This window comes from Lathyrus oleraceus, chromosome 5, assembly GCF_024323335.1.
Source record: "Lathyrus oleraceus cultivar Zhongwan6 chromosome 5, CAAS_Psat_ZW6_1.0, whole genome shotgun sequence".
Classification (NCBI taxonomy): domain Eukaryota; kingdom Viridiplantae; phylum Streptophyta; class Magnoliopsida; order Fabales; family Fabaceae; genus Lathyrus; species Lathyrus oleraceus.
In genome coordinates, this window is record NC_066583.1 from 113471132 (window position 1) to 113543220 (window position 72089).

The 72089-nt window shown below is 35.7% G+C and overlaps 1 protein-coding gene and 1 pseudogene across 1 annotated transcript; one reads left to right on the forward strand and one right to left on the reverse strand.

Annotated features, from left to right (window-relative positions):
* Positions 1-27952: 27952 nt before the first annotated feature.
* On the forward strand, positions 27953-28052 carry LOC127089684 (uncharacterized; annotated as a pseudogene).
* A 36050-nt stretch (positions 28053-64102) lies between these two features.
* On the reverse strand, positions 64103-65592 carry LOC127084991 (putative F-box/FBD/LRR-repeat protein At5g62970). Its single transcript, XM_051025554.1, has 3 exons — positions 64852-65592; positions 64604-64774; positions 64103-64512 (listed from the first exon to the last, which is right to left on the reverse strand). Exons 1-3 carry the CDS (start codon positions 65566-65568, stop codon positions 64216-64218), a joined length of 1185 nt encoding a protein of 394 aa, XP_050881511.1. The 5' UTR covers positions 65569-65592; the 3' UTR covers positions 64103-64215.
* Positions 65593-72089: the final 6497 nt, after the last annotated feature.

The following is a 72089-nucleotide window of genomic DNA, read 5'->3' on the forward strand; positions in this document are numbered from 1 at the left end:
ATAAATTTGAATAGAAAATTCAGTTTTAAATTTTCAGAATCACTTTAGAATACGTGTTGGAGATGTAATATAATATCATTCGTGTCTTATAAGTTATATGCAATGTATTGTGCTTTTCAAAGGGTTTTAACTTTGTTTTAATGATATGATTGAAGGTTAAAGCAATGTTGTATACGACATGTATTGTCTTCTATTCACAACAATAATAAAGTGAAGAGGAAGGAATGAAATGGTTTTGAGGAAATGGTTTTGAGGAAATGGTTAATGGGTTATATATATTTGAAAGAAGCAATTTCATAAATGTTGAATTGCTTTGATGGTAAGGGTGTTGGTCATTATGGAAAAGGGCATGAGTTTAAATCTTACCTCTTATAAAAATTTATTCTACAAATTGACCATTGATTCATTGACAAGTACTGCATTTAAGTCTTTTAAACAAATGCATAAAATATCCAACATTTGATTTTCCCCAGTATTCAATAAAACGAGGATCCAACATTTGTTCTTTCTCAAGATATCCAACATTTTTTCTTCACCGACAACGATGACGATGAATCAGATTCAAATTTTTTTATATATGTGTAAACAATTTAATATTCTATGTAAACAATGTATTTTGTAAATAAATTAATTTATTAATATTATGTGTAAACAATGTAATGAGTATTTTTTTAAAAAAATTATCGTTCTCCTTGGTTTTGACAATAAATCGAGAGGTATATGGCACTAGTTTTGAAAATATTAAAAAGCTATTGCTATGGGATCAAATCAATGACCACTTTAACTATCCCCTCGTTTATTCTAAAACCGAGAGGTATAGTAGAGAGTTTTCATGACGTCTTTCGTTACCTCGCCTATGTAACCGAGGTTAAATGTGTTATTTGTAGTAGTGGTTGTCTTTTTTTTGCTTTCTTGTTTTGTGAACTATACTGCTGCTTTAATTAATGTATGAGTTTGTTAATGTTGTTTTCTTTTATTTATAGTATGATTCTTTTCTGTTTTGTGAACTATCAATTTTTTAACAATCATATAAAATATATGATAGAGCTCACAAATGTTATGGTTAATGATGAGCTATTTGAATTGATCACTAACAAACATGAAGATTATTTTATCATTGGAGAAAGTGACAAGAAAGACGATGTGGAGAAAAACTTATAGTCTACTAAAGAGGATTCATATGATGATATTGTAGTTGAAAGAAAAGATACGTCATCAAGGGTCAAGAACAATCATCTTATTGATAATGTCATTGGAACCTAGATGAAGAAGTTACTAAGCAGGAAAAAAAGAACATGTAAACTACGTATAGATGATATCCAATGTGTGTTTTATCTAAAATTCAACCCAATAACGTAAAAGAAGCCATCTGTGATAAGTTCTAGGTCAATGTTATACAGGAAGTGGTTGTTCATTTTGAGATAAATGAAATATGGGAGCGTATTCCCATAAATAATTTTGCAAATGGCATTAGTACTAAATAGATTCACAAGAATAAGTCTGATGGAAATGGATATGTTATTATAAATAAAACTCTCTTTGTGTCTCAAGACTACACTCATATCGAAGGGGTTGACTTTGATGAGACCTTTGCTCATGTTGCTTGTCTTAGAGGTCTCAGATTATTAGTTGGCTTGTCTTGTCTCCTTCAATTAAACTTTACCAAATGGAAGTGAAAAGTGTCTTTCTCGATGAGTACTTGAATGAGAAAGTCTATATTGAGAAGCCTAAGGGTTTTCTTAATCCATGTCTTCCTTACCATGTCTATAAACTCATAAAGAATCTTCGTGGTCTCAAACAAGCTCTCAATGCTTGGTATGAGACTCACATAATTTTTTACTAATAATGGTTATGTTCGTGGAGGAATTTACAAAACTCTATTTATGAAGAAGAACGATAGAAGTTTTTTGATAGCTTAAATATATGATGATGATTTTGTGTTTGGAGGAATGTCAAGAAAGATAGTGAATCATTTTGTTCAATAAATACATCTTGAAGATGATATTTTTTTATCTCCTAAAATAACTATGCTAAGAACATTGTGAAAAAAGTTGGCTTAAGAATTCTCGCCACAAACGCATGCGTGTTTCTACTCATAACAAGTTGTCAAATGATAAACAAGTAGTTTCATGTTGATCAAAGTCTTTACAGAAACATAATCGGTAGTCTTTTGCATCTTACTGTCAATTGCCCTGATATTACCTTCTCGGTGGAATTGTCATAATTATTCAATACTAGTTTCATATAAAAGAAGGTCATCGTCCTCAAAAACAATATAAAATAAGTGTTGTCTACCTTTAGAGGCGTGACTGACCTTCTATATCCCACTCTGAACTTTCTACAAAATAATTAGCGAGAACTTCTCCTTACATAGAACAAATATCACTTTAACATGAGTAAAGTGTTGAGTTATAACACAATTCCAAAGTACAACCAAATTGTTATCACGAACTCCGCTCATGATAAAGGATATAATTATGAAAGGGAAACCAAATTCATGAAGGGCGGTGAGCTCCAAGAAGTCTTAGTTAAGCCTCATAAACGCAATAGGGTCTTTTTTTTGCCCTAAAAGGTTCATAAAATGCATAATCTTCATAGCTATAATGACATCATCGCAAGTACTTATATTGAAAATAAAACTTCTTTGAAAAGGACTGATCAAAATTTTCATGAGAGAGCATGTATAATTTTCTCTTCTACTAATAATACTAGTATGATACTTGTGCATTCGCACGAGTACTAGTACGCGCATTTGTTTTTAAAGTATAATAAAAATAAAAATAAATAAAAAATAAAAGATAAAATTGTATAACCAAAAGAATTTATTATTTTAAAAGAGAATAAATTGATGTCTATAATTTTCTTTCATATATAAAAATATTTGAATCAATAGTATTTTTCTTGATATGTAAATATTATTTAGATTTTGACATTATTTTTTTTCTAAAGTCATTCACATTTATTAAAATAAGACCATTTAAAAATATTTGGATCAAAAATATATTTTGTTAATTATATATTGAATTGATAAATTTCTTCTATTTAATATTTTGATTAGTAGCTTTATTTTTCCGTTTATATAATTTCTTTAAACTTGTGACTATGCCAGGATACTAATATGATAGTTTCATTTAAACTCGTGAATATCCGTGTGTTTGTACGAGTACTGATGTGTTACGCGCATTTGTTTCTTAAATGTAATAAAAATGAAAAAAAAGAAAAACAAAATTGTTTAACCAAAAGAATTTATTATTTAAAAGAATGACATAGTTTTATTTATATTTGGATCATAAATATAATTTATTCTTATATCAAATATTTGGATCAAAAATATTATTTTAAAAAAAGAAAAATAAATAGTATTTTTTTCATTGTGAATTTAATATATCTTATTTTCCCGTATACAAATATTTTGATCAACCGTATATTTTTGCATATCTCTTATTTTTTAGATTTTTTTACAAAAATAACCTACTTTTTCAAGGAAATTCCCAAAATACTCCTGATTTTAAAAAAATTCCCAAACTACCCCACTTTTAGGAGGAGTCGCCAATTGAATTGGAGACTCCTCTTAAAAATTGAATTGAGGCGCCAATTGGATTGGCTAGGGCAGGTGCCCTAGCCAATCCAATTGGCGCCCCTGTGTAGGGTTTAAGAGGAGGCGCCAATTCAATTGGAGACTCCTCCTAAAATGCAATTTTTGTGTTATAAATAGATGCGTTGTGTGAGTAATTGTTCCACATCTCATATAATCAATTGGCAATCATGTTTGATGTTCCTCGCCGATACGGAAAGGTGATTTATGCGAGAGACAAGCCTCAGATGCTGATGTTGTTCTGGAACATCACTATGTTCGATCAACTGAAGAGGGAGCTGGTTCGTTGGTTAGATGGAAAAATACCAGAAGGGGAAAAAAATAGAAGTATTGAGAGACTTGACAGTATATTTGGTTGGGTGCGAATGAAGAGTGATAAGGATGCTAGGGAAATGATGTTCGGTCGAGACGACATCAATTTGATTGTTGTAATCAGTTAGAAATATTTATGTTTTCAGATAACTTATTTTATACTGATGTTTCTTGTGAGCCTCGTTGTAACAAAAACTTAATGATATATAATGATTGAAGGTTACAGAAATACAATGTTACAAAAAGCTTAAGACCTAGATGATGCTCCTCGATTGGGACAGTTATTCTTGTTGTGTCCTGGTTGACGACAGATACTACATAATCTTATCATTTTATCTGTGGAATCCATCTCTGTTCTGATACGTGTGCTGTTTGGCCTTCCTTTTTTCTTTCTACGCATCTCGTCATTGTGCCAAACAATATCACCTTCATATGGAGGTCAGTAATCCTCCATTGGTAGTACTGAGAAGCTTTGGTTATATACATTCATGACGGTGTCGGTCTTGTACACATCAAATAAATGGTTGTAAGCATCTTGACGAGTATAAGCGCATGCTGCAATGACATGGGAGCAAGGTATGCAGAAGGCCTGGAATTTTTCACAATCGCACCAACTTCTGTTTAGTCTAACATCGTAGGCTAAATTTGGTCTCCCCTTGTTGTGGTCCATTGTTTTCTGGACGCTGAAATTTTTCCTATGACGGTCAAAGACTGTTACAGCGTGTGTGCTAGCTTTGATGCTCTCCTCTTTCATGACCTTCATGCAACACTCACTGAATACTTGCCCGGACATTAACACCACACTCCATCTTTCACCTCTGGTTGCGAACGTAGAAGCCAACCTATAATAGGTTGATCTTACCAAGGAGGTTATCGGCAGATTTCGAATTCCTTTGAATACCCCATTCATGCATTCCACAAGGTTTGTTGTCATGTGGCCCCATCGACAACCTCTGTCAAATTCCCTTGTTCACTGCTCTACTGGTATGTTATTTAGCCATCTCCCTGCGTCTTCATTAGACAGTCTAATTTCATCACGATAATATTGAAATGACGACTGCGTTAGAGCATACCCAGCATCCACCACCTTCTTGCGAAGATTCTTATCTTTTATAGAACGCATGAAGTTTTGTGCAATGTGTCTAATGCAATAGACATGGGTAGAAGGAGGATCATGTCATCCGTTTTCATGGTTGTTGTAGGCACTCTCAATGGCAGCATGTCTATCAGAAATCAAACAGAGATTGGCTTGTGGAGCCACATGCGTTCTGAGATGTCGAAGAAAGAAACCCCATCCACCAGCCATTTCACCTTCAACAAGAGCAAAGGTAGTGGGAATGACATTGTTGTTGCCGTCTTGTGCAACCGCCATGAGCAAAGCACCCTTGTATTTGCTGTATAACCAAGTGCCATCAATTTAAATAATAGGTTTGCAGAATGTGAAACCTTTGATGCACAGGTCAAATTCCCAAAAGAGACGGTGAAAGATTCTATTACCTGTAGCACAGGTTCCGTCTGGCATCATCGCTGGCAATGTCTCCATAATTGCCACAGTTCTTGGGACATATGTTTTTAGTGCCCATAAAAACCGTGGCAATTCCTTGTATGAATCCTCCCAGTTGCCAAAAACTTGTTCAACAGCCTTTGTCCTCGCAATCCAGGATTTCTTGTAAGATGGAGTATAATTATATGTTGATCTGATATGGGATATAATTATAGTCACCTTCACTGATGGGTCTTTATTAACCAACGGCAGAATATCTTGACATATCAACGCTGCACTTAGTTTATGGTGATCTTGTTCAACGTTAGTTGCAATGCAACTGTGAGGTGGGTCTATTGAAGTGATCTCCCAAGAGTCGTTTTTCTTCTTGTAAGACGCAGCCAAACGAAACTTACAAAGCATGTTATGACATTCGATGACATACCTTCTAGAATCAGTGTGTTTCACTATAAAATCAGCAGAGTTGTTCATGTGGAATTTTTTGATAGCCATAACACATTCTTCTTTGGTACGAAACATGTCTCCCACCTTTAATTCGTCTTATGATCTCGGATACGGATTATAGAAAACACTGTTGGATGTTTCATCGTCGTGAAGATCCATATTTGTCATATGTTGAGGCGGATTGTAGACATGACTAGGAGGTATTGGTGGTGGTTGATCATCATCTTCATCGTCGTTGTTCAGCATGTGATCAACCTGTATCTCGGTCTCCTCTTCTTCTTCATCAACGACGTCCACTTCTGCTTCTGCTTCTGGGTTGACGTCATCTGACCATTGTGGATCATCTTGACCATATTCATCTTGACTGATTAATTGAGATTGTTGAGATGGTATACATGGTTGAAGAGTAATGTACAACTCAATACAGTTGCAACCTGAATGTTCATGACTAACAAACATGTATTCAACATCTTCATCGTCTCGTACCTTAAGGGGGAAATACTTGCATTGACTATTCTAAAAAAATATTGGATTTTATATGTGATCTTTGACTCAATACCCGATCCTATACAGGATTGTATTCTTTTTTTCAAATGCAAGAAGGTTGCATTTCTCTTGATCATGAGTCTAATGGTATCGGTGTTTCGAAAATAAAAACCATATAGCTCAGACTCGTATGTTTCACCGTTGCAGTGAACGTTGACACTGTATAATGATGAAGATGACATTGTGCAGATGAAAACTATTTTTTTACTGTAGATGAATGTGAGTGAAGTGTCTTGGATGTTGATAGTAAGACACTTAAATAGAGGAGTGAAGTGTCGCACATGCAAGCTACTCCGAAGTGACGTGTCGCACATGCAAGCTACTCCGAAATGATGTGTCAACCATGCAAGCTACTAAGAAGTGACATGTTCAGCATGCAAGAGAGAGGACAACCACGTGTCAGACATGCAGATACACACTCCAAATGAATTGGTGACCCCACTCATTCCTTGCATATGGGCGCCAATTCAAGTTGAGACACCTTGTCAAAGCATGCATTCAGACCTCGAAACCAAGCAATCAGACCTAGGTCTTGCATGCATGTCCCTATGGAGGAGCCAATTTGAATGGCAACCCATCTTAAAGGTTGTACATGGTCACCAATTCAAATGGAGACACCATGCAAGCACAACTTTTCATGCTCCCATCCATTTGCCTATAAATACATCCACTCCATCAACACTTCTTCCACACCATAACTCTCGCTACTTCTTCTACAATACTTCTTCTACAATACTTCTTCTACAATTTCATCTGCAACAACTTCTTGTAGTTTCATCTACACCAACCCCTGGACAAAATGTCTATCCTCACAATGGGCGAATCACATAGAGGAACGGTTGCAAACATCGCAACATATGTAAGTTTTTTCTTTTGTTAACTTTTTATCTTTCATCTTCATCAACCCCCTTTTATTTTAACATACCAACTTATTCAAGTTTTTTGTTCTTTCTTTTATAGGATATATCAAGGTTCCGAACTCGGGTCCACGAATATGTCCATATGGACCCGATGGTTCAACCTTATGTTGAACTCACCGGTTTTTCTCATATAAGCAAGATTTTGTCTTGGTCCATAGATAACAAATTCATTCTAGCTTTATGCGAAAGATGGAGACCAGAGACACACACATTTTGGTTCCCAATCGGTGAGTGTACCATGACGTTAGAAGACGTCTACATGCTTTTGGGACTACCCATTGAAGGTAAGGCTATTAATGGTAAAACCAACTATGCAAATTCAATTTACATGGATCTCTTGGAGACTGATTTGTTAGATGATAACGCAAGAGGTCAAGGTATACTACTCCCACGCCTTAAGTCGTACTATAATAGTTTATACTTAGATGAGAATTCTACCGAAGATGCTCGAATAATAAAAACTAGGTGTTACATTATGCTGTTAATTGGCTCGTTTTTATTTCCCGAAGGTAGTGTTTCTAGCATGCATATTATGTATTTACCTCTACTTAGACATGTAGATAGAATAGGAAGTTACAGTTGGGATCTGCTTGTCTAGCCTATCTCTATAGCTCCTTGTGCAAAACCTCACACAAAGACACATCTACATTTTCTGGATGTGCTGTTTTGCTACAAGCATGGGGTTGGTCAAGACTACCGTCTCTAGCACCCGTCAATAATAACCCTTTCACGTTTTCGTATGCACAAAAGTAAGTTGTTTAAATTGCTATATCTCTACTTACTTCTTTAAAGATTATTACCTCTAACTAATATTTTTTGACTTTTTGGTGTAGATGGTCTGCACGTAGTATGAGTTACAACAGATGTCCAAGACACTGTATTACTCAGTATCGCAACCTGTTGGATCACCTTCGACTGACAGACGTAAGGAAAATAACTTAATTATTTCGTTATATTTTGTTAACTTCTTCTACCTTGACTATAATCCAATCTTCTTTTACATTTCAGTTTATTTGGCGTCCATACCTTAATTTGGATCATGACCATCCAGTCAACGCTGAAGATGCGGCCGTATGGACTGCATGCACACCGATAATACGGTTCACAACTGTGGAGATGCACAACAGTGATCGTGTGAAGCTGCAGTTTGGTATGCCCCAAAATATCCGAGATCCCCTAGCTAGCCTAGGAGAATGGCATTTGCGCAAAGTTAACGACCAATGGAACTTCAATCCATGGCAAAGCTTCGCAAGATCAGAGTGTCGCAAATGGAAGCACCGTCATGACCATGTGTTAACTGACGCAGTCATGCCAACTGAAGAAAAACCAAGTCGTACTTATATGGCTTGGTACAGATCGGTTGGTTTTTAGTTCATCGCCGAGGATATGTACTTGTACGACCCACGCCAGATGACTTACACACCTGATACCTCAACATCAAACCCCCAACAACAGTGTCAGACCGGATACACACATCCCCTTGTCCGTCAAACATTCCGTTCAACCAACACACAAACATACAACCAAAACATTCCATACACCTAACCCCAATACCAAGAGCATACCTCATACCACCACCAACAAATTGACCATCAACCTGAGACTCAACATCGCTTCGCACCCACCCCATCACCCTACCAAAGTCGCCTAAGCCAGAACACCCAACGATCATTCAACACCAACCGCCCCTCCTTCTACCGTAGCCAAGAAGCCCAAACCTCACAAAACCAAAACATCCAACAACCCTATCTCTACCAAACACCCCAACAACCTTTCCAACCTTTCCTCGACGCATCGTTCACACTCATGTCTCCCTTCAACCGTCTCGGTCGCCCATCAATGAGTCAACCACATCTAACCTTCTCTCGCATGGGTCATGAGCTCAGCTACGGCGGTACACCATCGATGCATACTGAAGACTATGTCGACTTGTCTGACTACCTCAACAGACCTTCTCCTGTAGTTGGTAGTGACGCTCCTGGCCCCTCAGATGCTCAAACACCGGTACCGAATCGTCAACGTGGGTTAGGGCCACGGGTTAGGGTAGCTAGAGGATGTGGGACTAGAGGTCGGTTAGGTGATCCCGGTCATCACCATTAGGTTTCTTTGTGTAAACACCAAATTTTATTAATATCAAGTCGTCCTATATCAAATTTATCTTTCACGTATACCATTTACCAAAAAAAATTGCATTTTAGGAAGAGTCTCCAATAGAATTGGCACCTCTTCTTAAATCCTACACAGGGGCGCCAGTTGGATTGGCTAGGGCACCTGCCCTAGCCAATCCAATTGGCGCCTCCATTCAATTTTTAAGAGGAGTCTCCAATTCAATTGGCGACTCCTCCTAAAAATGGGGTAGTTTTGGAAAAAAAATTGAAACCATAGATATTTTGGAAATTTCCTTGAAAAAGTGGATTATTTTCATAAAAATTTCTGTTTTTTTCATTATGAGTTTAATATGTCTAATTCCTAAAATATATTAGTTTTATTTTTTTGTCATAAAATAATTAAGAGCATGTTATATTATCATACAATTTTTATACTACTTAATTCATACATTAGTTATGTATTTATTCTAAATCGTGATACTATGATTTATAATATTATCAATTTTTATATTATAATACATCATCTTTTATAATCTCTAATTTTTAATGCAATTCACCCGTCTTATTTTATGTTATGTTTTATTAGTATTTATATTGAAGTTCATTTAATTCATTTATATTGCATGATTATTTTGTATTAAAAAAAATTACATGATTCATGATTTATTTATATGACATCACGTATATGAAAATATTTAGATTAATAGTATTTTGTTTGTATTTAAACAATATAAACCTTTTTTTTTCTTCGTATTTGATCAATAATAAACACATTTAATAAATTGTAGCAAAAAGTTATCATTAATTTGTAGTTATAGACTTTTACTGATTGCAGTCAGATTTTTTTTTTTTAAATCAATCACTATTCTTTTGAACATCGTGTAGAAGTACAAAATAAAAAAAATGTCATTTCAAATCATTCATGTTTTGAATATCATTCATTCATAAATATGCATTTAAAAGGATTTAATTTCTCTATTCTTTCACAAATATAATTTAATTACCATTTAAAATATTCTCATTTTTCTTAATTAAAAATTATTGCATATTTAACAATTTAATGATAATTAAAAACATGTTTATTAATTATTTAATAATTTTTTATTTTCTTTATATAAATATTAATTATAAATAGGCAATAAAAATATAAAAGTTTCTATATAATTAGTATATTAGGATTTAGGGTTTAAATTAATATTTATAATTATTTGTTATACAGTTAAATATATAATATATATAAAATTAAAAAATATTTATTTATTAATAAATAAAATATAATTAATATTTATTCAAATTAATAATTATTCAAATGAATATACACAATGCCCACTACTAAGAATTCTCATTACTTTCTAACAACTTTATTCAACTTCACGTCAGCACAACTTTTATTTCCAAGAGCATATTAACTCAGACTTAGTCAACAAAAATTTTCCAATATCCACTTATTCAAGTAATTGATTAAGTAGGTATTGTAAAACGTTTTTTAAATTTAATTTTAAAAAATTAAAAGTTATTTTAATGTTAATTATCAATCATTTTTAATAATTCTAATACAAAATATAGATTTTAAACATATATGAATCACTAATAAATTATTAAACACAAATTATATTATATCAAAGTTTATCTAAATTCAATATAAATATGTCAATTCTTTTATCATTGATATTTATTTAACCTTAAAAAAAATAGAAGAGAGGTTAATATAAACATCATAGTTACATTTTTTTAGCTACTTTATTTCATAATAAAGAAAAATTAATTTATTAATATAAAGTAATTAATATAATATTATAATTGAATTATCAAAATGAAGTTCATCTGATATGACCTTAAACCTGATTTTTATCTAATTTTAGTAGAATAAAAATTCAAATTTAATCTCATCTCTTTTATCAAAATGAAGTCCATCTTGTATGATCTTAAACCTGATTTTTATCTAATTTTAATAGGATAAAAGTTCAAATTTAAACTCATCTTTTCTATCTTTAGCTACATCCTACCTAAAATATTTTTTCACAAAATTACTTTTATTTTTATGTTTCATAAATGCTTTAACATCTTGTTCCATCATCAAGATTTTCTTCAAGTCATTATCTGAAACAATATCTTCATTTTATCAGAGAATCAACATGATATCCATAACCCATTGATTGTTCTCTGATATTTTCAAAAATTCATCAAATTTCTTTTTCACAAAACCAAAACTTTTTACATCTTTTTATTACAAACCCGAAATTCATTCAAAAATTTTCTAGTCTTATTACAAATTCAAAATTAATTCAACATCACCCTGAAAACCTAAGAAAATCCAAAAAAAAACTTATAACTAATCATCTACTCATCAACCAAAAAAAGTCAGAACATTCAAACTCAATTATAGAATATCACCCACAAAATAAATTGTGAGTCAGATCTGTATAAGTTTTATTTTTTCTACAAAATCAAAATCAAAAGTTAAGGCATAAAAAAAATGGTAGCAAGTAATTATATTTTCTAAACCGTGTTCTTCAATTTCATACTTAGAAAAAAATAAAACTGAGATATTAGTGATGGTAGAGTTGAAGACGTGACTACTCTTTTATAAAGAAAAAGTAGGGAAAATTTGAAAGAAAGTAGGACAAGTTTGAAATTATTGCCGACTGTAGGATAGTGTTCTTACCAGAGAAGTAACATGTTGCAAGTAACATGTTGCAAAAGACTAAAGGACAAAAATGTTGTTTCAAGAACAGGGTTGACTATAAATACAATTTGAGTTCATGTTCCAACACATATCACCATACTTTTCTTTCTTCATAAATATTTATATTTGAGTTCCTGTTCCAACACATATCACCATACTTTTCTTTCTTCATAAATATTTACATAAATATGTTTTGACAATTACACTAATAACAACCTAAAAAGACATAGGTAAAGTATTGGTATGATGACTACGTCACCTCGAGTATCGTATCATAAGGACTTTTTGACAAATTAACCAAGTATGAAAATAAAATATGAGGGTTTCGATTCGATTTAGAATAAGTGATTATGAAAAATGATTTAAAAAAATGATTAAAATAAGCGATTATAAAATAAGTCAATCTACTATTTCCGGTTTTCGACTAATCATTGGTTTTTACTTATCAATTCCCTAAGCGGCTTCAATCTCTATTCGATTCAATTTCGATTGACATGCGCAATAGATATATGACAGATTTATATTCCTATATTCCGAATTAAGCAAACAAACACGATTTACAAACGCAATTTAACGACAATGCGACGAAAACGGCGATTAATAGTTAGGAATGCAATCATACGAATTTAATCAAAACCATTCCACAAAATACAGATTAAGCAAATGCAATTTCATAGAATAGAATTGAAGGAGAACGAAATTAAATTGTTAGAATAAAAACCTCAAAGCCTTGGAAATTCTGTTACAGCAGATTGACTCTAGAAGATTAGTTCCTCTTCATGATCGCACAAAAGCAAAAATGTTATTGTGAATAATGTGTATTTTCTACAGTACCGCGGCTTCCCTTTTAAACAGAATAAGGGTTTCACTAATAATTCAAACTGGGCCAGAATACCTAAATTCGGTCCAACAAATGGCCCAAAAGAAAATATTTCCTAAAGTACGAAACTTCAATGAATTAATTGAGACGTCTTCACTCCAAATCAGCTTTTGACTTCAACATAAAAGTTGTAGATCTTTCTCTTAGCTTTCCAACGCATGTCAGAACTTGGAAAACGGCATCCCGTAACTCAAGTTATGATCCGAACAGTGGATAGGTATCAAATAACCGCTAAAACTGAAAATAGCAAACGAAAATAGATTAAAGGCAACCATGAACTTAAATCTAAAAACATAATAAAATAGTAAAGGTTCAGGTGTTACCTCAAGAATTTTTTTATTTTTTCCTGGGGCTGGTTTTGTTACCTTCTCGGATCTCAAGGAAATTGCACTCACATTAGCATTAGGGCCTTTTGGATTCACAACTGTTTGAGCAGGAAGTTGGTTTGGACCTCGGGCTTGCTGCATGGCATTCATCGAAGTGGAAAGATGTCCAATATCTGTCTGCAAAGTCTGAATACTGGAATCTGTTCATTGCTAAAATTGGAGATTGTTAACAGCCATTTGTTTGACAAGATCCTCCAATGAAGGTCCGGAAGGTGTAGAGGTGGAGACTTAGGGAGTGGTATGTGGTTGTGGCAGGGGTATGACTAATTGTTGTTGGGTGGACTGTTGGTTTCAATATCGAAGGTTTGGATGGTTCTTCCAATTGGGATGATATTTGTTGGTGGACAAGTCAGGAATGTTGTACCCTCTCTGATTGTTGCTTTGGTTGAAAAAGTTAGCTGCATATGCTTGAGGCAACTGAGTGACCGAATCATCTTGAAGAATAGAACATGTGTCAGTTGGATGTTCAGTAGAAGTACAAATACCACACAACTTTACTGTTTGAGGTTTAATCACTGCCATTTGTTTCACTAAAGAAGTAAGCTTTTCAATTCTGGTTTCTAAAGCCTTGTTGGAAGAGGAAACTTGAATGTCATTCACACCTTTTGTTTGGACCATATAATTATTTCTGGTTGTGAATTGTTGGGAGTTGAGTGACATGTTCTCAATTAGGGCTTTAGCAGCAACTGGAGTTTTATCAACAAGTGCTCCACCACTAGCAACATCAAGAATGTTTTTATCCATTGGTAACAATCCCTCATAGAAATACTGAATAAGCAGTTGTTCGGTAATTTGATGTTGAGGGCAGTTGAATACTAATTGTTTGAATCTCTCTCAATACTCAGCCAATGACTTATTTCCCTGTCTAATACCACATATATCTTTTCGGATTGATGCAGCCCTAGAGGTAGGAAAGTATCTCTCTAGGAAGACTCTCTTCAAATCATTCCAAGTCGTGACAGAATTCGACTCAAGATAATATAACCAATCCTTTGCAACACCCTGTAGTGAAAACGGGAAGGCTCTCAGCTTGATGTGATCTTCGGTGATTCCTTCAGTCTTCAATGGTGTAGAGCAAACAACCTGAAATTCCTTAAGATGCTTATGCGGATCCTCACCTGCAAGACCACTAAACCTTGGCAACAAGTGTATTAAACCAGATTTCAACTCAAAAGGAACAGTAACATCAACATATTCAATACATAAACCATTGTAATTGATATCAGGAGCAGCAAGTTCTCTCAGAGTTCTTTGGTCAGACATATTAAACTCAATAGAAAAAAATCAACAAAGAATGAGAAAACACATAACTAATTCAGCAATGCAGTAGCAAATAGGAAAATACCGACAATGTCCCTATTAAGAACAAACAATTGAAATACGTAAAAAACTATTAAAATAAAAGGGGGAAAAATACAAAAACACAAAAATTAATCTAATAACGTCAATTAAAATTTTTGAGAATTTTTTCGGAATTTTATGAAACTATCAAAACATAAAAAAATTCATAAAAAATAGGAAAATAAAGAATTTCGGATTTTTAGGATAACTTCCATTATTTAGTCCCTAAATAGAGGCTTTTGATCCTTGATTTTTTCCTAGTTAATCGACAAAAAATCGGAATAATTTGAGACAATTTTCTAAAAAAACAGATTTTTTTAATCTTAAAACGCAAAAAGACCAAAACACAAGAAAGTTAGGGCAAAAAAATGCTAAAACATAACACCTAAACCTATAATAATGGTTAATATCTACAAGAGTCCCCGACAACGGCGCCAATTTGATCTGCTGTCGCACACGGATCAAAAACGAGTAATAATATATAGTAAACGGAAAGCGACACCTCGAGTATCGTATCGCAAGGACTCTTGACAAATTAACCAAGTATGAAAACAAAATATGGGGGTTTCGATTCGATTTAGAATAAGTGATTATGAAAAGTGATTTAAAAAAAATGATTAAAATTAGCGATTATAAAATAAGTCAATCTACTATTTCCGGTTTCCGGCTAATCATTGATTTTTACCATTCAATTCCCTAAGCGACTTCGATCTTTATTCGATTAAATTTCGATTGACAAGCGCAATAGATATATGACAGATTTATATTCCTATATTCCGAATTAAGCAAACGGATAAATACAATCGTGAATTAAGCAAACACGATTTACAAACGCAATTTAACGACAATGCGACGAAAACGGCGATTAATAGTTAGGAATGCAATCATACGAATTTAATCAAAATCATTCCACAAAATACAGATTAAGCAAATGCAATTTCATAGAATAGAATTGAAAGAAAACGAAATTAAATTGATAGAATAAAAACCTCAAAGCGTTGGAAATTCGATTACAGCAGATTGACTCTAGAAGATTAGTTTCTCTTCATGATCGCACAAAAGCAAAAATGTTATTATGAATAATGTGTATTTGCTACAGTACCGCGGATATCCTTTTAAACAAAATAAGGGTTTCACAAATAATTCAAATTGGGCCGGAAAACCTAAATTCGGTCCAACAAATGGCCCAAAAGAAAATATTTCCTAAAGTACGAAACTTAAACGAATTAATTGAGATGTATGCACTCCGAAACAGCTTTTGACTTCAACATAAAAGTTGTAGCTCTTTCTCTTAGCTTTCCAACGCATGTCAGAACTTGCAAAACGGCATCCCGTAGCTCAAGTTATGATTCGAACAGTGGACAGGTATTAAATAACCGCTAAAACTGAAAATAGCAAACAAAAATAGATTAAAGGCAACCATGAACTTAAATCTAAAAACATAATAAAATATTAAAATAAGCAAAATAAATTAGATAAATACCCAAGTACAATTATAGAAGAATGTGCATCAAAATGCACTGATCAATTACATTCTAGTTGAAAAATTGACTTCCTTCAAAATAGGCAAACCACCGTAATAAATGCACAATTCACATAAATTACTTTGAATATTGTCTTCAAAGTCTAGATTATATGTAAAATTATTATTTGTGGATACTTGAGATCGTCTAAACATTTATGAACATTGATGGCAGAAAGAAAATCATCCAGAACTGTGAGGGCACTTTTATCCGGTTGCTTAGGTGATGTTTCTGTAAATTGACCATACAGGAAAACAAAATAAATCAGACAGCCTTCAGATTGGATATTTAATCTGGACAGCTACACAGAGAGACTGGTAGATATAGATGTACAAACACATACACATAGGAAGAACAATGCAAATATTCAATACATATGTTACTGGCTATTGAACACAACTGGTCCAGCTTATAACCTTTAAATACAAAACAAATATAAACAATCAAAATTATAAATGAGCTTTGCAACATGTATACTTACACTAAGCATTTTACTCTTAGGAATTTCTGCTCAACTTCCTCCAACATATGCACATGTTCACAACAAATTTTCATGGTTATAAATGAGCACCAAGATTATCTATCAGACAATAAAACTCTGGGATGAGTGATCGCGACTTTATGAGTCGAAATTGGGGTACAAACTGCAAGTGCACAGTTCTATCGCGTAGTTTTAAAAGATATCGATCCCACAGGGACTTATGAATCGATATACCGTTATCTAAGGTTACTACGTAAAGCTAAGGTGAATAATGGTTGATTGTTTGGGGGCGAAGCTAAAAACTAAACTAAGATCTAGATTAAATATTAATAAATCGGATATCGGTATGTAGTTCGTCGTAATTAGGGAATCAATTCTTTGTCGGTTTCTTGGTTTTAAAATAAATCGTTTCAGTTAACTTTATTGATTAAAGGTTTTATCTCAAACTCTCGCTCTGTTGAATAAACCATGATTTTATGTTAATGTAGCTGTCACTTATAATTAAGTCAAAAACCACTTTTTGAAAGCAATAAAGTTGCAGAAACTCTTTTTAGGAAAACACTGACCGTTTTAAACACCCTTATCTCAAACTCTCGCTCTGTTGACTTAGGTTATACAATTAAACCCGAATGCTTAACTCTCGTCCTCACATTCAATCTTTAAGAATACTTTTTGGAAAAGGTCAGAATTTAATTAACTCTAAAACTTGCTCTCGCCCTGATCTAGAATTAATGCCTAATTTACACTGTCCAGTTAAAACCTCAAACTCTCGCTCTATTGATTTTAACTTCTTTATGTCTTTTACTTTTGTAAAAAATCTTGTTATTAAACCTGTAAATTGAGACCGTAAAAAGATTGATTTTAATTTTAAGTTTAATTAGACCGACTTAGTCTTGATCCCTTATTCCGCTTACTTTACATACCGATATCTAGGCGAATTAGCCAGACATGCTAAACAAACAAAAATACATATCATGCATAAACAGACTCATCCCAGGCAGATAATATAAATAATTAATAAAACAAAGCATTAAATAATGATTAAAGAACCTGAATGCGTTAAACAATAGTCTTGAACACTCCACCACAAGCCGGTAGGATTTGTTCTCGGATTCTTCAATTAAACAATAACTTAAACCAAGGAAAAATAAAAAAAACTAGATTCTAACGTAAGGTTAGATCCGGTAAAAGTTGCACAATAGTTTCCGGTGTAGAAACTATTGTGCGAAAAGAATTAATTGAATGCTAGAAAAGAAAATAGAATTGCAAAAAGGTAAAACAATAAAAATTCTGCAAAGTAATACTATAAAAATATAAGCCTAAACTGCTGGAAGAAAAAATGCGAAAACGGCAAAAGGCGTGGAAAATCTCCGAACCCAGAGCTTTCCCAATTAGCTGCTATTTATACTGCTACTTGTGTAACGGCTTTCCAAGGGTTTCCGTATGCGCGGTCTTTTCGTTCCGAGGGTCAAGCGTGGAAATAGCTTTCAACGTGGTCAGTTGAGTTCCTAGTGCCAAAAATATAGGGGAATGGTGTGACGTCCGTCACACCATGTGTGACGCTCGTCACAGGAGTGTGCTTAGTGTGACGCTCGTCACAACCTTTGTGACGCCCGTCACAGGTACAACGTGCGCTTTCTTTGGGCTGGGCTTGGTCTTTGTTATTTGTTTCCTTTTTATTCCTTTTTACACCTCCTTTTCTTCCCTTTTTCACTTTTGCTTCAAAATGGATACCTGACATAAATAGAAAGGAAATACCGCATAATATCTGATAAAATGAGATAAATTAAAGTAAATGATAATATAATCTAATTGAATTAAGTCCTAAAATGTGATATAATTTCACGTTATCAAACTCCCCCATACTTAGATCTTTGCTTGTCCTCAAGCAAAATACAGTATAGAAATCGTTTTAAAAATTTAGCCAGATGAAATTTCAAAACACACATCAATTCGTAATAGGTTGCAATTGGATTTTGTTTAGAAGCAACTTGAGTTAAATCTTGATATCAACAACTACCGTCACAACCTAGATAACCCTACCTTGTGCAAATCAGTTCAAGTACTGCTATTATAGCTATCCTGGTTCCCTTATTCTTATTTCACCCGTTTTCATTCTAGCGAAATCACATTAAGCCCTTTATCTTTTCGCGCACATAGTGGAGTAACCGGTTAGTGATTATGATCCCCCTTTTAGCTAGAAGTTCTGGTACATAAGTCGGATAACTTCGTTATTCAGTCCAATGCAAATTGCGGGGGATCGAACCGTAGTCCGCCCTACCGAGTTCAGTACCAGATACCTACTGAACCAACTCGTAATGGATCTTTCATATTGTGTTTTTGTATGATCTGCAACCTTTAGATTAAATGATCTGGTAAGGATCACCTAATTTAATTAGTGCATTTCCTGATATATTTTTTATTATGTTACTTTGGGAATCGTCCACTTATATTCATCGGTTCTCCACGTAGTTTGCTATTAAGATGGTGCTGACTTCTCGTATAAACTACTTGGGGTTACTATAAAACTAAAAGTTCAAGGGATTGGTATAATAGGTACTTATCCTGATCTAACGTGTTGGGTTCGTTTAGAGTGTTTGGCGGTAGTAGTCTTTGTCTTGATTCGACTCAAGATCGATAAGATGAGCAACCTTTATACTTTTTGGGTGTTGAATTTTTGTTGTTGTGGCTCATGAAAGTTTGAGGGAATAGATAATGGAAATTTTTTTTTTTATTTTTTTATTTTTTTATTTTTATTTTTTTTAATAATATAATAAATAAATAATAATTAAAATAGCAATGAAAGGAAAGGTACATACTTGAAGAAATGGAAATAGAAAGAACATGGTTTCCCCCCCCCATACTTAAACTAAACATTGTCCCCAATGTTTTAAGGAAATGAAATACAATATGGAAAGGAAAGAGAAACTACAACTAAGGTTGTCTTCCGCCTCTGGTTCTTGGACCTGGTGATCTCTAACGTAAGTCTAAGTCGTCGAACCTGCTGAACAACTCAGTAAACCGCTGGTCGGTTATGGCATTCCTAGCATCCTGTTGTTGTTGCATTTGATGCATTATCTGCATCATCTCGACATTCTGTGCCTGCATACCCTCAATAGCATCCATGATGTCGTCGTTGGTTGCAGGCCTTCTTCGTCGACGACGTTGGGAGGAGGAGCCAGTTGCATTGCCGGAAGGGTTGAGCGGGACTGACTGTTGTGTAGGCGGACGATCACCTTGCTCCATTGCTTCAAACTCGTCTGTGTGCGGGTTTGTTTGTGAAGGCTCGGTGGCTTCGGGAGCGTTTAGATCATAGAGGTGGCGGTCGGGGTTTGTGACATCAGTTAGGGCGATATTTGGTAGAACAACGCTTGGGACTGCCTGGTTGTTCACCATAAGATAATATCCTCCGCCTACTCTGTTCTTAATCAAGCGGCTGGATCGACAGTAGCTGATATCCATAGATAGGGGAGGTAGAGGTTCTAAAGTTTGGAGTTTATCCCCTAGGTTTAGGCCAAGTGCTATGGTGGTGATTAATCCACCAATTATAAAAGGTTGCCGGCCTCTAGCACATAAGGTGCGGATATGATGAAATAGAAAGGAGGCGGCGTTTACCTGAGTATCTGGTTCGAAGACGCACTGGAGGAAGAATAGCTCCTTTGAGTTGACCTTGCTGTTGTTTGGTCTTCCAAAAACTGTGTTTTGCAAGATGCGGATAAAGTACCGGATAGTGGGGTTATGTATATGGGAGATAAGGAGCTCTTCCCAGTTGTAGGTATCTATACCGGAAATTTTCTTAAAAAGGCCGAAAACGCCAACTGTGTTCCAGTTTGAGTTTGGAGGGATTCTGGGGTGTAGCAGACCTTCTATGGGGAATTGTAGCATGGTACTCAATTGGTTTTGGGTTAAGGAGTACTCGGTGTTAAACATACGGAAGGTTGCGGTACCGGTTAAAAATTCGTCTTCACCGGCGGGAGTGGTGTAGTCGTATGAACTTAAGAATTCTAAGGTTAGGGATGGGTAGGTGGGTTGATTATGAGTGCAAAGGAAGGTTAAGTTGGCTTGACGGAGCGTCCATTCGATACCTTGGAGTAAGCCTAATTGTTGTAAACAAGTTAAATCGGGGTACCTGGTGGAAACGACGCCTTGCTGTTGGAAACGCTCGAATTGCTTCCTTTGATAATTTTCATCTTCGGATCGGAAGATGATATTTCCAAAATTCTGATTTCCCGCCATTGTGATGAATGAATTTTTGAAGGGGTGATTTGGAAAGAAAAGAAATGTATTTGATAGGAGAGAATGGTTTGTGGTGAATGAAGGAAGGTTTGGTGGGTATTTATAGGAGAAGAATTTGGAAGTTGGAAAGAAGAAGTGGTTGAAAAGTAATTAAGTATGGTTGAATGGAAATTAATGGGGAAGGTAAAAAGTAAAAAGGTGTAACGTTCGTCTCCAACGGCTTCTTAACGTTCACTAGTCTGAAGGGTGTTACGCTCGTCACAGGGGTGTGACGTTCGTAACAGGCACTTGGTGTGCCGTCCGTTATGGATTTGTGTGACGCTCGTCACACATTCCATTTTGGCAAGGCTTCAGTAGCGTTTCACAGAATCACTTTGGTAAAGGATTTAATTTTTGTTATTTATTTTGTTTTGTTTTGCTTATGATTGGTTTATTCTGCAATTTAATTTATTGTGCACGCTTAATCTGCTTTGTATAATAATAATTCATAGGCAGCAACAGTAGAGCATAATAGCTATTGCATAATAAAATTAAATAAACAACTTCAATAAAATGATCATAATGTAATACAGGAAAGGAAAACAATGAAATGAAAGAGAAATAAATGTGAACATGAATTCAAATAACATTAATAAATAATCTAACTTAAAACTAAATAACTTAGAAAAATAACTAAATTCTATCCCTCTGTACGATCTCTGGCCGGAGGAGCAAAAGAGTTAACATGATGTAGCAACTCGTGAAACTGATTCGTCATACTGCTCATGTATCCTAGAACTTCGTGTCTCATGTTAGTAAATTCTCCTCTGAGGGCATCTTGTTCTGACATCAAAGCTTCAATGGCGGTGTTATAATCAGTTCCGGGCATATGATGCCGGAGGTCGGATATGGCTGATTCTTCGGTCTGAACAGGCTGAGGAGGAGGGTCAATCTCATAATACCCGGATGGTGTCTGAGGGTCAGATTCAGCATGAGGGATCCGGTCATCATAAGTCTCATAGTCATCACAAATCTCATAATCCTGGATGGATTCAGTGGATCTAGCAGGAGAGGGAGTTTCGTTCAGATTGTAGAGCCAGTTACTGCGGTTATGAACACTAGTCCTAGGATCAGGCATGGTGAATAGGCAAAGAGCCTGGTTATTAATAATAAGCTCAAACTCATCAGTCCCAAGGTTTGCTATAAACATAGTGTTGAAGAGGAAGGGTATACTCATAGTAGTAATGCCACAAAAAGGGCTCAGGTCAAGCATAGGCTGACGTAATCCAATAGCATTACCTATCATAGTTATCAAACCGCCTATTCTAATGGGTGCTCGCTCATCCTGGATAAGGTGGTCCAAATTAGCTAACATAAAAGTGGCACCGTTTACTGGACGGTTCTGGGAAGCACAAAATATGATGAAGAGTTCATCACGTGAAACTGAAGTACTATTTGGCTTCTTCCCAAATAAAGTGTGGGTCAGGATCTTATGGAAATAGCGAAAGGTCGGGTTGTGTATGTTTCCAGAGAGAAACTCATGTTCTTCAGGCTCATCATTTCCAGTCAGCTTACCCCAAAAGTGTTCAAGTTCTCTATGTTCAAAAAGTTCTTCCTGGCTTACTGTGAATGTGTCAAAGGAGGTAGGAAAACCAAAAGATTGGTAAAGTCTCTAATATTAAATTGGTACTCCATATTGAACATTCTGAACTGGATAAAACCTCTGCTAATTCCTTTTCCATGGCTGGGTAGATAGATTAATGAGCTAAGGAATTCTAGTGTGAGTCTCCGGTAGGTGGTGAAATGTCTCAGGATAGGGGATGTCTCCCATCCTATCTGGTTCAGCAAATACAGGACACTCTGTCTAAGTCCAAGGGCAGTCATAGCCCAATCATCAGCATATAAACTAGGTAGCATCTCTCTAGTGGCTAGTTCTTCAAACTTTTGTTTCTGAGCCATTCCTCTGAATTTGATACTCATACGATCAAAATGTCCCATCTGGTTAGTGTTAGCTAGAGAAAAGAAAACATGAGTTTTAGTCAGGATTTGGCCAAATGCCGAAAGAGGAAAAAATTATTATTATATATATATTTTTTTTCTTTTGAATTAAAATAAATCAGGAATTAATACTAAACAAAAATTAAAAGAATAATTTAGGAAAAAAATAGGAAAATGATAATAATAGAATAAGAAAATAATTGTGGGTTGTCTCCCACTAAGCGCTTTGTTTAAATGTCGCAAGCTCGACAAAGAAACTGTTAAGTATAATCTATAGGTCCTGGGGGCATTTCGTCTAAGTGTAGGTTTTGCGAATCTCCATTGGTTTCCGCATAATGATAGTGTTTTAGACGTTGTCCGTTTACGGTAAACGGTTCTGTGGATTTGCCTTTAATTTCTATTGCTCCACTAGGGAAGATGTTAGTGATATGAAAAGGTCCTGACCATCTGGATCGTAGTTTTCCCGGGAATAACTTTAGTCTAGAGTTAAATAAAAGGACTGCGTCGCCTTGCTTGAAGATTTTCCTTGATATACGCTTGTCATGCCATTGTTTTGTTCTTTCTTTATAGATTCTGGCATTTTCATAGGCGTCTCTTCTGAGTTCTTCTAATTCGTTTATGTCAAGGATTCTCTTCTCACCGGCGGCTTTATAATTTAGATTCAGATTTCTAATAGCCCAATAGGCTTTATGTTCTAATTCTACCGGGAGGTGACAGGATTTTCCATAAATGAGCTTAAATGGGGTCGTCCCTATGGGGGTTTTATAAGCAGTTCGGTATGCCCATAAAGCTTCTGGTAATTTCAATGACCAATCTTTCCTTGAAGTGGCGACCGTTTTTTCTAGTATTTGCTTGATTTCTCTGTTAGATACTTCCACTTGTCCACTGGTTTGAGGGTGGTAAGGTGTCGCTATCCTATGTCTCACTCCATATTTAAATAGTAATTTTTCGAGTACCTTGGATATAAAGTGCGATCCACCATCACTGACTACTATTCTTGGGATGCCAAATCTCGGAAATATTATATTCTTAAAGAGTCTAGTTACTACTCGGGTGTCGTTTGTTGGGGAGGCTACAGCTTCGATCCATTTTGATACGTAGTCAACTGCCACGAGTATGTATTTGTTACCGAAAGAGGATGGAAAAGGTCCCATGAAGTCTATTCCCACACGTCGAAGATCTCTACTTCCAAAATACCTTTTTGTGGCATCTCGTCACGTCTAGATATGTTTCCCGTGCGTTGACATCTGTCACATTCCTTAATAGCCGCATGTACGTCCTTCCATATAGTTGGCCAATAAAAGCCGGCTTGTAGGATTTTAGAGCAGGTCTTGGATGTACTTGTGTGTCCACCATAAGGAGCGGAGTGGCAGTGTTGGATTATATTTTCTACCTCTTCTTCGGGTATACATCGACGGAAAATACCATCGGGGCCTCTTTTGAAAAGTAAGGGATCATCCCAGTAATAGTGTTTTATGTCGTAGAAGAATCGTTTCTTCTGTTGGTAAGATAAAGTAGGTGGGACTATTCCGGCAGCTAAATAATTGACGAGATCAGCGTACCACGGTGTGGCAGCTATAGCTAAGGTGGTTTCTACTTGCATGTCGGAGTTGTTCTCTTCCAAAGTAGCTATAAGTTTGTCATACGAGAAATCATCATTAATTGATGTTCTTTCCGGTTCAAGGTTCTCAAGTCTGGAGAGGTGGTCAGCTACTACGTTTTCAGTTCCTTTCTTGTCCTTGATTTCTAAGTCGAATTCTTGTAGCAACAAGATCCATCTTAGGAGTCTAGGTTTAGCATCCTTTTTTGTTAAAAGGTACTTGATAGCAGCGTGATCAGTGTAAACTATTATTTTAGCTCCGACCAAGTAAGAACGAAATTTATCTAGCGCAAATACCACTGCTAGGAGTTCTTTCTCGGTAGTGGCGTAATTCATTTGCGCTTCATCCAGGGTTCTGCTTGCGTAATATATAACGTGAAGCTTTTTATCCTTTCGTTGTCCTAAAACAGCACCTACAGCATAATCGCTGGCATCGCACATTATTTCGAATGGTTCATTCCAGTCTGGTGTCTGCATTATGGGTGCGGAGATCAATGCTTGCTTAAGCGTTTGAAATGCTTTTAAACAGTTATCGTCGAATATGAATTTGGCATCTTTCATCAATAGTCCGGTTAAAGGTTTAGTTATCTTAGAGAAGTCTTTGATGAATCGTCGGTAAAAACCGGCGTGTCCTAAAAAGCTTCGTACTTCTCTCACGGTTCTTGGGGGTTGAAGATTTTCGATTACCTCTATTTTGGCCTTATCTACTTCAATTCCTCTGTTCGAGATGATGTGTGCTAAGACAATTCCTTCTTGTACCATAAAGTGGCACTTTTCCCAATTAAGTACTAAGTTTACTTTTACACATCGCTCAAGAACTCTTTCCAGGTTTTCAAGGCATTCTTCGAAACTTTGTCCGTATACAGAAAAGTCATCCATAAATACTTCCATGATGTTTTCGAGAAAGTCGGCGAAAATTGCCATCATGCATCTTTGAAAGGTTGCAGGGGCATTACACAGACCAAACGGCATTCGTCTATAAGCGAAGGTACCAAAAGGGCATGTGAACGTTGTCTTTTCTTGGTCATCAGGGTGAATTGGTATTTGAAAGAAGCCTGAATAACCGTCTAGATAACAGAAATGTGAATGTTTTGCTAATCGTTCTAACATTTGGTCAATGAATGGTAAAGGGAAATGATCTTTTCGGGTTGCTTTGTTTAGTTTCCTATAATCAATGCACATTCTCCATCCTGATTCGATTCGTTTAGTTATAGTTTCCCTTTTTCGTTTTCAATAACGGTTATGCCTCCTTTCTTTGGTACAACGTGCACAGGACTAACCCATTTGCTATCAGATATAGGATATATAATACCTGCTTCCAATAACTTGGTTATTTCCTTCTTTACTACCTCACTCAGGATCGGATTTAGTCTTCTCTGGTGTTCCCTAGAGGTTTTACAGTCTTCTTCTAACATGATGCGGTGCATACAAATAGAAGGACTTATTCCTTTAAGATCGGTGATGTGGTACCCTAGTGCGGTTGGGTACTTCCTTAAGATATGTAGGAGTTTTTCTGTTTCGAGTCTTCCTAGGTCTGCATTAACTATCACAGGTCGTTCAAGTTCTAAGTCTAGGAATTCATATCTCAGATTTTGGGAAGTGTTTTCAGATCAGGGGTTGGTTTGTTAAGACATTGCGTAGGATCCGGTGTTATTGCTAAACATTGGTTAGATCTGTCTTCTACAAGGCAGTCAGATGATTTGTCTTCTTCTAACTCTGCTTCTTTTATGCATTCATCGATGATATCCATGAAGTAACATGTATCTTCTATTGCAGGTGCTTTCAAGAATTGGGAAAGAATGAATTCAATTTTCTCTTCACCTACTTCGAAGGTGAGTCGTCCTCGTTTTACGTCTATGATTGCACCGGCAGTTGCTAAGAATGGTCTTCCCAGTATAATGGGTGTAATATCATCTTCTCTAATGTCCATAATTGTAAAATCAGTGGGAATGTAGAATTGACCTATGCGTACGGGAACGTTTTCAAGGATTCCTACAGGATACTTGATGGAACGATCTGCTAGTTGCACAGACATTTTGGTTGGTCTTAATTCTCCCATTTCCAGTTTCTTACATATGGATAAAAGCATCACGCTAATTCCGGCTCCTAAATCGCATAGGGCTTTGTCGATGACAAATTTTCCTATGTGACAGGGTATAGAGAAACTACCTGGATCCTTGAGTTTAGGGGGCATGTTTTGGATTATAGCGCTACATTCGGCAGGGAGTGTAACGGTTTCGCTATCCTCAAGTTTCCTCTTATTAGAAAGGATTTCTTTTAAGAATTTAGCATATGAGGGCATCTGCGTAATAGCTTCGGTGAACGGAATTGTAACGTTTAATTGTTTAAGGAGATCAACAAATTTTCTAAATTGGCCCGCATCTTTGGTTTTAACAAGCCTTTGAGGGTAAGGTATAGGTGGTTTGTAAGGTGGTGGAGGTACATAAGGTTCCTTCTTTTCTAGGGTTTCCTTATTACTCTCTTCCTTTTCCTTAGGTTCACTTTCCTCAGTTGATTTCTTAGGGTTTTGGTTTTCTATCCTTGGATCAGACGGTCCTTCCACTTCCGTTCCACTCCTTAATATAATTGCATGAGCGTGGCTTCTCGGGTTAGGTTGGGGCTGTCCAGGGAATGTACCAGTTGGGGCAGCAGTAGGTGCTTGTTGTTGAGCTACTTGTGATATTTGTGTTTCCAGCATTTTGTTATGGGTAGCCAAGGCATCTACTTTTCTTGCTAGTTGTTTAAGTTGTTCGCCAGTGTGTACATTCTGGTTTAAGAAATCTTTATTGGTTTGTTGTTGGGAAGCTATAAAGTTTTCCATCATGATTTCCAAGTTGGATTTCCTAGGGACGTTATTATTAGGCATGGATGGGTTCGGTTTCTGATATCCCGGAGGTATAGCTGGGGCTTGATTTGGAGACTGTCCAGGCGCGTACAAAGCGTTATTGCTCTTATATGAAAAATTTGGATGGTTCTTCCAATTTGAGTTATAGGTGTTCGAATAGGGGCTTCCTTGAGCATAGTTTACTTGTTCTGCTTGGATTCCTGTCAAGAGTTGACAGTCCGTAGGAGTGTGGCCTTGGATTCCACAGACCTCGCAATTCTGAGTTATAGCAACCACGGCGGCTGGAGGTGATACGTTTAAACTTTCAATTTTCTGGACCAAAGCATCCACTTTTGCGTTAACGTGATCAAGGTTACTTATCTCGTACATGCCAGTTTTCGTTTGAGGTTTTTCCACCGTTGTTCGTTCGGTTCCCCACTGATAGTGGTTTTGGGCCATGCTCTCGATAAGCTGGTAAGCATCAGCATAAGGTTTGTTCATTAATGCACCACCTGCAGCGGCGTCTATTGTTAACCTTGTGTTGTATAAGAGACCATTATAAAATGTGTGAATTACTAACCAGTCTTCCAAACCATGGTGTGAGCAAAGTCTCATCATGTCTTTGTATCTTTCCCATGCTTCGAAAAGAGACTCGTTGTCTTTTTGTTTAAATCCGTTTATCTGGGCTCTTAACATAGCTGTTTTGCTTGGCGGAAAGTATCGGGCAAGAAAAACTTTCTTCAACTCGTTCCATGTGGTGACTGAGTTGGAAGGGAGAGATTGAAGCCATCTTCTAGCGCTATCTCTTAATGAGAAAGGAAAAAGACGAAGTCGAATTGCCTCTGAAGTGACACCATTAGCTTTAACAGTATCAGCGTATTGGACAAATACGGATAAATGTAGGTTTGGATCCTCGGTAGGATTTCCAGAGAATTGGTTCTGTTGCACTGCCTGCAACAGCGAAGGTTTAAGTTCGAAGTTGTTTGCTTCGATTGCGGGCGGAGCAATACTTGAATGCGGCTCATCTTGCGATGGAGCGGCGTAATCTCTAAGAGCACGAGCTGGTTCTGCCATCTCGGTTATCGAAGGAAAAAGGTTTTTGAAATCAGGAAGTTCTATAGGAGGGAGATTGTTTGCAGCACGATATTCCCGAATTCGTCGTAAGACTCGGAGATATAGCTCCAAATCAGCTTTTGAATTCAACATAAAAGTTGTAGATCTTTCTCTTAGCTTTCCAACGCATGTCAGAACTTGGAAAACAGCATCCCGTAACTCAAGTTATGATCCGAACAGTGGATAGGTATCAAATAACCGCTAAAACTGAAAATAGCAAACGAAAATAGATTAAAGGCAACCATGAACTTAAATCTAAAAACATAATAAAATAGTAAAGGTTCAGGTGTTACCTCAAGAATTTTTTTATTTTTTCCTGGGGCTGGTTTTGTTACCTTCTCGGATCTCAAGGAAATTGCACTCACATTAGCATTAGGGCCTTTTGGATTCACAACTGTTTGAGCAGGAAGTTGGTTTGGACCTCGGGCTTGCTGCATGGCATTCATCGAAGTGGAAAGATGTCCAATCTCTGTCTGCAAAGTCTGAATACTGGAATCTGTTCATTGCTAAAATTGGAGATTGTTAACAGCCATTTGTTTGACAAGATCCTCCAATGAAGGTCCGGAAGGTGTAGAGGTGGAGACTTAGGGAGTGGTATGTGGTTGTGGCAGGGGTATGACTAATTGTTGTTGGGTGGACTGTTGGTTTCAATATCGAAGGTTTGGATGGTTCTTCCAATTGGGATGATATTTGTTGGTGGACAAGTCAGGAATGTTGTACCCTCTCTGATTGTTGCTTTGGTTGAAAAAGTTAGCTGCATATGCTTGAGGCAACTGAGTGACCGAATCATCTTGAAGAATAGAACATGTGTCAGTTGGATGTTCAGTAGAAGTACAAATACCACACAACTTTACTGTTTGAGGTTTAATCACTGCCATTTGTTTCACTAAAGAAGTAAGCTTTTCAATTCTGGTTTCTAAAGCCTTGTTGGAAGAGGAAACTTGAATGTCATTCACACCTTTTGTTTGGACCATATAATTATTTCTGGTTGTGAATTGTTGGGAGTTAAGTGACATGTTCTCAATTAGGGCTTTAGCAGCAACTGGAGTTTTATCAACAAGTGCTCCACCACTAGCAACATCAAGAATGTTTTTATCCATTGGTAACAATCCCTCATAGAAATACTGAATAAGCAGTTGTTCGGTAATTTGATGTTGAGGGCAGTTGAATACTAATTGTTTGAATCTCTCTCAATACTCAGCCAATGACTTATTTCCCTGTCTAATACCACATATATCTTTTCGGATTGATGCAGCCCTAGAGGTAGGAAAGTATCTCTCTAGGAAGACTCTCTTCAAATCATTCCAAGTCGTGACAGAATTCGACTCAAGATAATATAACCAATCCTTTGCAACACCCTGTAGTGAAAACGGGAAGGCTCTCAGCTTGATGTGATCTTCGGTGATTCCTTCAGGTCTCAATGGTGTAGAGCAAACAACCTGAAATTCCTTAAGATGCTTATGCGGATCCTCACCTGCAAGACCACTAAACCTTGGCAACAAGTGTATTAAACCAGATTTCAACTCAAAAGGAACAGTAACATCAACATATTCAATACATAAACCATTGTAATTGATATCAGGAGCAGCAAGTTCTCTCAGAGTTCTTTGGTCAGACATATTAAACTCAATAGAAAAAAATCAACAAAGAATGAGAAAACACATAACTAATTCAGCAATGCAGTAGCAAATAGGAAAATACCGACAATGTCCCTATTAAGAACAAACAATTGAAATACGTAAAAAACTATTAAAATAAAAGGGGGAAAAATACAAAAACACAAAAATTAATCTAATAACGTCAATTAAAATTTTTGAGAATTTTTTCGGAATTTTATGAAACTATCAAAACATAAAAAAATTCATAAAAAATAGGAAAATAAAGAATTTCGGATTTTTAGGATAACTTCCATTATTTAGTCCCTAAATAGAGGCTTTTGATCCTTGATTTTTTCCTAGTTAATCGACAAAAAATCGGAATAATTTGAGACAATTTTCTAAAAAAACAGATTTTTTTAATCTTAAAACGCAAAAAGACCAAAACACAAGAAAGTTAGGGCAAAAAAATGCTAAAACATAACACCTAAACCTATAATAATGGTTAATATCTACAAGAGTCCCCGACAACGGCGCCAATTTGATCTGCTGTCGCACACGGATCAAAAACGAGTAATAATATATAGTAAACGGAAAGCGACACCTCGAGTATCGTATCGCAAGGACTCTTGACAAATTAACCAAGTATGAAAACAAAATATGGGGGTTTCGATTCGATTTAGAATAAGTGATTATGAAAAGTGATTTAAAAAAAAATGATTAAAATTAGCGATTATAAAATAAGTCAATCTACTATTTCCGGTTTCCGGCTAATCATTGATTTTTACCATTCAATTCCCTAAGCGACTTCGATCTTTATTCGATTAAATTTCGATTGACAAGCGCAATAGATATATGACAGATTTATATTCCTATATTCCGAATTAAGCAAACGGATAAATACAATCGTGAATTAAGCAAACACGATTTACAAACGCAATTTAACGACAATGCGACGAAAACGGCGATTAATAGTTAGGAATGCAATCATACGAATTTAATCAAAATCATTCCACAAAATACAGATTAAGCAAATGCAATTTCATAGAATAGAATTGAAAGAAAACGAAATTAAATTGATAGAATAAAAACCTCAAAGCGTTGGAAATTCGATTACAGCAGATTGACTCTAGAAGATTAGTTTCTCTTCATGATCGCACAAAAGCAAAAATGTTATTATGAATAATGTGTATTTGCTACAGTACCGCGGATATCCTTTTAAACAAAATAAGGGTTTCACAAATAATTCAAATTGGGCCGGAAAACCTAAATTCGGTCCAACAAATGGCCCAAAAGAAAATATTTCCTAAAGTACGAAACTTAAACGAATTAATTGAGATGTATGCACTCCGAAACAGCTTTTGACTTCAACATAAAAGTTGTAGCTCTTTCTCTTAGCTTTCCAACGCATGTCAGAACTTGCAAAACGGCATCCCGTAGCTCAAGTTATGATTCGAACAGTGGACAGGTATTAAATAACCGCTAAAACTGAAAATAGCAAACAAAAATAGATTAAAGGCAACCATGAACTTAAATCTAAAAACATAATAAAATATTAAAATAAGCAAAATAAATTAGATAAATACCCAAGTACAATTATAGAAGAATGTGCATCAAAATGCACTGATCAATTACATTCTAGTTGAAAAATTGACTTCCTTCAAAATAGGCAAACCACCGTAATAAATGCACAATTCACATAAATTACTTTGAATATTGTCTTCAAAGTCTAGATTATATGTAAAATTATTATTTGTGGATACTTGAGATCGTCTAAACATTTATGAACATTGATGGCAGAAAGAAAATCATCCAGAACTGTGAGGGCACTTTTATCCGGTTGCTTAGGTGATGTTTCTGTAAATTGACCATACAGGAAAACAAAATAAATCAGACAGCCTTCAGATTGGATATTTAATCTGGACAGCTACACAGAGAGACTGGTAGATATAGATGTACAAACACATACACATAGGAAGAACAATGCAAATATTCAATACATATGTTACTGGCTATTGAACACAACTGGTCCAGCTTATAACCTTTAAATACAAAACAAATATAAACAATCAAAATTATAAATGAGCTTTGCAACATGTATACTTACACTAAGCATTTTACTCTTAGGAATTTCTGCTCAACTTCCTCCAACATATGCACATGTTCACAACAAATTTTCATGGTTATAAATGAGCACCAAGATTATCTATCAGACAATAAAACTCTGGGATGAGTGATCGCGACTTTATGAGTCGAAATTGGGGTACAAACTGCAAGTGCACAGTTCTATCGCGTAGTTTTAAAAGATATCGATCCCACAGGGACTTATGAATCGATATACCGTTATCTAAGGTTACTACGTAAAGCTAAGGTGAATAATGGTTGATTGTTTGGGGGCGAAGCTAAAAACTAAACTAAGATCTAGATTAAATATTAATAAATCGGATATCGGTATGTAGTTCGTCGTAATTAGGGAATCAATTCTTTGTCGGTTTCTTGGTTTTAAAATAAATCGTTTCAGTTAACTTTATTGATTAAAGGTTTTATCTCAAACTCTCGCTCTGTTGAATAAACCATGATTTTATGTTAATGTAGCTGTCACTTATAATTAAGTCAAAAACCACTTTTTGAAAGCAATAAAGTTGCAGAAACTCTTTTTAGGAAAACACTGACCGTTTTAAACACCCTTATCTCAAACTCTCGCTCTGTTGACTTAGGTTATACAATTAAACCCGAATGCTTAACTCTCGTCCTCACATTCAATCTTTAAGAATACTTTTTGGAAAAGGTCAGAATTTAATTAACTCTAAAACTTGCTCTCGCCCTGATCTAGAATTAATGCCTAATTTACACTGTCCAGTTAAAACCTCAAACTCTCGCTCTATTGATTTTAACTTCTTTATGTCTTTTACTTTTGTAAAAAATCTTGTTATTAAACCTGTAAATTGAGACCGTAAAAAGATTGATTTTAATTTTAAGTTTAATTAGACCGACTTAGTCTTGATCCCTTATTCCGCTTACTTTACATACCGATATCTAGGCGAATTAGCCAGACATGCTAAACAAACAAAAATACATATCATGCATAAACAGACTCATCCCAGGCAGATAATATAAATAATTAATAAAACAAAGCATTAAATAATGATTAAAGAACCTGAATGCGTTAAACAATAGTCTTGAACACTCCACCACAAGCCGGTAGGATTTGTTCTCGGATTCTTCAATTAAACAATAACTTAAACCAAGGAAAAATAAAAAAAAACTAGATTCTAACGTAAGGTTAGATCCGGTAAAAGTTGCACAATAGTTTCCGGTGTAGAAACTATTGTGCGAAAAGAATTAATTGAATGCTAGAAAAGAAAATAGAATTGCAAAAAGGTAAAACAATAAAAATTCTGCAAAGTAATACTATAAAAATATAAGCCTAAACTGCTGGAAGAAAAAAATGCGAAAACGGCAAAAGGCGTGGAAAATCTCCGAACCCAGAGCTTTCCCAATTAGCTGCTATTTATACTGCTACTTGTGTAACGGCTTTCCAAGGGTTTCCATATGCGCGGTCTTTTCGTTCCGAGGGTCAAGCGTGGAAATAGCTTTCAACGTGGTCAGTTGAGTTCCTAGTGCCAAAAATATAGGGGAATGGTGTGACGTCCGTCACACCATGTGTGACGCTCGTCACAGGAGTGTGCTTAGTGTGACGCTCGTCACAACCTTTGTGACGCCCGTCACAGGTACAACGTGCGCTTTCTTTGGGCTGGGCTTGGTCTTTGTTATTTGTTTCCTTTTTATTCCTTTTTACACCTCCTTTTCTTCCCTTTTTCACTTTTGCTTCAAAATGGATACCTGACATAAATAGAAAGGAAATACCGCATAATATCTGATAAAATGAGATAAATTAAAGTAAATGATAATATAATCTAATTGAATTAAGTCCTAAAATGTGATATAATTTCATGTTATCAATGAGCAATTTGCAATTTGCAATAATCAGAAACTTATTTTGTATTAGTGTTAAAGAGGTACTTAATAAGCAATAATAATGATAATAATAATAATAAAAAGTAAATAAATATAGTATTGAGAAACATAAAAGAAAAAGAATAATATAAATAAAGTCAAAATTCAATAGTAAGTCAAAATTAGCTCATTTATGTACATAGAGAAATAACGGGATAACAACACACATCTGCCACTCCCAATACCGATATTTTAAAAAAATTAATTAAATAAAAGAAAAAATAAAGATAAAGGGAAAATACCCCTAATAAATCAAAAAAAATCTCTCCCTCCTTTTTTAGAAACACACAACTCTCTCCCTCTTCTTATCACACCCCTAAATCATAGGTATCAATGGTGTTAATGCTTCACTCTCCCTATCATTTACTTGTTGCCGCAGAAGATGTCGTCGTTGTCGTTAACATTAAGGAAGTTCCTAAAAATCAATTGTCACATGTTTCGAGCAATCGTTTTTCGCGACTTCTTTTTTTTTGGCAAAGAAAGAGAAGAAGAAGGAGTCGGGTGATTGTTTTTGTCTTTGAGAATTTCAATTTTGATTATTTCTTATACCTGATTATTATTACTCTCGTAGAAGTTGTTGCATATGAAGATGCACCACCTTAAGAAACTACTCTTACATAAATCGATGCATGTGAAGATGCACCACCTCAAGAAAGAAATTAGGTAAATTGTTTCAAATTTGATTATATTTATTTGCTGAATTATTTTAGACTTTGACTTTAAATCTGACACTAATACAAAGGGAGATTTAAAGTCAACGTCTAAAACAATTCAGCAAATTGATATAATCAAACTTGAAACAATTTACCTTTTTAGGTGGTGCATCTTCACGTGCAACAGCTTCCGCAAGAGTAGTTTCTTGAGGTGGTGCATCTTCATATGCAGTAGCTTCTGCAAGAGTCATAACAATCAGGTATAAGAAACAATCAAAATTGAAATTCTCAAATTGACAAAAATAATCATCTGACTCCTTCTCCTCTTTCTTCGCCAGAAAACAAGAAAGAAGTCGCGAAATTGCTCGAAACATGTGGTGGCTGCTTTTTAGGAACTTCCTTAATGTTAACGGCAGCGGCGACATCTTATGTGGCATCAATGACGAGGAGAGTGGAGCATTAACACCATTGGCACCATTGGCATTAACTTCCATTTTTATTTTTTATTTTATTTATTTTGTTTTTTGGCTTAAATGTATTTTTTGTCTCCGACACCCCGTACTATGGAAAAAGTTAAGTTTTAGTCCCCCAAAAAATAAATTAGCTTTTTGGTCCCTAAATTTTGTATCACTTTGGATTTACATAATCCCCCTTCATTTTGTCATCGTTGGCAGTCTCATTAATTACGTGGCAAGCCATTATCGGCGCAGGACATATTTTTTCATATTATTTAATTAAAATGCTTATCTCCCATTTTAAAATTAAAAACACACATTTTGCATTCCATTAATAAATAATTAGTCAAAACTCAATCCAAAATCAAGTTACCTCATTCCACATTTCTGAAAACGAAAGGGGAGAACCCTAATCCCAAATCCTAAATCAAATTTCTAAAAATCATGTGAAGAACCTTAATCCCAAATCCCAAATAATTCTACCTTCATTCAACATTTTTGTGAAGCACGCGAAGAACCCAAAATCTGAATCCCAAATCATTTACGGAAAAGCAGGGGAAGATGAGCAACGGAAACTTCGAAAGGAGCGATAAAGTAAAGTTTTGTTTAAGGTATGTTTTCTTGTCACCATCATTGTCGTTGTTATGCAGTGGTCCTCCATTTTTAGTTAAACATGTGGGCCCAAATGTTTGTCTTTGTCGAACAAGTGGTCCACCATTTTTGTTTAATGTTACTTGTTGGGACCACATTGCATGTTAATTTATTCCATTTTTTCGACCAATTTGCAGGCCTTCTCAGGGTCATAAGGTTAGGTTAAGAATACACCATAGGGGTATACTAGTTCTTGAACCTGTAATGTGGCATGTTGATGGATGTGTATCTGAGATGAATAGGAAGTGGGATGTGGATTTCATGGCATACATGGATTTGGAGAGGCTGATTAAAAATGAGGGTAATAACAACATAAGGTGTATGTGGTATTGGAATCCTAGGTTCATTTTTCTCGTGGTCTTAGACCCTTGAATAATGATAATGATGTGTTGATATTTGCCAAAGATGTCATATCGTATGAGGTTATAGATGTTTATGTGGAGCACAATGTAGAAATTCCTAAGATTGTAGATAATAGTGAGTTAGGTACTACCATTGATGATGATGAAATGCAATGTATTGGTTTTAAGAATGTTGCTGAAGAAATGAATGGTCTTGATCATGTTAAAGTTGATGGTCAAGATGTTGAAGATGATGATAATGTTGAAGATAATATGGTTGGTGATGATAATGTTGAAGATGATGGTAATGTGGTTGGTGATGATAATGTTGAAGATAATGTGGTTGGTGATGATAATGTTGAAGATGGTGGTGAAATGAGTGTTAATGGGGATTATGTTGTAAGTGAGTTTAGTGATGAGGATTAGTGTAGAATTAGAAGAGGACTTTTACTGGACCAAGGTTTTATTCCCTGACTTAGGTGAATGTTCTAGTGGCAACAAGGTACATGTTAATAAGGGACATGAAGAATCTGAATATTCTGATAATTTATACACACCTCCTGAGACTGATGATGATGAAGAGGTAGTTAAGTATCCAACTTATAATAGTGGTGTAGGAGTGAAGTTTCATTTAGGGATGATGTTCATCAATAAGGAGGTGATAAGAGAGGCAATCAAAGACTATAGAATGGAAAATCAAAAGAACGTGTTCATAAAGAAGAATGATTCCAAAAGAATGGTGATTAAATGCATGTCTGGTAGTAACTTATATGTGAGGTTCACTAAAAGGAATGGGCAACAGTATTGGCAAGTAGTCAACTTTGTTGATGATCATACATGCCATGGGATTGCACATAACAGGAATGCAAAGACTAATTGACTTGCAAAAAATATTGCTAATATCCTTAGACAAAGCCCTTACATTAAACCAGCAGGACTCATAGCTGAGATTGTTGAGACATGGGGAGTTAAATTATCATCTGATCAGGCTTATAGGGCAAAATGGAAGGCAATGGAGTTGATTCAAGGTGATAGGACTGAGCAGTTCAACCATTTGAGAAGCTATGGGGAAGAGTTGTTGAAATCAAATCTTAATAGAATTGTGGTTATACAATATGGTGAAATCAATGGCTCACATGTTTTTGAAAGGATCTATGTGTGTCTAGAAGCCTGTAAGGCAAGATTGGCAAAAACATGTAGGCCACTCATAGGTTGGATGCTTGTTTTTTGAAAGGTGACTATGGTGGTCAATTAATGGCAGCAATAGGCAGGGATGGTAACAATCAAATCTTTCTTATTGCATATATTTTTGTTGAAGTTGAGACCAAGGACTCATGGGAGTGGTTCTTACACCTTCTACTTAAAGATTTAAATCAAGTCAATAAAAGAGCATATGCATTTATATTTGACCAACAGAAGGTATTATATGTGTTTATATCAAATAGAATATGCATTTATATATGCCTTATATGAATTGCTTACATCTTATTACATGGTTATGCCTTTATATGTGACAGTGATTGATCCATGTAGTTCAAGGTATTAGCACCCATGTAGAACAAAGATTGTATGTCAAGCATCTTTATGGTAATTGGAAGAAGTACCATGGCTTGGAATTAAAGGAAGTCATGTGGTTAGCAGCTAGGGCAACAACAATGGCAACATGGGATAGGACAATGTAGTGAAGGAAAGCTTTAAATGAAAATGTATGGAAGGACATGTCAGAAGCCCTGTACAACCATGGAGCATATCTCATTTCAAGACATATACAAAGTGTGTTTACAATTCAACAACATGTGTGAGGCATTTAACAGAGCAATACTGAAGCATGGAGACAAGCCTATTATCACCTTATTATAGGGTATCAAGCATAGGGATGGAAATTGGTGAAGGAGAATTGCGATCCAAAACGCTACAGAAATTAAAATTTTCTCCTTTAGAGATCCTTACGAATGGTCATGATCAGTGATAGAATATTTACCTCTTGTGACGATTGAAACCTTTGGTGCAAATCTCTTGTGACGATCAAAACCTTTGATGCAGATCCGCGGAGCAATCACGAACGTTGAACGATGACAACGTCTCTACTCAGTCCACACGAACGGATTCCTTCAATCTCAGTGCTAGCTGGTACGAATGAAGGCTTTGAGTGAGAGAGAGAGAGAGAGAGAGAGAGAGAGAGAGAGAGAGAACGAAAATAATGCAACCGCAATGAATGCTTCTGCACAAGGGTTCTATTTATAGAACCACATGTGTGGGCTTCAAGCTAAAAAGCCCACTTAAGTGTATTTTGGCCCATATCTTATAATATGCCCAAAATCACTTAAGCGCATGGTACCTTACCATATTTCGTATTCTACTTAAGTACATCGTACCTTACGATGTTCTATAATTCACTTAAGTGCACCGTACCTTACGGTGTTCCTTACTTACTCTATCTCTCATCAATCCGTCCTTTGTGTGTGACCCTGTAGGTTTTCGTGACATTGGCAATTATATTAAATCAGACATTTAACATAATAAACAGTGAGCGGTATCTAGCAACACATCACTGCTACCCAAGACACGAAAATATCATGTGATCTGACAAATCCTTCTATGATAATACTTATGTGTAGAATTACCCTTTTACCCTTATGTCTATATTGAACACAAGGCATAGACCGTGTCATCCTTGTCCAGTTCAATATTGGGCCCATAGACATTTATCCTGTTATGCAGGATGGGAAAATTCCATCTAGGTCACTCATGTCCCTTAGCATGCTTCGTGGAGTACCCATCAACTGTCTTTATGGTTATCCAGTTACGGACAACGTTTGATCAGCAATAAAGCACTCGACCCTACATCTAGGGTCCATAGTGGTTTCAGGTCAAAGAGTGGTATACACCATTATCACCATGAGAATAACTTATGACACTTTGCATAACTTTCTATATAGTATTATCATAACGGGTCAATCCGGTATAAATATTACTCTTAATATTCATACCTATGTTTAAGACTTGATAACTCCTTATCCATGATCCATGAGATGTGATCATCAGTCTATATACATAATAGTCTTAATGCTTTAATGTTATCCCACTTCACAATAAAGCTCGACTACGGATGCTTTAAGAATAGTGTCCTTATGTTTAATGTGATCTCATGATTAAATCATACTTGATACATTAAACGGACTAGCTATTCTAGGGACTTTACTAAACAAACGTAATAAAGAAAAAGCCTTTTATTATTAATAAATAATTCGATATAAGTACCAAAAGTATTGGCCTCTAGGGCTTACACCAAAAATCTCCCACTAGCACTAGAGCCAATCAGGCATACCCCTAATGCCCATAGATCTAGTATGGCCATCACGCTTCTGCTGCGCAAGATGTTTTGTCAGTGGGTCAACAATATTGTCATGTGTAGGTACTTTGCATATTTTCACATCTCCTTTATCTATTATCTCTCGAATGAGGTGATAACGCCTAAGTATATGTTTGGATCGTTGGTGAGATCTAGGCTCCTTGGCTTGTGCGATAGCACCATTGTTATCACAGTAGAGACCAATGGGATCCACAATGCTAGGAACTACGCCAAGTTCACTAATGAAATTTTTGATCCAAACAGCTTCCTTTGCTGCACTTGAGGCAGCAATATACTCGGCCTCGGTTGTAGAATCAGCAACTGTATCTTGCTTTGAACTTTTCCAGCTCACAGCGCCACCGTTTAAGCAAAACACATAACCAGACTGCGATCTAAAGTCATCCTTATCTATCTGGAAGCTAGCATCGGTGTATCCAATTACAGCCAGCTCTTCCTGACCTCCATATATCAAGAATGAGTCATTAGTCCTTCTTAAATACTTAAGGATATTCTTGACAGCTACCTAGTGAGCATCACCAAGATCAGATTGGTACCTACTCGTTGCACTTAAAGCATACGAGACATCTGGTCGAGTACATAACATGGCATACATGATAGATCCTATTGCAGATGCATATGGAATCTTATTCATGCTATCCCTTTCTTCCTTAGTTGAAGGGGATTGTGTTTTTGATAGACACAAGCCATGTTGCAAAGGTATGAATCCTTTCTTGGAATCATGCATATTAAAGCGTCTCAGCACTTTGTCTATGTATGTACTCTGACTTAGGCAAAGCAGTTTTTATGATCTATCTCTATAGATTCTGATTCCTAATATATAGGTTGCTTCACCTAGGTCCTTCATAGAAAATCATTTCCCCAACCAAGACTTTACTTGTTGTAGGGTATGGATATCGTTTCCAATGAGTAATATGTCATCTACATATAATACCAGGAAAACGATCATGCTCCCACTAACCTTCTTGTAGACATAAGGCTCATCTTCGTTCTTGATGAATCCATAGTGTTTTACTGTTTCATCAAAATGAAGATTCCAGCTTCTGGAAGCTTTCTTCAATCCATGGATTGATCTTTGTAACTTACGTATCTTTTGGGCTTCCTCTGGTATGTCAAATCCTTCAGGTTGTGTCATGTACACATCCTCAAGAAGATTTCCATTAAGGAAAGCAGTTTTAACATCCATCTGCCATATTTCATAATCATGATATGCAGCGATAGCAAGTAAAATCCGAACAGATTTAAGCATTGCAACTGGTGAAAAGGTTTCATCATAGTCAATCCCATGAATTTGTTTATATCCTTTTGCAACCAGTCTTGCCTTATAGGTATGTACATTACCATCCATGTCAGTCTTCTTCTTGAAGACCCACTTGCATCCTATAGGGTTAACTCCTAGAGGAGGCTCTACCAAGGTCCAAACTTGGTTTGTGTACATGGAATCCATTTCAGATTTCATGGCTTCTAGCCACTTCTCAGACTCGGGACCAGTTATGGCCTCTTGGTAGGTCACAGGCTCATCTTGATCCATGAGTAATACATCACCTTGATCAGTTATGAGATATCCATATCTCTCAGGTAGTTGACGTATCCTGCTTGACCTATGTTGGTCTTGTTCTACTTGAGCAAGTTGCTCTTCCACAATTACTTGTGTTTCCTGCTCTAATTCCTCCATAGGTGTATCAATGCTTTGTGATTCTTGAATTTCTTCAAGCTCTACTTACCTCCCACTGATTCCTTTGGAAATAAAATCCTTTTCTAGGAAAACTCCTGTTCGAGCGACAAACACTTTGCCCTCAGAAGAATTTGTAGAAGTAATACCCTCTTGTTTCTTTAGGATACCCCATAAATAAGCATTTGTCAAATTTGGGCTCAAGCTTTGTTGAAATTTGTCGTTTCACATAAACTTCGCAACCCCAAATCTTCATGTAAGACATATGTGGTTTCTTACCACTCCATATCTCATATGGTGTCTTCTCAACCTTTTTGGATGGAACACGATTAAGTGTGTAAGCTGTTGTCAATAGTGCATGTCCCCAAAAGGAGTTTGGAAGATCGGCGTGACTCATCATGGATCGGACCATGTCTAACAGGGTTCGATTTCTTCTCTCAGATACACCATTCCATTGGGGGTGCTGTAGGAGGAGTAAGTTGGGATAGGATCCCACACTCTTTCAGATGGTCATCAAACTCTAGGCTTAAATACTCACCACCTCGATCTGATCGAAGAGTTTTAATATTATTACCTAGTTGGTTTTGTACCTCATTCTTGAATTCCTTGAACTTTTCAAAGGACTCTGATTTGTGTTTCATTAAATACACATAACCATATCTACTGAAATCATCAGTGAATGTGATGAAGTACTGAAAACCTCCTCTGGCTGGTATGTTCAGTGGTCTACATACATCAGTATGTATGAGGGCCAAAAGATCATTAGCTCTTTCATCTTTTCCTGTGAATGGAGACTTTTTCATCTTCCAAGTACTTTAGGCAGTTTCTCTTCCAGTGTCCGGTCTTACCGCAATGGAAGTGGGTGTCTGCCTCTGCTATGCCTCCACTAGGCTTCAAAGCAGCAACAGTGGGTCTGGGTTTGGCAACTTCCTTGCCATTCCCTTTATCACCCTGCTTGGTGGGCCTTTTGTTCTGTCTCTTTCCATTCCTGATCATCAGAATGGACTTCCTTTTGTCTTCAGATTCTGCTCAGTAGTTCTTAACATGGCTAGCAGTTCAGGAAGAGATTTGTCCATATCATTCATATTGAAATTTAGGACAAACTGACTGGATCCATTTGGCAACGATTGCAAGATCAAATCAGTCGCAAGTTCATTTTTTAGGGGAAAACCCAACCTTTCAAGGTTTTCCACATACCCAATCATCTTGAGCACATGGGGACCTACAGGGGCTCCCTCAGCTAACTTGCCTTGAAAAAGGGCTTTTGAAACTTCAAACCTTTCATGTCTTGCTTGCTCTTGATAGAGCGTCTTCAGGTGTTCGATCATATCGAACGCTGTCATGTTCTCATGTTGCTTTTGCAACTCTGAGTTCATGGTATCCAGCATGAGACAAGCAGTTTCATTGGCATCATCGACATGCTTCTTATAAGCATCTCTTTCTGCCTTAGGTGCAGAACTAGGAGGTTCCTCTTCAGGAACAGGTGTCTCCAAGACATACAGCTTTCTATTATGTTTGAGGACAATCCTCAGGTTTCGGTGCCAATCCAGAAAATTTGTCCCAGACAATTTATCTTTGTCAAGGATTGATTGCAAAATGTTTGTTAGAGGTGTTTGTTGAGATTAATGAAAATATAAGTATCATTAACATATTTAATTAGGCCTTTAATTAAATATGCTCCCACTATTTTACTCAAAACAAATGACCCTCATCATTTGATTCATAAAATCCCGTTGGAAGATTTCTAGTGGGTCGAGATCCATATTTCACTCCGTTCTAAGTCCGCGTAGGCGGATTACACAAAACTAGGTTATTTAGGTAGGAACTCCTTCCAATTGTATCTCATACAACTCTCGAAAATTTCAGTTGGGTGAATAACTCCTTATTCCAATCCATCATATGGATCATTCCTAACTCTTGCTTCTAAACATATATAATATTATTAGAATTTAAGTTTGACCCATTATCTTAGCAGTTGAATATTACAATTATCCCATCGCACCTTACTAATATAGAACATGCACCTCGCGTAGACGAAATCTACATTATCCGATACTATTCTTGATGAGTGCTAAAAATTGAAAAGCAAACATATATAATATTATTATAATTTGTTTAGTTAAGTTTGACCCATTGTTTTAGCAGTTGGATATTACAATTATCCCATCGCACCTTACTAATATAGAACATGCACCCCGCGTAGGCGAAACCTACATTATCTGATACTAGTCTTGATGAGTGCTAAAACTTGGAAAGCATAAACTTAATATTTAGTTTGAGGGAATTGCAATTGTTCTGATCTCACCAGCTTATTTATCATATAAATCGTCTCTCACATGCATCAACATATATTCACATGCATCAACATACATACACATGCACCAACATACATAATGAAACAGTTATGGCCCCTAGCGCAGTTATTCTCCCAAGCCAATGAGAGAACCTAAGCTAACCTAATAACGATCTAAGCTTCTCCAAGCAAGATCTTCAAGGTTGTCCTCCTTTGATATTGAATTCTTCTCTAAGCTTCTCCAAGCAAGATCTTTAAGGTTGTCCTCCTTTGATATTGAATTCTTCTCTTTCTTCATAACATTGTCTTCTTCTCTTTCTCCATAACATTACATTACAGAAGAAACTCGTTTTACATACGAGGGATTGAGATGAGAAAAGAAGTTACATTAAGAGATTAAAAGGAGAGGCACGACACGCAGGTCGTATTTAAAAACCCAAAACAAAATAAAGGAAAACTAAGGCCATAACCGATCACCACAAAACAATAATAATAAACACATTATTATTATTAATTTTAATTCTTTTAATTAATTAAAACCAAATTAAATTTCGGCGACCGATCACACTACGCAGAGTTAGTCGGGGGTCCGCTGCGCGGTTAGCGGACAGGGGTCAAGGGGTCAGCGCCCCTGGCCGAAATTTTTAATGAACAATTCATTTGAAATCGGCGTCGTTTTGCATCGACACAACTCTTGCGCAGTCACAAAACAGAAACCCCGAGAATTCTGACTCTGTGAGTGTGACGACCGTCACAAGCATGTTACGACCGTCACAGGCCCATGACGAACGTCACGCGGCCAAAAACAGAAACGCCTAGAATTCTGGATCTGTGAATGTGACGACCGTCACAAAGCACGTGACGACCGTCACATACAACTTGTTACGATCGTCACAAGTCCATGACGATCGTCATGCGGCCAAAACCAGCGCTTTGAAACAGTCAACAGACGTGTTCCAACAAGCCTTTAATTCACAACTTCTTGACGGCACAACCTTTGCGTAGTCACCAACCCTAATGCGTCAATTTCTGACCGTCAAACACACCTCGATTGTTGATTCAGTATGATTGATCAACAAGTCATTGCTTCACCATACTAATGTCGGATTCCGAAGCAAATGACCATTGATCGCTCAAAGGAAAACAACCATTTAGTATTTGAATGAACGAAACAGACACAGTATATCATATATACCGTACTTTGCATTAGGATTACTTATATCACATATAAGTTGATCGGTCTCAATTGCGTAACTTATGGACGACCGATGCATTGCTGCTTCACCATACTAATGTCGATTCCGAAGCATAGTCAACATCAATCATCCAACTCGTACACTCATGATGCCAAATTTAATTACCCGTTTAATTAATTGATTCATTCTGTCTTTTAATCATATTAATATAGAAAAAAAATAGCTATCTGATTCATGGTTTCGTAAGTGGCTCTGATACCACTGAAGGAGAATTGCGATCCAAAACGCAGCGGAAATTAAAATTTTCTCCTTTAGAGATCCTTACGAATGGTCTTGATCAGTGATAGAATATTTACATTTTGTGACGATTGAAACCTTTGGTGTAGATCTCTTGTAACGATCAAAACCTTTGATGCAGATCACAGGTCCCTGGATCGGAATCAGGCTCTGATACCACTGAAGGAGAATTGCGATCCAAAACACAGCGGAAATTAAAATTTTCTCCTTTAGAGATCCTTACGAATGGTCATGATAAGTGATAGAATATTTACCTCTTGTGACGATTGAAACCTTTTGTGCAGATCTCTTGTGACGATCAAAACCTTTGATGCAGATCCACAGAGCGATCACGAACGTTGAACGATGACAACGTCTCTACTCAGTCCACACGAACGGATTCCTTCAATCTCAATGCTAGCTGGTACGAATGAAGGCTTTGAGTGAGAGAGAGAGAGAGAGAGAGAGAGAGAACGAAAATAATGCAACCACAACGAATGCTTTTGCACAAGGGTTCTATTCATAGAACCACATGTGTGGGCTTCAAGCTAAAAAGCCCACTTAAGTGTATTTTGGCCAATATCTTATAATATGCCCAAAATCACTTAAGCGCATGGTACCTTACCATATTTTGTATTCTACTTAAGTACACCGTACCTTACGATGTTCTATAATTCGCTTAAGTGCACCGTACCTTACGGTGTTTCTTAGTTACTCTATCTCTCATCAATCTGTTCTTTGTGTGTGACACTGTAGGTTTTCGCGACGTTGGCAATTATATTAAATCAAACATTTAACATAATAAACAGTGAGCGGTATCTAGCAACATATCACTGCTACCCAAGACACGAAAATGTCACGTGATCTGACAAATCTTTCTGTGATAATACTTATGTGTAGAATTACCCTTTTGCCCTTATGTCTATATTGAACACAAGGCATAGACCGTGTCATCCTTGTCCAGTTCAATATTGGGCCCATAGACATTTATCCTGTTACGCAGGATGGGAAAATTCCATCTAGGTCACTCATGTCCCTCAGCATGCTTTGTGGAGTACCCATCAACTGTCTTTATGGTTATCCAGTTACGGACAACGTTTGATCAATAATAAAGCACTCGACTCTACATCTAGGGTCCGTAGTGGTTTCAGGTCGAAGAGTGGTATACACCATTATCACCATGAGAATAACTTATGACACTTTGCATAACTTTCTATATAGTATTCTCATAGCGGGTCAATCCGGTATAAATATTACTCTTAATATTCATACCTATGTTTAAGACTTGATAACTCTTTATCCATGATCAATGAGATGTGATCATCAGTCTATATACATAATAGTCTTAATGCTTTAATGTTATCCCACTTCACAATAAAGCTCGACTACGGATGCTTTAAGAATAGTGTCCTTATGTTTAATGTGATCTCATGATTAAGTCATACTTGATACATTAAACGAACTAGCTATTCTAGGGACTTTATTAAACAAACGTAATAAAGAAAAAGCCTTTTATTATTAATAAATAATTCGATACAAGTACCAAAAGTATTGGCCTCTAGGGCTTACACCAACAATTGGACCCAAGCCCATTGGTCACCCGCAAAAATTACCCGCAATGGATAGGGTAAATACCCACTTTATTGGATATTGGCATGGGCTCGGACAATTACCTGCAAATTTAAATGGATATGGATCCGGGTATGGCACTCTAGTACCCTGCCCGCCCCAACCCGCAAGTATATATATATATATATATATATATATATATATATATATATATATATATATATATATATATATATATATATATATATATATATATATATATATATATATATATATATATATATATATATATATATATATATATATATATATATATATATATTGATAATTTTATTTAATATTATAGTTATAATTGGTATATTAAAATCTAAACTATTGTTATAAATATTAAAACCTAATCCTAAAAGTTTCTTAAGACAAATTTCCGTCATATTTTCAATCTATGTTTGAAGTATAATCTAACACACGTAATAAACTTTTTATTTGAGTATTTCTTTTTTTTACATGATATATATCTTTACTGTTGTAGTTCCTTTGATTTGCTTATGAAAATATAGAATGTGTATCTTTTACAGTGTGATATATATATATATATATATATATATATATATATATATATATATATATATATATATATATATAATATATATATTATATATATATATATATATATATATATATATATATATATATATATATATATATATATATATATATATATATATATATATTACTGTTACATGTGTATATGATGTATGATACAATCTCGAATTTACGGTATGATTATCTTTTCACGTTTCTTTATTTATATATATATATATATATATATATATATATATATATATATATATATATATATATATATATATATATATATGCCTAATTCACATTAGCAAAATCTTAATTTGTGGATTCATATAGAATATCATAAAATTAAAATTGTTTATATGGTCGGTATAATAGCCATACATGTTAGTGCCATAAACTAAATAATTTTTTAGTTTGATTTTAATTGTGTCAATGTCAGGAACATATAAATATAGCAGAAGTAATTAGAAACCATTAACATTTGATTGTTTTGTAAACAAAAATATCATTTGTTGACTAAAAGTATTACTTTTGACCCATATATATATATATATATATATATATATATAATATATAATATATATATATATATATATATATATATATATATATATATATATATATATATATATATATATATATATATCATATTTCACTTTAATATCTAGTATTCTTTATTTTTATTTTTATTTTAATGTATATTAATATTAAACTTGCTATTTTCTTCTAAAAAAATGATTTAAATTGCGTAGCAAGAACTTGCTTATTTAAAAAGTTCTTATTTAAAATTTGATATAGGTTAACTATTATTTTTGTTTTGGTCTTTATAAATATATTTTTGTTTATATGTGAGCCAAAACATAATATCAATTATTAATAATTATTTATTTTTAGATGGAATATTCTTTCGGTATCATCCAATCAAGAGAATTAGAAATTAGCTCTTCTCCCATACAACCTGAAAACACTCCTGTTAATAGCATGAGTAATTCTGAGAATGATCTATCTCCACCCGCATCTAATAGTGTTCCTCCTATTACTGGTCCTGTTGATGCTTATGAAATGACCAAAGATGGCAAAAGAAAACGGACATCATTTGTTTGGAATCACTTCAAAAGAAAAACAATTAATGAAGAAGAAAAAGATGTGTGTAATTATTGCAATAAAGCTTTGACGGGTAGAAGAAATGATGGAACTAAACATTTGAGCAGACATTTTGAAGCTTGTAAAAGAAGGCCATATAAAGATATAAGACAATCAATCTTGGTGAGAGAACATAAAAAGGTAGATGGATCATCTAGTTATCTGAGTAACTACCATTTTGATCCTGAGAAACTAAGAAATGGCATTGCTTCTATGATAATAATTCATGAATATCCACTTTCAATAGTTGATCATTTGGGCTTTAGAGCATATTCAGAAGGTCTTCAACCTTTGTTCAAAGTTCCTAGTCGAAACACGGTTACAAGTGATATTATCAAAATATATGAACATGAAAAGTTGAAAACTATGAGACTTTTAGACAAGATTGAGAGTAAAATTGTTTTAACGTCAGATATGTGGACTGCTAGCAACCAAAAGAAAGGGTATATGATGATTACAGCTCACTACATTGATGATGACTGAGATATGCAAAGTCGTATTTTAAGGTATGATATTTATAAGATTTTTGTTAACTTTATCTTACATGTAGAATCTTAAAGTGTATTAATATCTAATAAATTATATTGCATAGTAGGTTTGTGTATGTAGAATGTCCACATACAGCTGAAATCATCTCAAACAAGTTGTTTGAATGTGTAATGACTTGGAATATTGATAGAAAGTTATCAATCATCACTTTGGATAATTGTAACACTAATGATTGTGTTGTTGGTATGTTGCTAGACAAGTTTGATAGCTATACTCTTATGCTTGAAGGTCAATTATTTCATATGAGATGTTGCGCTCATATTTTAAATTTAATTGCTCAAGATGGTTTGAGAGATAGCATAGAGAAGGTTAGAAATAGTGTGGCTTTTTGGACAGCCACACCTAAGAGAGAACAAACTTTTAGAGAAGAAGCAAGCCAAATAAAAGTTTCAGTCACAAAGAAATTAATTCTTGATTGTAAAACTAGGTGGAATTCTACTTATCGCATGCTTGTTGTTGCATTGGCTTACAAAGATTTTTTTATTCGTTTGAAATTAAGAGAGAATTTGTATACATTTTTTCCTACAACAAGCGAGTGAGAAACTGCAAAAGAAATTTGTAATAGATTAGAAGTCTTTAATCGTGTTGAGATGTTTTCAGGTACACAATATCCCACAACAAACATATTTTTTTCTTTAGTTTGTGAAATAAAACTATCTTTGAAGAAGTGGGAGACTTGCTTTATTGAGGCAATTAAAAATATGTCTTCAAAAATGATAGGTAAGTTTAACAAATATTGGTTGGTTATTCATAGAATTATGGGCATTGCAATTGTTTTGGATCCAAGATATAAAATGAAGTTATTAGAGTACTTCTTTCCTTTACTTTATGGAAGTACATCTTCAACTAAAACTAACAACATCAAACAATTATGATTCTCATTGTTTGAAGAATATCAAGCCAAAATCAACATGATGGTTGAAACTTCAACAAAAAAGTCAAATGACATTGGTTCATATTTAGATAATATTTCTAATAACAATTATCTTAGTTCATTTGTCAATGATACTAGTGATATACAATTAAAATTTGAACTAGATATCTACTTGGAAGAGAAGGTATTACCTAGGAGTGTTACATTTGATATACTTGGATGGTGGAAAACAAATGGGATTAAGTATCCGACTTTGTAAAAAATTGCTAAAGATATTTTGGTCATCCCAATTTCAACGATTGCTTTAGAATCTGCTTTTAGCACAGGTGGCAGGTTATTGTGTCCTCACCGTTCAAAGCTTCATAAAGATACTTTGGAGGCACTTATGTGTGCACAAAGTTGGATGAAGAATGAAAAAAAAGGTAAAAAAAAAATTACATTTATATATTTCTTCAATAAAACTTTTGTTTAGTCTTTCTTTTTTATTTCGGCTTCTATTGGTATGATCGGATCAAACCAGTATTTGCATGTGAAAGGCAAGCAATTGTATTCTTTTCAAGATTCTGATTATGAAGAAGATGTAAAATAATTTTAAAAAATATTATTATGACTATACTTTTTAAATATTAATTACAACTTTTTAATATAAAGTCTTTTTTTTTCAGGATATGGAGAATGCAAGTTCAGAGTCACAAATTAATGACTATATTCTATATTTTATTACATAAATCTATTACATTTCATATTTTTGCAATATACACTTTTATTTACATTTTTGTCATGAGTTTTATTTTTCTAAATACTACGGCGTACAATATTTTATGAGTTAATTTGAAGGATTTTGAATCACATTTAAATTTAGTTGTGATGTTTTTATTTATTTATTTATTGTTTTTTTTTTATTAAATTGAGGGTAATGGGTACGGGTACGAGCACTGAGATGTCCAAAGGGCATGGGGACGGACTTTAAATTGTTGCCCATGAGGGTATGGGCTCGGGTATGGACGCTTTTTTTAAATGTCGGTATGGGGACGAACATTATAGTACCCTGCTCTAAGGGTATCCATTGGCATTCCTAATCAAGCATTATATAACAAAAAGGATAATCATCCAGAAGGAGTTGTTGCAAGGGTATAATGGGAGTATATGTCCTAGAATTCAATTGGTCATTGAGAAGAATAAAAAACAGGCTGAGGGGTTGACTCTAACATGGCAGTGGACTTCAACATGGCATGGGGATGATGATCTTGCAATATTTGGTGTAACAAATGATATTGAGACTTATTGTGTAAATCTGAAAAATCAGACATGCTCATGTAGGAAGTGGGACTTGAGTGGGATTCTCTATTAGCATGTTATCTCATGTATATGGAGCATCGAAAAGCAACCTGAAGAATATGTGGCTGATTATTATATGTATAGTCTGTTTAGAACTGTTATCTCATGTTATGAACTATTAGGAATTGTTTAGAACTGTTATGAATTGTTTTGTTATGAAATGTTTTGTAGGAAAACATCCTTTGAGAATACCTACTCGCACGTTGTGTTTCCAACAAATGGACCACAACTATGACATGTGAGTGACTATGTACCAGTTTCTCCACCAATGATGAGATGAGCAATGGGTCGTTTAAAGAAGCTGAGAAACAAGACAAATGATGAGCCAAGGAATCCATATGTTCTATCAAGGAGGTTTGCAATTGTAACTTGTAAAAAGTATGGTCAAGTGGGTCATAACAAGAGGAGTTGTGAATGTTGGTCTTTAGTCACATCTTTTGGTATGTTATGTTGGTTTGTCGTAATGAACCTGGTTTGATGTAATAAATATGATATTTTGTTATATGATGTTTACTTCATTTTGTTATTCATTGTTAAACAAATCTGGTTTCGTTATGTTTTGTGTGTTATTTTGCTATTCATTGTTTAAAATGAACATGGCCTGTTATGTTTTGTTATTCATTATGTATTAGACCAGGTTTTGTTATCTAATGTAATGAACATACCAAATATTCAACAACATATGTTTTGTTATCTGCAATAAGTTTTAATGTACAAGTATCAATAACATTGAACATATCAATTAGCATTCAATAATAAAGCAGAATTTCATTATAATTGAAGAATTACATTTCAATAATGAACTCTGAATTACATTAGAATTGAAGCAGAATTACAACCTAATCAAATAACAACTAATCAACTAAACACCTATTTCATTAGAATTGAAGCAATGGTCTTCATCAAGTTGAACTTCAACTACTTCTTCAAAAATTGCATCTTCATATTCATTTCTTCATCTCTAATATTAGCATGTTTAACCTTCTGCTTCTCATAGGTTAAATTGCATAATGTAGAGATAACTTCCTTTGCTCTAAGGTTGATTTCATCGTCCAATCAAATAAAGTGGTTACATTTCTTGTAACCATGTATCGGGAACAGAAATGGAGAAGCATGAAGATACATCAATGGTGAAATTCTTAAAACAACATAAAAATCTAAATAAACAATTTCATACCTTATACATACCACAATCATAGAATCGATAACCTGGATTTGCATCTGTTTTTGCCGTCATCAATGGCACATCAAGACCGCATTTGCATTCGTTACTCACGCAACGAAATTTGTTGTTACTGTTGCTTACGGATTTCTGAGACATTCTAGATTAAGAAGAATCTAACCAAGCATTTTCTGAATGAGCCCCTAACAACTTTTCCAATTTATCAAAATAAATCTCATTTAGAAGAATCTAACCAAGCATTTAAAAGGGGGAAAAAACTCACCGTCTTTGGCATCTCCACCATAAAATATCAAATCAATACTCATCAAAGAACCAGTAAGGAAATGCACTAATTAGTTTACAATACCATACTCCTAAGTATATCTCCTACCCCATATTCATGCCAAGACCATTACATATCTACATGAACAAATAGGACCAAGAAAGTAACTAAAGCTATTTGAAAAAAGGAAAATCATGGAATCTATGCATTGGACTAAACTCCTCCAAGAGTAGAATGCATGTTATAGAACAAAGCACAAGTGAACAGCCATTCATTAAAATGCAATAAAGGTTCTTCAAGTACAAGTGACAATGCACTTATCTTAAAGTTACCATGACTCAATCTATTAACTTTTTCTTTAATGGCTATCCACTTGCGGTTTCCATTATAATGTTCACCCTGTACTTTAGAGGATGCTAAATTTTTATGCAAGTCATTTCTCTACCTATGAGTAGCAAAATAAGCAATATAACAGCATGGCATTGGCATCACAACTTTATAGTTAATATGTAGTAAATAACTCAATTTTCTCTCCCAAAGTCACACACGAGAAACCTTACACCCACAACCATACTTGCTTTACTCTCTAAAGCTCACCCAGTGTTTTATATTAGCTAAATTCTTAAACAAGTATTATATCTGCTCAATAAGAAGACAAACAAACATTTCATACAACATTGCAAACAAAATGACCACAAGCTCGTGGTAAATATACACTAAAGAATCAAATCACCTCCCCACATAACAAAGCTATGGTTCCCTATGCATAATGCAAGCTAGTTAAAATGAAACCCCTATCATATCTCATTTCTTAAGGTTAAAAACTGCCTCAGATTCATTTGGTCAGAGAATTATTTATGAGCTATGTAAGTTTGTATGTAATAGTAACATACATCACAAATCATATCGGAATACAATGATTGTTAGAATTAATTATGATTGTAGATATACCCTGCTATGGCAGCAACGTGTGAACTCACATGGCTAAAACAATTACTCCAACAACTCAAATTCGGAGACGTCAAGGCAATGAGATGAATTTGTGACAACCAAGGTGCATTTCATATTGCCTCCAATCCAATTTTTCATGAAAGAACTAAGCACATAGAGATCGACGGCCACTTTGTAAGAGACAAGGTTCTTGCAGGAGAAATGATAACTGATTTTGTTGGTTCAAATGATCAATTGGCTCACATATTTCCTAAATCCGTTAGAGGACCTCGGGTTGAATCTATTTGTAACAAGCTTGGTGCATATAACATGTATGCTCCAATTTGAGGAGGAGTGTTAGAATTAATTATGATTGTAGATACTCTAGAGTGATTGATAGTTATTCCTAGACTAAACAACTTCCTAGGTTAGTGCTTATTCATTAAGCTTTAATGTATTTATTGTAACACTAGTATAAATACAAGCAGTGTGATCTAGCTTAGGTTACACAGAATTTACAGAATTTCTATAATGATAGTGGACAATACACAAGTGAGACAAATAGAAAACCTGATGGCAGCCTCTCCTTGGTGGGATACAAGTGTTGCTAGTGGATTAAAGATTTTGTTGAGCTCATGAATAGTGGACTCAAATGAAGAGCTTCTGCTATGCATTGAATTTACTGTCCTGCAATGGAACTACCTGCTAATGGTTGAAACAGACAAACATGAACCTTGACAAACTTTTCAAAACATAATTTCTTTTTCAAATGTAACACAGCATAGACTAGTTTCCAAGCATGCCTGTTTACTAGAGATTATGTGTTGAATATTTTCCAGTCATGTAAAAACAGAAATAGATCATGCCATTTTGAAACATCAAAGAATATTTTTCTTGAAAGTAATAAATGCATCCCTTCCAGACTAAGTTTAAAATTTGATCTAAAGTCTGTGTTTATGCTTGCAATTGTTATACCGTTCTTCCACACCCAACATGTCACGAAGACGGGCAGATGATTCTCCATCAGCGACATCATCAAGAGAAGCAGCAATCTCTGATCCCAGAAGGCTTCGGAGCAGCTTCACACGTACCAACCCAATGTCTTCCTGTGACAAGATTTCAGATGACTTGTTTGTGGATTGACTACCCACACTAAAGCTATTGGCATCAGGTTATGTGTCATCAGCATCTCTGTTTCTCTTCCAGTTACTTGAAAATTCACTACCGCCTGTGAGCTTTCTCAGCAAGGTCTTGTCATACAGTAGACCCTGCATAAGAAACACGTCAGACAATTACTATAATTTTCATTACAAGCAAAAAGTTGGTTGTACAAATTGACAATGATGTTGTCGACTTGAATGCATGATCCGCTGTCGCACACGGGTCAAAAACGAGTTTAAAATTGTAATAAAACGGAAGCGACACTCGAATATCGTATCACAAAGACTCTTGAATGTTATAACCAAACGAATAGAAAAAATGGATTTTTAAGGTTCAAAACTTAAATCGAAGATGATTAAAGGTAAAGGCAAAATTGATAAATAAGCTAATCTATTGTATCGATTTCCGACTTATCATTGATTCTTATAATTTCAATTCCCTAGCGGATTCAATCCCATTCGATTACAATATCCACTGATAAGCGCAAATTGGTATTATATGATGTATGTTCCTAATTTCCGAATTAAGCAAACGGATTTAAGTAGACGCGAATTAAGCAAACATGACTTAATCAAACACGATAACGAAAAAGCTACGCTAACGTGATTATAGTTAAGGATCATACAAACAATCAAATTTAATCAACTCTATCCTATAAGAAACAATCGAATTAAGCAAACGAAAGTAATCGAATTAAGCAAACGAGTTTATAGAAAGAATTGAAAAGAAATTGAAATTAAATTGAAATTAATAAAAACCTCAAATTGGAATTCGAATACAACAGATCAACTCATTGGGAATTGGCTCTCCATGAAATCTTCTAAGCAATATTGTATCATCAAAATTCAGAAGATTTCATGGAGAGCTAATTCTCAAAGAGTTGATCTGTTGTATTCGAATTTCACTTTGAGGTTTTTATTAATTTCAATTTAATTTCAATTCTTCCTATAAACTCGTTTGCTTAATTCAATTACTTTCGTTTGCTTAATTCGATTGTTTCTTATAGGATAGAGTTGATTAAATTTGATTGTTTGTATGATCCTTAACTATAATCACGTTAGCGTAGCTTTTTCGTTATCATGTTTGATTAAGTCGTGTTTGCTTAATTCGTGTCTGTTTAAATCTGTTTGCTTAATTCGGAAATTAGGAACATACATCATATAATACCAATTTGCGCTTATCAGTGGGTATTGTAATCGAATGGGATTGAATCCGATAAGAAATTGAAATTATAAGAATCAATGATAAGTCGGAAGTCGATACAATATATTAGCTTATTTATCAGTTTTGCCTTTACCTTTAATCATCTTCGATTTAAGTTTTGAACCTTAAAAACCCCTTCTTTCTATTCGTTTGGTTATAACATTCAAGAGTCCTTGTGATACGATATTCGAGTGTCGCTTCCGTTTTACTACACTTTTAAACTCGTTTTTGACTCGTGTGCGACAGCGGATCAAATTGGCGCCGTTGCCGGAGATTCTTGATTATATTAATCGTTTTTAGAGTCATAGGTTTAGTGTTCTTGCATTTAGGCCATAGGTTCCTCGCGGTTTTGGCCAATTCGCGTCTAGAATCGAAAAATTCGGTTTTTGGAAAAAGTGAGTCCGATCGAAAATTTGTTCCGTCTATTAGGAGTAGAAAATTTACTCGATCTTTTGTCCCATACTACGGAGTAGTTATGGGATTCCAGCCTCAAATCGCTAAAAAAACCTTTTTTTTTCTATTTTTAATGATTTTTTTACTGTTTTCATAGAGTCGAATAAATCCAAAAAAAATCTCAAAATTCTAATTTTAAGTTATTAGATTAATTTCGGTGTTAGTTTATTTTTCTGAATTTATTTTAATCGTTTTCCTCATTGTGTTTGTTTTTTACTATGGCTGACCAAAGAACTTTAAGGCAGTTAGCTGTCCCTGATGTGAATTATAATGGCCTGCGTATTGAATATCCTGAAGCTGACACTCCTTTTGAACTAAAATCTGGTTTGATACACTTGTTGCCAAAGTTTAATGGTCTTGCAAGTGAGGATCCACATAAACATCTCAAAGAATTCCAGGTTGTGTGCTTTACACCGTTGAGGCCTGAAGGAATAACTGAAGACCATATCAAACTTCGAGCTTTTCCTTTTTCATTGCAGGGTGCAGCAAAGGATTGAATATATTATCTTGAGCCAAATTCGATCACAAGCTGGAATGCTCTAAAAAGAGTGTTCTTAGAGAGATACTTCCCTGCCTCCAGAGCAGCCTCGATTAGAAAAGAGATTTGTGGTATTAGACAAGATAATGAGTCACTTACTGAGTATTGGGAAAGATTCAAGAAATTAATATCTAGTTGTCCTCAGCACCAGATCACCGAGCAACTACTCATCCAGTACTTTTATGAGAGTTTGATACCGATGGATAGGAACATTCTTGATGCTGCTAGTGGTGGAGCACTTGTTGATAAGACTCCAGCTGCTGCCAAAGCCCTTATCGAAAATATGTCACTTAATTCCCAACAGTTCACTACTAGAGACAATTATGTGCAAAGCAAAGGCGTGAATCAAATTCAGGTTTCTTCCAACAAAGCTTTAGAGACCAGAATTGACGAGCTCACTACCTTAGTCAAACAGCTGGCAGTAGCAAAACCTCAAACAACAACAGTGTATGATATTTGTACTTCTCATGAGCACCCGACCGATACTTGTCCTATTTTGAGAGACGTGTCCATTACTGAGTTGCCTCAAGCTTATGCAGCCAACCTTTACAATCAAAACAGGTACAATAATACTTCTGACCTGTCCACCAACAAATACCATCCCAATTGGAGGAACCATCACAATCTTCGATATGGAAACCCACAACAGAGCCCACCTCAAGTGGCTGCCCCTGCACCTTCTGGACCATCTTTAGAAGATCTTGTCAAACAAATGGCCGCCAACAATCTCCAATTCCAACAAAGGACCGATTCTAGCATTCAGACCTTGAACACGCAAATGGGACAACTTGCTACTCAAATAAATAACATGCAAGCCCAAGGGTCTAACCAGCTTCCAGCCCAAACAGTTGTCAATCCAAAGGATTCTAATGCTAATGTGAGTGCGATTTCGTTGAGATCTGGAAAGGTTACATAAACAGCCCCTGAAAAAAATAAAAAAAATTATTGAGGTAACATCTGAACCTGAACCTACTTCATCTAAACATGTTTCATCTGAAAAAATTAAAGAAAAAGAGTATGTGCCACCAGTCCCCTTCCCACATAGAGTTATGAAAAATAAAAGAGTTGAGGAGGGAGACAAGGAAAGAGAGATATTGGATGTTTTTAGAAAAGTTGCGGTAAATATTCCGCTTCTTGATGTAATTAAACAGGTTCCTAAGTATGCAAAGTTTCTGAAGGATTTGTGTACAAATAAGAGGAGGATTAAAGGAAGTGAGAGAGTTAACTTGGGAAGAAATATTTCTACTTTTATTCAGCCCAAGCCTTCATCTGAAAAAGCAGAAGGATCCGAGAACTTTTACTGTCCCTTGTACCATCGGGGATAGTAAATTCGAGAATTGCATGCTTGATTTGGGAGCGGGCATTAATGTTATGCCTACTTCTATTTATAATAACCTTAATCTTGGTCCTTTGCAGCATACAGGTTTGATCGTCCAACTAGCGAACAGGAGCAATGCACACCCGACTGGCGTAGTGGAAGATGTCCTTGTCCAAGTTAACGATTTAATTTTTCCTGCAGATTTTTACATTCTGGACATGGAAGGAGAGACTAAGATAAGCAGAGCTCCCATCATTTTAGGCAGACCGTTCATGAAAACGGAGAAGACAAAAATTGATGTTGACGATGGAACCATGTCCATGGAATTTGGTGACATTGTCGCAAAATTTAACATTTTCGATGCCATGAAACATCCCTTGGAAAAGCATTCTGTTTTTCATATGGAATTGATATCTGAGCTGGTTGAGGACACTTGTTCTGATTTATTTTCACTTGATTTTCCATCTTTATCTGGTTTCGATGATATCTACTCATGTGTTGACTGTACTGACGCTAACCTTTGTGTTGTGTGTGTTGAGATTGATGTTGCCTTGCAGCCTGATACATTTCCTACAGGTGAAGTCGTTGCCGATGAAGTTGTTTTTGCAGTTGATGCTCTTGACATCCCGGTTGCCCCAAGCATTCCATCCATCGAGCAACCCCCGTCTTTAGAGCTGAACCAGCTCCCTGAAAACCTGAAATACGCTTATTTGGAGACTAATGAAAAACTCCCTGTTATTATTTCTTCTAACCTTGATTTCGATCAGGAAGACAAGCTTTTGCAGGTTTTAAAGAAGCACAAGAAGGCAATCGGGTGGACATTAGCCAACCTCCCAGGTATTAGTTCGTCGATGTGCATGCACAGGATATTACTTGAGGACGGAGCGAAAACAATAAGGCAGCCCCAAAGGAGGCTTAATCCTTTGATTCTTGATGTTGTAAACAAGGAGGTAACCAAACTCTTGCAAGCAGGTGTCATTTATCCTATCTCTGACAGTAAATGGGTAAGTCTAGTGCAGGTTGTACCTAAGAAATCAGGACACACAGTGGTAAAAAATGAAAAGAATGAACTTGTTCCCACTAGAGTTCAGAACAACTTGAGAGTTTTTATTGATTACAGGAGATTGAACCAGGCTACGAGAAAGGATCACTTTCCTTTACCGTTCATTGACCAAATGCTTGAACGGCTTGCTGGTAAATCACATTACTGTTTTCTTGATGGTTTTTCAGGTTACTTTCATATTCATATTGCACCGGAAGATCAAGAGAAGACCACTTTTACTTGTCCCTTCTGTACTTTTGCTTACAGGAGGATGCCTTTTGGTCTTTGCAATGCTCCTGGCACTTTCCAGCGATGCATGATTAGCATTTTTTCTGATTTCATTGAAAATTGCATGGAAGTCTTTATGGACGAGTTCACTGTCTATGGTTCCTCTTTTGATGCATGCTTGAGCAGTTTAAGCTTGATTTTAGAAAGATGCATCGAAACTGATCTCGTTTTAAATTATGAAAAATGTCACTTTATGGTTGATCAGGGAATTGTATTGGGTCACATGATTTCAGAAAAAGGAATTTTTGTTGACCCTGCTAAAATAGATGTGATTTCTACACTGCCTTACCCTTCTTGCGTTCGCGAGATTCGTTCTTTTCTTGGTCATGCAGGTTTTTACAGGTGTTTCATCAAGGATTTCAGCAAGATAGCTCTTTCGCTGTCAAACTTGTTGAAGAATGATGTCACTTTCAACTTTGATGACAAATGCAAACAAGCATTTGACTTCTTGAAGAAAGCATTGACCTCCGCTCCCATAATCCAGCCACCAGACTGGACCCTCCCTTTTGAGATTATGTGTGATGCGTCTAATTACGTTGTTGGGGTTGTCCTTGCATAAAGGGTTGACAGGGCTGCCCATGTTGTTTACTATGCTTCTAGAACTTTAGATTATGCACAGTCAAATTTGACTACCACTAAAAAAGAACTGCTAGCTATTGTTTTTTCTCTTGATAAATTCAGATCATATTTGATAGGTTCCAAGGTTGTTGTTTTTACTGACCATGCAGCATTAAAGTACTTGTTGAAGAAGCCGGATGCAAAACCGAGATTGATTCGGTGGATGTTGTTGCTCCAAGAATTTAATGTAGAGATTAAAGACAAAAGTGGAGCTGAGAACTTAGTGGCTGACCACTTGAGCAGGATAGAGAGAGATGCAGATCCTTTTCCTATTCAAGATGACTTTCCTGATGAGCAGCTTTTTCTTTTGCATGGGATTACACCTTGATTTGCTGACATTGTTAATTTTCTTGTTGCTGGTGTTTTTCCTACAAGTGCATCTAGATCACAGATTCACAAACTCAAGAGTGATGCCAAACATTATGTTTGGGATGATCCATATCTTTGGAAGTTTGGTAATGATCAGGTAATTAGGAGATGTGTCTCCGACTATGAGATTGAATCCATTTTGAAATTTTCTCATGCATCTCAAGTCGGCGGACACTTTGGTCCGCAAAGGACTGCAAGAAAAGTCCTTGATTCAGGTTTCTATTGGCCAACTGTTTTTAAGGATGCTTATGAGACTTACCGCACTTGTAAAGAGTGCCAGATAGCAGGTACAAACATCACTCGCAAGAGTGAAATGCCTCAGTAGCCTATGCTTTTCTGTGAGGTATTTGATGTATGGGGAATCGACTTCATGGGTCCCTTTCCTGTATCATTTGGTTTCCTTTACATTTTGCTTGTTGTTGATTATGTTTCAAAGTGGGTGGAAGCTATCCCCACTAGGACTAATGATTCTAGAGTTGTTGCAGATTTTGTCAGGTATAATATCTTTTGCAGGTTTGGAATACCACGAGCTATCATAAGTGACCAAAGCACTCATTTCTGTAACCGCACCATGGAAGCTTTGCTCCGGAAGTATGGAGTTGTGCACAGAGTCTCTACTGCATATCACCCACAAACTAATGGGCAAGTTGAGATCTCAAACAGGGAGATCAAACAGGTTTTAGAGAAAATGGTGCAGCCAAACAGGAAGGACTGGAGTCGTCGTCTAGAAGACGCACTTTGGGCCCAAAGAACAGCTTTCAAGACACTCATTGGGATGTCTCCTTATCGACTTATTTTTTGTAAGGCATGTCATCTTCCTGTTAAGATAGAACACCGTGCTTATTGGACGGTGAAAAGTTGTAATTTGGAGATGCAACAAGCAGGTATTTAATGAAAACTCCAATTACAACAGCTGGAAAAGCTTAGACTAGAGGCTTATGAAAGCTATAGGATTTATAAAGAGAAAACTAAGCACTTCCATGATAAAATGATTTCTAAGAAGGAATTTTCTGTGGCCAACAGGTTTTACTGTTTAACTCCCACCTTAAGCTTATGGCTGGGAAACTTCGATCCAAATGGATTGACCCTTTTGTTATTACTAATGTTTTTCCTTATGGTGCAGTAGAAATAAAAAGTGCAGGTACTAACAAGACTTTCAAAGTCAATGGGCAGCGCTTGAAGCTATTCCATGGAAGTTCAATGACTGAAGATGTCGGCATATAGGAGCTTTCTTTGGAAGCATCTAACTACCCTGCAACTTGACCAGGGAGTCTTTCTTTCCTTCTCTCTATTTTATTAGTAATGTCTTTTCATTGAGGGCAATGCTTATTTCAAGTGTGGGGGAGGAAAATCGTTTGTTTCGTTTGTTTTCCTTATTTTTGTTAGTGTTCTGTTTGTTTTCAGTCATAAAAAAATAAAAATAAAAATGCTTCTTGAAAGTTTTAGGCTATAGACTGACTAATTTGAGATTAGTTTGCGGAGACTTGGGAAAAATTCACAAGATCGGTATCGTCTTAACACCGTAAGTCTCCTACATATGGAAATTGATTCGAATTCTTATTATGTTTTAGCCTTGAATTCTCATTCTCTAACAGCTCTTGAGTAGTTTATTTCAGCAATCAGCACTATCTCACACACACTCTACGCAGGGAAGCCGATGAATATAAGTGAGTGTTCCGAAAAAGAAAAAAAAGAGAAAGAAAAGGGAATGCACCTTCTAAGTTTGGTGATCCTCACCCGGTCACTTAACCCAACGGATGTAGAACCTTCAAAAAAAATTTTGAAAATAAGACTCGTTGTCAGTTGGTTCAGCAGTTTCTGGTGCTGAACTTGGTAGGGCGGATTACGGTCCGATCCCCCGCAACTACAACTGAGTAAGCAAAGGGTTATGCCACGTAAGTACTAGAATCCCGTGCAAAAAGGATCAGAGTCACTAACCGGTCGCTTTGCTATGGGTGTGTGGAGATAATGGGCTTAATGTGATTGCGCCTGAATGAAAAAGAGGAAAAAGAGGGATGAGTAAGTTAGGTTTTAACATAATAACATGATTCGAGTTGATTTGTGTATTCAGAAGGTTTATGACTGCACAATTGTGGATTAGTGTTCCTACGATATCCTTAGTGTGCAAGATTAGTACCTATCGATGCAAACTTAACCGAAGAAGACTTGTAGCCTAGGATGAGTAACTAATGGTGTGTTTGTGTTTTCTTTGTTTTATTTTAAATTTTGCTCAGAGTGCAAAAGTTCAAGTGTGGGAGAATTTGATCAGTGCATTTTGATGCACATTCTTCTATATTTATACTTATGCATTTCCATGTTTTAGTTTGGTTATTTTTCCCTTTTAATGTGTTTTTATAATTTATCTTCTTTTTACACTTATTTGTTTTTCGTAGTTTATTTTCATCATTAGCAGTTTGCACAAATAAATTCATAATTGGAGCTAGGAGTATCGGATCGAGGCGTACTATCAGTCGTTGGAAAGCTAAGAGAAAGAGCTACGACTTTCAAGTGAGAAGTTAGTTCGGACTGTAGCATGGTTGAAAAATCCGTTGAAGCCTTCAGCACCAGATTTATATTTTGTGTTGGGTTATTTAGTTTGGATTTGGGTTATGTTTTGACCAAATTAGGTTTATTCTACTTTTCCTATAACCTAAGCAGCCGAAAACAGTACGCGACATCACTATTTACGAAAATTTGAAAGCTTGTACGAATTCCATGGAGAACTAATCCCTCTGATTCAACCTTCCGTAATTCAGGTTCCAAAACTTGAGATTATTATAATGTTAATTTTAGTCTAATTCCTTTTAATGATGATAATCTCAAGTTTTAGAACCTGAATTACGGCAGATCGAATCAGAGGGATTAGTTCTCCATTGAATTCGTACAAGCTTTCAAATTTTCGTGAATAGTGATGTCGTGTACTATTTTCGGCTGCTTAGGTTATAGGAAAAGTAGAATAAACTTAATTTGGTCAAAACATAACTCAGACCCAAACTAAATAACCCAACACAAAATATAAATCTAGTGCTGAAGGCTTCAACGGATTTTTCAACCATGCTACATTCCTAATTAGCTTCTGACTTCTTCATGAAAGTCGTAGCTCTTTCTCTTAACTTTTCAACGACTGGTAGCACGCCTCGATCCGATACTCCTAGCTCCAGTTATGAATTTATTCGTGCAAACTGCTAATGCTGAAAATAAACTGCGAAAAATAAATAAGTGTAAAAAGAAGATAAATTATAAAAACACGTTAAAAGGGAAAAATAACCAAACTAAAACATGAAAATACATAAGTACAAATATAGAAGAATGTGCATCAAAATCCACTAATCAATTCACATAAACCATAATCAATAAGTTACTCTATTCCCATTATATACCTGGAAAAATGTTTTTGTGGCATGATTGACTTTTGCAGAGAACTCGAGACATTCTTAAATTGATTAATGAATAAACCAGGGGGCAACCTTGGAAGAGAGTGACTCAGACTCATCAAAACACAGAGCAAGCAATGCCCTATAAAGAGCACGCAAGTATTCAGCCGGGACGGAGAGAATAATAAAAACAGTACACAACATATATACATACACATAAAAATAAATTCTTCTAAGCCACCAAGTACAAATTATAACATGATTTTGCATATATCATAAAAATTTATAAAGTACAAAGAACAAACCATTGCAAGAAGATTAAGAATAAATTTATAAAGTAGAAACTCGTTAATAGTATGTTTGTGACAAGCATAGAGTTTCTATTGAAATAGATAAAACGTTACATGTGATCGACATCATTCAAACAAATAAAAGTTTACATGTGGGTGAAATCCTTGGGCAGGAAGATAAATCTATGAACATTTGTAAATTTGCATCTGCATCTAAGAGTTTGTCGCTCTGAATTGTCATGCTGCTTAGTAGTCTTGAATTCTGCATTACATATTTTGCAAATCGAAGCTCACAATTTATGGGGCTGTAATTTTCAAGAGAGCATGTTGTAAGATGAGATAAAAGGCATTCTGGAACAATTTTTGGGTCGGACCACTCCCGCTCCAAGTCCCACTCTTTAAAAGAGGGTAGTACATCAACATGAACCTGAATGATAAACAATTGAAGATTTTTAAGATATATAGAAATAGAACTAAATTATAAAAAACATAAAAGGAGAGGGGGCAATGGTAGTAACCTTAGAGACTTCATGAATGATAAGAGTTTGAAGGATGGGGGTATTTTGAAGCAGTTTTCCGAGCCATTGCCACTTGAAAATGGCGAATGGTTCATGGTCAAAGTTGAATATAATGTCGAGGTACGTTAACTTGTGAAACACGCCGCTGTAAACAGAATGTGGGTTCCTGTTCTGCATTGAGTAAGAAAGATGTTAGTATGGAAGAATAAAGTGATAAATTTAGACAAGTGAGAGATATTGACACATACCAGATGTAGGTGGAGATGCTCCACATTATGAAGCCACTCAAACTGAATAAGATAATCGGAAATGTTAGCTCTGATCAAATTGGATATGGTTGAAATATCTGTAGGAGGATACATATTAGGGATCTCTACTCTTAAATCCTTTGTTTCCAACTCCTCTAGAATGGGACAGCCATATACAAGTCTTTCAAGATATTCATGATAAGTGAAAGTGACCGATTCCAAGTGAAGAACTTTGAGTGAAGGAAGTTCAACATTCGGAGCGTTGTTCAATGTCACTCTCTTCAATTTGAGGACCAACAAGTTCAAGCTAGTTAGAACTAAAGGAGGCAATCTGGTTGGGAGGAAGAGATCGATAGTTAGGTTTTCAACTCCATTCATAATTGCCTCAAAAGCAAAACGGTGGAAATCGACGTAGGAGAGGGACTGACATATGAGGTGGAATGAGAGGATGGGTAGTGTATTATCTCGCATATCCATGAAAGAACTGAAGAATTGGAGAAAGGCGAAGGTGGATGGAAAGGATCTGTCATCGAAGTAAAGTTTGAGTTGCTGTGCCCGCCAGAATGGTTTCCAATGCTTTGAAAGGATGCTTGTGGCCACGGCATCTTTAGTCGGAAGGAATGAGAGGATGTGATCGATAAGTACGTCCGGCAAACCGCTTAGTCTGTCCTCTTTTTGTTGAATGCCAACCCTAGGCCTCCGTGACATTGCACTCATCGATGACTTTAACAAGGGAGTCAATAAATTAGAAACAGCCTATCTTTTATAGCCGTCTTGCTCTATCTATTTTACAAAATTAACGATGTGGGACTAGTTTATTAAAAATGTTAATTAAAATTAAATAATTAAACATTCAACCCTTCAATTCAACTTATATTTCATATTTTACTCTAATAACATGTCATTATCACTATTATAATAATTATTAATTCATCTACCTTCCACTTATTGGTAATTTATTTATATAGTGTTCGGTTAATTACGTTGGTTGGAATGTATATAATACCGTAGTTAAATTAAATAAATTTTAAAAAGTCTTTTCTTTTAAATTAGTTTTATTAATAATAAATTAATAGAAAGGATTTTTTGACTTAAAATATTATTGATGACTTTTTTGCTTATATGTCTTTAATAATAAACAATCACGCCTCTAATATTCCTTAGTAAAATATTAAGAAGAAAAATAGGATAATCTATAAATTTTATTTTGTTTTTTTAAGGTTTAGGTTATACTTTGTCAAAGCATTTGTATTCTTGTTCGTTTTTCTACGAATTTTCACAACTGTGACGTCCACAAAACCATCCATTGGAGTCTTAATTTTACGAACTAAGCTCATACCATTTAATTGGACAGTTTTTCCATTGATTTCATTAACAACTTCTTGACTATCAATTTGTAGCTCTATTTGAGTATAACCTTTAGAATGGGTAAATTTTAAACCTTCCACAACACCTCATAGTTACGCACTTGGACCATTACAAATACCTACAATTTTGAGAAACCACCCAACCACTCTCTCACACAATTCCTAGCTAGCCCTTCACAATCAGCTATTTTGTTCTTAACCACTGCACCATCAATATTTATGTTAATCCAATTTGTCTCAAGTCTTTTCAAAATAGTAATCGTAGTTGTTATGCTTCTTTGGTGAATCTCGCTCTGCAGAAAAATATCATGTTGATAACTTCTAACAAATTCCTTGATGACATCAACCATGCTGAAAGGACTGACAAAATTTGGAACATAAATTCTCTAGTTTCTCCAATACCATAGCTGGTAACTAGTAGTGTCCCATATCGATTGTAAATTTGCCTTATTGTCGCCATGCTTCATCTTCAGGTTGAGATCCAACCAAGTTGATAAGTCACGCTCGAATAAGATGTGTTTGTCATTTATTGATAACAGTTGCATTCACACTGGTTTAACATGTTTGCAGTCCCTTTGAAATTCTAGTTAACAGACTATCGATGTCACACAGGATGTTATGACATCCGATTCTGCGCAGACAGGAATGTATACAGCAGGTAAATGTAAGTGCAGTAAATAACACAAGGAATTGTTTACCCAGTTCGGTGTCACACACACCTACGTCTGGGGGCTACCAAGCCAGGGAGGAAATCCACTATTAGCAATATTAATTCAGGCCTTAAACCACCTGTTTAATCCTACACTTAATACCTACCCAATGCAATTTCAATCTTAAACTAAGACCAGAGTTCCTACTCACTCCCCCTCAAGCACCACAGTGATTACAACCTTTAATTGGATTAAAGTTAATGACGAAGTTATACTTCAAACAACTCTTGATTGTGCTTAACAACTTTAATCAAGATACACAGCACTCACGCTTAAAAGCTTAGAGTGACACAACAATTACAACTCAATGAACACCCTAGTCCAATGCAATCATCTAGGTGATAATTGTTTGGCTCACAAACACAACCTAATACAAAATACAATAAAAATACAGCTATGAAATACAATGATGTATTTAAAGCTTCACACTTCGAAATCCTTAAATTGCTAAAAGTAGGATTGCCATCCTTTTATATTGCAGCACTTGGGCCTTGTACTTGTATTTCCTAAAATTAAGGTTAAGCAAGTTAACCTAATTTCCACATATTAGGGTGCTAACAAATAGGCTATTTGTTAGGGCTCTTGAATTTAGCTCTTCTGTTAGTTTCCTGGATTTTAGCATAGCTGTTAGATTCCTGAAAAACAGCCTGAGATAAATACTGAAACAGAATAACTAACTAGCCTACACTTTAGCATAAGCTGTCAGGAATGAATGTCACAACATTCAGTTTGACGTCCAGAACATAGGCCATATGCTAACTCTGTTATTCTCCTGAAACCCAGTCTGAAAGAAATACTGAGCTGTAACAAATACTGAACTATACCAGAAAAACTAATTGGCCTATAAGTCAGTATCTGCTGTCATGAATGAATGTCATAATATTCAGTTTGACATCCAGACAATAGGCTATGTGCTAGGTCTGTTATTCTCCTGAAAAACAGCCTGAAATAAATACTGAACTATAACAGAAAAACCATCCTGAAATAAATACTTAACTATAACAGAAAAACCAACTAGCCTATAGTTCAGTATCTGCTGTCAGGAATGAATGTCATAACATTCATTTTGACATCCAGACAATAGGCTGTGTGCTAGGTCTGTTATTCTCCTGAAAAACAGCCTGAGATAAATACTGAACCATAACAGAAAAACCAACTAGCCTATAGCTCAGTATCTGCTGTCAGGGATGAATGTCATAACATCCAGTTTGACATTCAGTAAGTCCTGTATTGAATGACTGTCATAACAGAACAGAAAATCAGCCTGAGATAAATAACAGAAAAACTAATTGGCCTGTCAGGAATGAATGTCATAACATTCAGTTTGACATTCAGAGAATGCTGTCATGAATGACTGTCATAACAGAACAGAAAATCAGCCTGAAATAAATACTGAACTATAACAGAAAAACTGATTAGTCTATAATTCAGTATCTGCTGTCATTGATGAATGTCATAACATCCAGTTTGACATTCAGTAAATCATGTATTAGCTAAACCTGCAGCATACTACTTAAGCATGTCATGACATCAGTCAAGACATCTAAGTACAGTAAGTGTTTTAACACAAAATGCAGCCAATCAAAAACATCTACAAACTCCCCATTTGGCAAATTTTTGGCTAAAACAATTTGGCATCACAACAGAGTTCACAGCAGCGGAAAACACACATCTAAGCGGAGAATTAAATTAGCTAATACACTCAGCACTCATAGAAGTTAAACTTCAAACAGCAGGAGCACAAGTAGAATGCACACAGCACCATAACCTCTTGTTTAGAGGCCCTTCAATGAAATCTGTTGTCCTGGGGTACATTTGTTAACCTCTTGTTTAGAGGACCTTCAATGAAATCTGTTATCCTGGGGTACATTTGTTACTCCCCCTTTTTGTCAAAAATGTTGCCAAAGCAACACTTAATATAACAGACCAACAAAAATAAAATTACAAGCAAATTTCAGAAACACACACTTGATTTTACTTCACAGTTTCAATCAAGAATACACACTCTTGATCTTGCTTTACAGCATTGATCAAGACTACACCCACTTGATCTTGCTTCACAGCTTTGATCAAGTAGACACACACTCTTGCTTCACAGCTTTAGAGTGACGAATTTCAGCCACAAATCAGATCTTCAATCAAACACAGATTGCCATTAAGTGTGCAATCACAAAACACCAGACATTCACACTGAATGTTCTGTGTACAGGGTGTCATGACATCGGGTCTGACATCCTGGAAAAATCCTGCATAATTCCATAATTCCTTTTATAACTTCCAGCAGGTACAATCATATCAGATGCCATGACCTTGTGTATGACATTCTGAAACAAATACTGCATGAACATGTTTTTGAACTCCAGCAGGTACATAGGATATCTTATGTTAAGACATCACACATAACATCTTGTGAACACTCTTTGTTTTACCAAAATTGCTCCCCCTTTGGCAAATTTTGGCTAAAACATATATCTTTCCTTTTTGTTCACAAGGAAAACTATCAGTAGTTAAACAACATATCAGTAGTTTAAACAGTAGCAGAAGCAACACAATTACTAGCTTTATAGTTACTAGTAATACACACATGCACGAGGGTACTTCTCCTCCCCCTAAATCTGTGCAACAAAAACAGAATTACTAGTTAAGGATGCAACTAGTAAGACACACAAATGCACAAGGGTACTCCTCCTCCCCCTAAATCTGTGCATACATCAAATAACAGTAACTCCAGCACCTGTACCATCCAGAATGTCATTCTGACATCTGCTTCAACATCAACACCTGTGCACCATATCAGACATCCTCTTTGACATCTGTAACCAGAGCAACATTCTTGTTTTAACATCTGTGCACTTCCTTCAATAATAGCTGTCCTTCAGTTCAGCTACATACACCACTGCTTCCACATTCCACATCAACACTTATCAACACTTCTCCCCCTTTTTAGTCAAAATTGACCAAAGGTGACCAATTAGACAAAATAAATGTCAATTAGTCTATCAGAGAATGTTAGGACAGATGTTATAACATTAAACATGTTAAAACATAATAGTTAAGCAGTACAAACCATCATCATACACAACTGTGATAGCTGAGATAATGAACACATCCAAGGAACTCATTAAGAGCCCAAAGACTTACAAACAGGCATCAATGAGGACTGCCAACATCCAACCTCGTGCAGCATTGCATACTTGACACTCAGTTTACTTGCCACCGATTTTCCTTTGAGAGGCCACTTCCTTGCCTGATTAGCAGCGATGACTTGATAGATTTTGTTGTCAGTCACCTCAAGCTCAGGTTGAGCTTCATAAGGCCTTCCCAAATACTTGTTGATCACTGAGGGAGAGAAATTTACAAACTTGCCTCTCACATACACTTTCTTGAATTCCTTAGACCAATCAGAGCACACTTTTAATTGTTTAATAATTTGAAATATTAAACAGTACATTCCTAACATCCTTAGTTGCTATAATTCCTCAGAAGGACAAATTCCCACTTTGCCCCTTAAATTTTCAAACTGAGTAGCATCCAATGTCATGACATTCTGAGTGACATTGTGCTCAGTCTGCATCTGGTTCATCCATACCAGTGGGGAACAACTGCTACCAGATGCTAGGTGCTTAGCTTCTTCAATGGATAATGATACACAATTCTGTTTCTCCCTTGCAACTACACCATTTTGATGAGGACTAATAGGTGAGGATAACTCATGACTTTCAATCTGCATAGGTACCATTAAGTCCATGTGCAACAGTTCCATAGTTTTGGATGTTGTAGGATGTCCAAGCTTAGGACGTGACATCTTGGTTAGCTTGCCAACCTGACATTCTCCACAGACTTTTCCTTCATCCATAAGCAGCTTTGGGGTTCCTCTAACTGCTTCCTTGGATACGATCTTCTTCATTCCTCTTAAATGAAGATGTCAAAGTGTTCTATGCCACAACTTCACTTCCTTTTCTTCCTTGGCTAAGACGCACATTGAGGGGTAGTTTGAGACTTCATGTTCCCATAGATAGCAGTTATCTTTGGATCTGGATCCTCTCATAACTTCCTTATTTTCTCCGTTCTTCACAACACATTCTTCCTTAGTGAACTATACATTGAAGCCTTGATCACATAGCTGGCTTATGCTGATGAGATTAGCAGTTAGTCCTTTTACTAACAGCACATTATTCAGTTCTAGAACTCCAGGACTGTTCAGCTTACCAACACCTTTGATTCTTCCTTTAGCTCCATCACCAAAGTTCACATAACCGGTAGCATGAGGTTGTCTATCTACCAATAAGTTCTCCATCCCAGTCATATGTCTTGAGCAACCACTGTCAAAATACCAGTCTTCTCTGGTAGATGCCCTTGGAGATGTGTGAGCTAATCTAGCAACCCATTGTTGTTTCTTGATGGGGGCATTATTGTTAATACCTTAGGATTGGCATTAATTTTGTAAAACAAATAATGTAATCATCTTTGTTGTTTTAATATGTTGGGTTGAAGAAGTTCAACATCTGGACCAACATGTCATGTACGATGTCACGACATCATGTCTGTGACATCGCACATGTGTAGAAAACTGAATTAATTAATTCAGTATATATTCTGGGATTAGTGAGGATATCTGGTGAATATCCTAACTCCCATGTGGAGGTCTTAAAGACTCAATCAGAATATATAGGCTCTAAATAAGGAGATATATATGGAGAGATTTAAGGAACTAAAAGATTGAAGACCTTATTTGTAGCAGAAAGTTTTCTGCTGATGTTGTAACAGCAAATGAGAAGTTTGCTGCGATTTCTGAAGGCCCAAATCCAGTTGGGTGATTAGGTTATAAATAACATATTGTAACCTAGTTTTTGTAAGCCTTATAGAATGAAAATTTAGGGGTGTGTGTGAGGTAAACCTCCCAACCTGTGGGAAGGTTACCATGTGTTTCTCAGTGTTCAAAGCTGAGAGTATTTGTAACTCAAAGCCTATAGGCAAGAGTTGTTATGGTCTTGAACGAAGCTGTGAAGCAAGTTCAAGTTATTTTAACATTACATTGTATTTGTAGTGATAGGAATGGAAACTGGAGGTTTCTATCTATGAGTTCCTAGGTATAGATTGCATTGGGTAGGGATTAAGTGAAGAGTTGTAAACAGGGGAGTTTAACTCTGAATTAATATTG

Bases quoted from the DNA above. Each gene is read 5' to 3' on its own strand.
- LOC127084991 (XM_051025554.1), bottom strand. From the start codon at position 65,568: ATGAGTGCAATGTCACGGAGGCCTAGGGTTGGCATTCAACAAAAAGAG. The intron at 64,775-64,851 runs GTATGTGTCAAT...TACTCAATGCAG, and splicing joins AGCATCTCCACCTACATCTG to AACAGGAACCCACATTCTGT. The intron at 64,513-64,603 runs GTTACTACCATT...TTTATCATTCAG, and splicing joins TCATTCATGAAGTCTCTAAG to GTTCATGTTGATGTACTACC.